Genomic DNA, 55,353 nt, shown 5'->3' with positions numbered 1-55,353 from the left:
AGGCAGGAAATGCTGCAGGAGAGAGAGGTGGTGGTGGAGATTGTTCCTCCTCTCTACATACCCCCCCTCCCCTCTTTCCACTTCTCCCCCAGTTTCTAACCTCTTCCTCATTCTTCATTCCTTTCTGCATTCCTTATCATCTCTGTGCTTTTTTCATCTCCACTGGATCTACACCATATATGTTCAGCTTATTCAGCTTCAGTCCCCCCTCCTTATCTCTGGTGGGTTTTCTTTTCACGCACTTGCACTGCTGTCAGTGATAAAAGTGCTGAGGCGTGCTCTTAAAAAGATGTGCTCCCCCCATTTTAAGATGAAACCATGAAACTGCGCACATTTTCCCGAAATGCAACAACAGCGCATTGAACTCAAATGCCTTGAGCTCTTCAAGATCAGTAATCAAATCAGTAGTTCAGCTCATTTAGTTTCATTTAAACTTAAAAGTTTGAAAAACTGTATTTTAAAAATCAATAAGCTCACCACACAGGACTCAGAGGGAACACAAAGGCATCTAACCACAGTTACAGACTTGTGGCTGTCCGTGTATAAAATGTTCAGCAGTTCACATAAGCCAGTTGCATGGCTCTGAAGAAGGAGTAAGGAGGTTACAAAGTGAAACCAGGAAAAACATTCATCCAATGGATAAAAGTTCCACAGTGAGATAATATAAGTTGCTTCTTGCCATTTTAGTATCCCGTAAGAGGAGAGTCTGTCTCAGAGAGAGATTGAGAGAGAGGGAGAGAGAGTGCCACTGTCCATGGTGCTGAAATATAGTCTATTCCCTGCTGGAATGTTTTTCTCTCTGACTGCCTGACCTTGCTTCCTAGTAGTTCAGTTTTAGATGTGGTTGACTGTCATTTCTTCATTATTAGATTAAAGTAGTCCTGACTTCTTAGTTTTTAGTTGCAGAAATACAGAAAACTACTTCTTTTTTTTATCTCTCAAGCAAGCAGATTTGACTATAAATACCACTGGATGTTTGAGATAAGGTAGAAATGTAAGGCTTCAGTGTCTTGATTGTTTAGCATATACAATACATAAATGATTGGCAGCTGCGCACATACAACATATTTAGTGCTTTAATGTCCCCAAACTCTGACTGCATACCCATGCAATAACCTTGGTCTTAGTAGATCTTACCTGGGTGTTGTTAAGTCCAGGAGCTTCAAAAATAATAAATAAAGATATTTTTTGCACCGAAAAACAACAAATAAATGTATAGATTTTAGAGAAAAGGGAGACAGGAAACTTTTCCTGGACAAAAAGTTGTTTCTTCAGATAAAGAGTGCAGTTAAATAATCAAAACAACAGAGTAAACATCAATAATAAGTAAGAAAGAAAGACTGCATTGAGAGGACATGAAAGGAAGCCTGAGCAGAAAGAGGGGGAAAGAGTTGACCCAAAGTGAAGGAAGCTTACTTCAGAAAATGGAAAGATTGGGACAGGAGGATGAGTGAAGCGAAATGGCAGAAAGATGTAAAATGCTGTGAAGAAGGGGAGAGAAAGAGTAGAAGAAAAGAATGACAGAAGGGCTATGGATGAGAATAGGACCGGGTTGTGAGAGGAGGAAGAGGAGAAAGAAATGAAGCCTTGATTCTCCTCCTTCAGCGAAATGTGATTCCTTTATGCGGAACATGAGAGCGAGCGAGGAAGAGAAATTGAGGGAGAGAGAGAGAGAGAGAGTAGTAGTAGGAAGAGGGGGAGGGCCAGTGAGAGTGCACAGGAGAGGAGGGGGAAGGAGAGTGGTGCATTTCTTTGAATAGAGAAAAAGGTTAACATCATAGATGCTGCGCATGCAGGGCTTTCTTGCTGTGAATGCGTGTCTTTTCTGAAGCACCCGTGAGCCCCCCAGGATGGCAACGCAGCTCGCAGGCAAATAATTGGACCTGCTGGGAGGAGAGAGAGAGAGAGAGAGAGAGAGAGAGAGAGAGAGAGAGAGAGAGAGAGAGAGAGAGAGAGAGAGAGAGAGAGAGAGAGAGAAAGACAGAGTGAATAACGGTGCCTTTTTACTGCAGCACAATTCATTCACTTTTATTGTGCACTCTCCTTTTCGATGCTCTCCCCTCCACACTCTTCAGCCCCCTTCCTCCATCAATAGGGGGAGAGACAATATTACGCAAGCTGTTCCCTGAGTGTGCCGCATTCACTTTCTTACCCTCCACATCTCCCTCTCTTTTCATCCTCATCTTCGGTTCTTTGTCTGAGCCTGCCTTGTTTTCCTGATTGTCCTGCTATTTCGATCCTTCCTTTAACAATCTGATTTATGGCCTCTTCTTCCCCCTCAACTTCCCTCTCTCTCACCCTCCACCGTTTCTCCATCTGCATGTCTTTACACACACACACACGCACACACACACACACACACACACACACACACACACACACACACACACACACACACACACACACAGTGCATGGGAGAAGTGGCAGAGAGAGCATTGCCATAATTGTGCATCGCATGAATCTCAGTGCGGTTGGAGGGGGCTGCAGCAGTGTGTGTAGCACGCACATAGGCTGATTGAGGAGATCTAACATTAGGACGGACACCGCACTCTCGGGAGGCAATTAACACCTACACACACATGCTCATACACACAAACACACACGGTGCTGCGCCACCTGACGTCATAGAGGCATTCTTGGAAAAGGGGGAAATGAAGCAGAGTGATGGATACCCCGTTTCCCCCTCTTCCTCCAATCTTTCTGTCACTCTTTTCTCCTCACACGTCTTTGGGTGCTTGGGAGCAGGGTTGCTGCAGGTGGGGAGGGGACGGGGTGGGGGAGGGGGGAGGATGCTCAAGCTGCACAGTAGCCAAATAAAAGGAGAGGATTTGAATGAACACTGACACAAGCATTGACCATATCGATGCTACACTAATCACTGGAATTTGAGACTGGAATAGTACATAATAGAGCATAAGGGATGGGACCCCAGCAGTCACATCACAATAGCTGAACACACCTTATTATCACAGTGGTGACAACAACCAGCCTGTGAGGATGCTGATTTATGAATATGCTCACCTACTGTCATATGTTGCACTAATAAGTAAAAGGCATCTTTCTGCTCCAGGATGTTAAAAACAATTTCGACCCCGCTCATTTCCCCAGCTCCCCCCTCACAGTCACTGCACCTGCACAAGGTCGTTTTGTGCCCTTCCATCAGCTGATTATCGACTGAATAATTGCAAATACAGCTGGCTTTAGCGCGCGATTCATATTCGTATTTCAATGTTGATAATCCACATCTATTTCTCCCTTCTTCTAAAATTTCTGCCCTTTTTCTCTCTCCCCGCAGACTCCTCAGACTCCTCCCTCCTCCTCCCTTCGGTTTCTCTCATCCTCTCCCTCCCCCCCGGTCCTCTATGCTCAGTTCGGTGTGTGTATCCTCTTTCAAAGGGCGCAAGGGTGGGAACAAGTCGTCCAACAAAGCATGTTACAGCGCAGACATGACTTGTCCGTCGGAAAGCGAGAAAATCGTGATAAACTGCGGGGGGGTGCGGCATGAGACCTACCGGAGCACCCTCAAAACGTTGCCCGGTACCCGTTTATCGTGGCTCACCGAGCCGGACGCGTTCAGCAACTTCGACTACGACCACAAATTAGATGAGTTTTTCTTCGACCGCCACCCGTCCGTGTTTTCCTTCATCCTCAACTATTACCGCACCGGGAAGTTGCACTGTCCCAACGATGTGTGCGGTCCCCTGTTCGAAGAGGAGCTGGCTTTCTGGGGTATCGATGAGACGGACGTGGAGGCGTGTTGCTGGATGAATTACCGGCAGCATCGGGATGCGGAGGAGGCACTGGACAGCTTTGAGAATCCAGAACCGGACGCGCCGGACGACGAACCGGCGCTGGGCGGTGCGGATGGGGACTTGAAAAGACTGTGCATGCAAGAGGACGCAAGGAAAGCGGGCTGGTGGAAAACCTGGCAGCCCCGAATATGGGCACTGTTTGAGGACCCGTATTCCTCTAAATATGCTCGGGTGAGTTACGTCTCTCCTGGAGGGACCAACTTGTTTGTGTGCTGTTGCATATTCTGCCTCATGATGTCTCACTGCTTGAATCATGGTACGTTTTTGAAACTTTGTTTTTCAAATGTTCTGTCCACATTGCCATTGAAACCAGTCCGTCATAATTAACTGCAGGCTGACTGTCGGTATGCGTGTCATCCCCGACAGGATAGCTTGCATTAAATAGCAGGATATAGACCTAATGGCATTGCATAATTAATGCTGATAGCATAGGGAAAATGGAAAATGAGATGGCAGCTATCTATAGGTAGTTGATACAACAACCAAAGGTGTTGTCAAAGGCAACACCCCCATGTCTCATACTTGATATGTTAAATGTTTCAGACCAACTGGATTCACACCGAACCCCGTTTTATTGTATCATTATTCCTATCGTCGTATCTTCCTACTTAAGAAGGTTGAATACATATCTGCCTCTAAACGCGGCACCCGTTGCGCCTCCTGCATCCAAACGCCCTTATTAGGTCACATTTGTCCGTTTACAATGCACATCAATGCGCCGTATTTCATGCTAGTCTTATTTATTGTAGCACCACACTGGGGACGTTCATACGACGCCGATTTGTCAGCGCCGAAGTGCATGTCTCCACATATGTCCTTGGTACTGCAACAGTCTGCTGTTTTTTTTGCCAGTCCCCCTTTGTCCCAGTTGAATGCGATATGGCTTTTACGCACGGGATTTATGCTGTTACGCACACCTCGCTCCTATTTTGGAATACTCTTTATTGCTTTCATGTAAATACTTGATTATGTATATCTTAAAAGCAAACATTTGATGGCATTTAATCATACAGGTGTTTGAGTAACAAGTACTACTGGCTGTGTTTTTGATCCGTGGTACATGAAAACAGTTACAGTGGGCTTGTGGTTCTTTTTTTCTCAGACCCTCCAGTTATAGATGGAACCAGCTGCTTGATCACAGCTGCTTTGATTTGTGTTTCAATGATTTAGTGCACCCTCTTGCACCCTGTCTACTATTTTTCTGTTATGAGGGTGTGTAAGGACCATTGGATACTGTGGATGCATGCACACTGTGGTGAACATGCATCACTAGACAGTCAGCTGCAGACCTGCAGTGGCCAATTCATGCCATCACGATGAGAATAACTTCTCCAATAATTTTTAAAAAACATAAATCACTGCACACTCAGCAATAGAAACTGTATATATCATCACTGATGAAAACAATAGCTGCAAACACAGGCTTCAACTCTCTATTCCCAAACACACACCAAGTATAGATCTGCATACCTGGATTCAGTTTCCTCCCAAGGAAGAGTAAAGTGTTGGGCTGTGACAGACAGATAGTCTGGTTTAGGCCACCTGATCCGCCTCTCTGGACTTGGGATCAGGCAGGAAGGGCTTCTCTAAGTGTCACTCTTATCCCAATCGTATTGATTTCTCACTATCCCACCCCTCTCTTCCCCTATGCAACAAAACAGCTCATCGTGGGGTGGTTCTTTGGAGAATGTCCAAGTGTTGCATGAGAAGGAGATAGCTTTGGGGTTTGGATTTTTAAATGACATAATAGTAAAGACAAAAGCAAGGCAAAAAAGATGCTTGACATGTTTCTGGAAACAGAAGTGGATTTGGTGCTTGATTCTAAATTATCATTCAGCATGAGGAGGCATCATTTGCAGTATTGCCATACCTTGGATTCAAGCTACTGTACCTGCTGCCTAGCTGCTAGAATGTTGTATATTATGTAATGATCAGTTTTACACCATAGAGCTCATGAATCATACAAATATATTCTTTGAGTGGAATGGTTGCAGATCGTGGTGTTTGCGACGGCTCGTTGGGGTTATGCCGGATACGGTGCAGTTAGTAAGTAGGATTCATTTCAATGGCTGCAGCTCTTTTTTTGGGTGAACACAGCCCTGTTTCTCTCTGTACGTCTAATATGCAAGTGCTATACGTCAAACAGCGTTGTGATCCAGATCACTTGTTTTTTTCCCACCCTTGCTCTTTCTGAAAGCATCATGTCCAATGTGGCAGAACCTCTTGGTCTGTTCAGTCCCGTGGGATGCAAATTAAATGTGGAGAGAAAAAGCGAAGAGATAGAGAGCGGCTAGGACAGGAAAAAAAAAAATGAGATGCTGGTGTAGAAATACAATGAGACAGATGAGAGCGAGAAACAGAATGAGGAAGCGGGAGACGAGAGGAAATAAACAGGATCAGAGACAATACTCTAATGATTTAAGGTTTTTTTGTTTGGTTAGCAATCAATGTTTTGATCAGAGCGTTTCGACATCCATGCAGGTCTTTCACAAAAAAATAACAATCTCCACCTCCTTCTCCGCTCGTGATCATGCGAAGCCCGCTCGTGGATCTACCGTAGCAGCACACGCATGTACAAACACACACGTGCTGGTGTCGGTGCTGGCTTTTCTGCTGCAGTAGACACGGGAGAGAGGAGGTGGAGCACTGGAGGAAGAGAAAAGAGGTAGAGTGGGAGTGAGAGGGATAGACGGAGCGAGGGAAATGGAGAAGGGGTGAGATAGCAGAGGGAAATAGAAGGGAAAAGGGACTAAAGGGCTGAGAGGGATATGGAGAGAGACGAAGAGGAGGAAGAGGGATATTGTGATAAACAGGGAGGAGGTGACACCACAGGGAGAAAGACGTTGTATGATGGAGGTGGGGACCCTTGTCTTAGCATCTTCGATTATCTGTGAAGACTTGAGCCATCCAATCTTCCTACCCCGGCCCTCCTGCCTGCCTATTGATTGATAACTAATTGATTATCTTCTCTTTTGTCTGTTTTTAAAGCCCCTTTCTCTTCCTCTATCACCTCTTAAAATCTGAGAATGCTCACAAGGACTAATGCTTGAATGATATCACAACCGTTAACCCATTGACAACATTTATGGATGTAATGTATATGTTTCTGTTTCATGAGTGTTATACAATATGATGTGCATTTGATTTCTTATTGATCTGTGCTTGGTTGACATAGAGCTGTTCTCAGATGTGTTGACATATTTTGCTCTACTATCTTACTGTTTTAAACTCTACTCTCCCTGAATGACAATGATCCTAATTGAATTTCCAAGGATTCACCGTTATTGATGAACTGTAGTTATTGTGTTGAATGTTTTTTTGTCATTGAAGATAATCTAATATGTAATTACTTGACACTCAATGTATGTTGTCAAACAACGTTAGAAAATAGCCCTTAAAATAAAGGATATTTTGGAAACATTAAATGTACAATTACTGAAAGGAATATAGACATTTTAAGTATGCCATATGTTACAGGTTACATAGGAATATATAAACAAAAAAGCTTTAAGTGAGCATTGAGCAGTAAATATTGGACATCAAAAGTCTGGATGAAGGAAGTTAAGTTATGTAAATGTGACACAGATTGATGCAGAATAATTGCCTGCATAATAGATTTTAAAAGAATAGTATTTTGCCATATGAAATTCATTGCTAACTATCTGTATGGTGCCCTATAATGTTGTGCCACTCTCCCACAGGTTTAGCAGTTTTTGTCACATCCAGTTTCGCACTAGAAGTTTCTTTCCCAGCAATCTCCTGACAAAGCACCATTTGTAGTTCAGAATGTACAAGATGCCCCTTTGCCCCCTCCGAATCGGACTTTGTGTGCTTGTATTTGGTTCATTTTCTGGGGAGCGGCACTGTGTCCAGCACTCCCCTCTACCTGAAGGTCATGTCTTGAGGTCCATTGTTTGCTGTCCTTTTTCCACAGTGCTGGAGTGCTCAAAGAACATGTTGTCTCCATGTAGAAAACCACTGTGGTGGACAGAACATAGAACAAATGCTTCTATTGATAGGCATCAGTGTACATATAAAGATGACGTTGGGTGGAAAATAAATTGGTATGGTTGACATTTTTGTCAGGGATATTGTGTGATAAAGAGTTCTTTGTGGATTTGTAAATAATAAAGTCAAGTTTTTACTTCTCCAACTTGCTATTTAAAACACGTGTGTTGTTCTCAGTAAAGCAGGATTTTGCTATTAACAAGTATCAGACTATTTTATACTTGGTCACTTCTATTTTCGAATAGTTTTGTGACTAGTTTGGTTAGCCCCAGCGCCATGTAGTTCCACGTAGTTCCACGTAGTTCCACGTAGTTCCACGTACAGAACTCAGACTCTGGTCGGAGTACAATGGGATCTGTGATGTGGGTGGTCGCAAACCCTGGGCTCTAACTTGCCATATTCCTCCGTTATTTGTTGTGTTTACCCATTATGCTTCAGGGAGAGTAAACATCACAACTGTCATCATTACCTTTATTTAATAAAAGGTGCACATCCCTCTAAAACTGCACAAACACCTTGTTTTGAACCTCAGCGTTAGCAGTGTACCGGTGTGAGCGATGATGTGAAATCAAGATGATGATGCTCTTTGTGAACTGAAAGCTCTTTAGCGCGTTGAATTAAACTTTTACTTTCAGCGGTGAGGTTTGGTATTTGTGCTTCCAAGCTGTTTCCATTAAAACCCCTGATCCCGATAAAAGGTCGATATCCCACGTCCATTCATGGGCCTCTTGGTTACATCTGGAAATAGCAAAGAGAGGAAAAGGAGGCTGGTGGCAAATCTTTTCCTCCATTACTGATGACAGGATGAGACTTTGTAGTTGTATGACCATTCAGCGCATAAGAAAATCGGAAATAACTGAAGTACCAAACCCAAACAACAGAGAAGAAACATATGGCGGGAGATATTCTTAAGTGTTTACCAAGTTTATTGAGGTATCTCTTTTCCTCAAGCAGTAGCTGCTGGCAAGGGCGTGATAATTAGTCAACCTGCTTCTCCTGTGCCTGCATATGTTACAGGTTACATAGGAATATATAAACAAAAAAGCTTTAAGTGAGCATTGAGCAGTAAATATTGGACATCAAAAGTCTGGATGAAGGAAGTTAAGTTATGTAAATGTGACACAGATTGATGCAGAATAATTGCCCGCATAATAGATTTTAAAAGAAAAGTATTTTGCCATATGAAATTCATTGCTAACTATCTGTATGGTGCCCTATAATGTTGTGCCACTCTCCCACAGGTTTAGCAGTTTTTGTCACATCCAGTTTCGCACTAGAAGTTTCTTTCCCAGCAATCTCCTGACAAAGCACCATTTGTAGTTCAGAATGTACAAGATGCCCCTTTGCCCCCTCCGAATCGGACTTTGTGTGCCTGTATTTGGTTCATTTTCTGGGGAGCGGCACTGTGTCCAGCACTCCCCTCTACCTGAAGGTCATGTCTTGAGGTCCATTGTTTGCTGTCCTTTTTCCACAGTGCTGGAGTGCTCAAAGAACATGTTGTCTCCATGTAGAAAACCACTGTGGTGGACAGAACATAGAACAAACGTATGGCGGGAGATATTCTTAAGTGTTTACCAAGTTTATTGAGGTATCTCTTTTCCTCAAGCAGTAGCTGCTGGCAAGGGCGCGATAATTAGTCAACCTGCTTCTCCTGTGCCTGCAATTTGTAAATGTATCGTGTTCCGTTTCAATTTCACCTGACAATGTTTTGTACCACAGGCCTTCTCGTATTGTGTTTGCATCCCTGGAAGTCGCTGTCCTTTTGTTTGTAACTTGAGCACTGTCTGTTGGCGATACTTTACTGGATAGCTGCTCGATGTCTCCAAACAGGGGCAGAGACATGATCTCTGTTTTAAATATGTGAGAAGCACTTTAAAGTGGTGAAAACTGAAAAACTGCAGTGTTTGTCAATTGCAGTGTTTCCTCTCGGTTTTCTTTACACGGCAGCGGAGCTTTATTCTGCCAGAAGATATTTAATGCGTTTCCTGTCATGAGAAGAGCTTTAGACACAAACTTGTGCACAGTTGTAGATGTCGACTTATGTTTAATAAGATCCTTTCAGACTTCTAACCTCTCTTTCTCCTCTCTCCTGTCCTTCTATTCTGCCTCTTTCTCCTCTCTTTATATACTTTCCTGTCTCACCTTTACTACCTTGTCATTTTGTCTAATAATGTAATCCATAAAGTAAAGTACTTGATAGGCAACCTACAAAAATGACATTTAATAACTTCCACATTTCACATACAGGAGACTAAATAACCCCCTCCCCCTCCTCCTGTAATTTATCCAACTAAGCTCTTCTTCATCATGACCATCATCAGCCTCTCTTTTCCTTATCAACCAATTTACCAAACTCATCTGAAAAATGAATTGATCATTTGACTATTACGTTTTGATATATATATATACAGTGATCCCATTTTGGAAAATATTGTGCTGTGTAGATCTTTCTACATTGACCAACAATGATTTTCAGATATGAATTCTAAAATAAATAAACCACTTTAAATATATTTCAAAGTATTACCATTGGATTATGAATGTGGAGGAATTTAGTGATTATTAATATGCCGAATGATTTGCTGAAGTATCGAACACTATTAGCTGTTGCCACATTACAAACAAGTTTAGTTCCAGGTTTTCCCTTCAAATTAAATAAACAATATTATCTAGTTTTAATTAGCTTTAAAGGTGCTGGTAAACAGATTGTGTTATCCTTGAACAGAGCTAAGCTAGCTGGCTGCTGGCTGCTGGCTCCAGCTTCATATGTACTGTATAGACATGAGAGTGGTATTGATCCTCTCAACTAACTCTTGGCAAGAAAGTGTATTTTCCAAAATGTCAACCTACTGCTTTAAGTATCACATAACATTTCAGACAGAAGCATTTAACATGCTGTGTTATTATCTTGCAAACATTGGTTTCTTATAACTCCAAATACTTTTCTTCTTCTTATTTGGACCTCCTCAGCCATCTTCCTCCTCCTCTTCTGAGTCGATCCATTTAGCCATGTGGGCTAAGTGCTGAATCGGCACTACACACCACTGCACTGATCGTCAATTAGTTGAACCTTATGGCAAACCCTGGACATTGTGCTCTTACCCTCTTGAATCGAAATGACTCCGGACGCTGGCATGGTGGAGAGCTGACATGGTGCCAGAGCTGATTACAGTGGTGGGAATCTGAATTCTCTAAATGGGACAAAACTTCACATGAGAGAGCAGTTCATTGTTTACCAGTCGCACAGACCGCCACACACATAGCGTATGTAGACAAACAAGTACACAGTGCTCTCATACTCACAGAGAAAAACAAGTCTTAATTGCGTGCCAAATCAAAAGTCCTTTTGTTGCATAAAGATAGTCAATTATTCATGAGCAATAGAACAGCACATACTGTAACTAAAGCGATACTAAATGTGGTATAGAAACACATTCACCCACTTCCATTACAACACACATCTTATATTTGACTCCCTCGAACACACGGCTGAACATAAATCCCTTCTGGTGCTCTCACCTTTACACACTGGCCCATGCTCTGTAAGTGTAGATGCCCATAAACCATCCAGATGAGCGTCCACACTTACAGCACACAGATGAATCACTTTATTTGACACGCCTCCATATGTAACCCTGCAGATCACTCTCACACATGCCAATGTCCCCAAAGCATGCCTTTTACAAATACACACACCAACAAACTAAATGGAAATTAGCTAAAAGATGATATTGCAAAGGAGCTTTCCAATCACTAATCATTTTAAGGGCTGACAACTAATTAACATTTTCATTATTTATGAATCTGTAGACCTTTTTTATTCATCATATTTTAATAAATAACTTACTAAATGAAAGGAAAAAATGCAACTTCCCAGAGTCAACGGTGTAACCTTCAACTAGCTTCTTTTCATAACTATATTCCATTTGACATAATATTAGATAGAGAAACATAGCAAATCCAGTTAGAATCAGCAAATAATTGGTACTTTTGTTCTGTTAATCAATTAATCAACTAATTGTTTCAGTACTATTACAATCATCCAATTAAATGTAATATAATAATGGTGGCTGACCATTTTACGATTTAAAAAAAATGAAATGTAATGTTAGAAAAGCAAACACTTAATCTGCAATCATGCTAGGACTGTCACTAATGATTATATCTTATTATGTGGATTATCAATGAACGAATGTCAGATAAATGGCCATTTCTGAAACCCCAAGTTGATGTCATCAAATTGCTAGTTTTATCCAACAAACAGTTAAAACATATAAATACGCAATTTACTATCACATAAAACAAAGAAAAGCAGCAAACTCTCATAATCCTAATCTAGGGAACGTTTATGTTTGAAAAAGCACTACCTTTGCTCTACTGATGACACTTTTCTTGATTAAGCATTCAGTCTGCAGTTGGCCAGGTGTCGTTACCCAGTGGCACTTAAACAGTCAATCTGTATCCCTGCTCATTCCCTTGGAAAATGACATTGGAGGGCGTCACTGGGACAATTCCTGTGTGACCATCTGCTTCCTCGTGATTGTCCCTCCTGTCCAAGTGCCAGCGGAGTGGAGGCACAGCGAATGACTACTTTAAATAGAAATGTGATGAAGTGTGTAAGGGTCTGATTCAGGAGTGGATTTGGATGAAGATGTATCAGAATATCGGGTTTCATTTTCTTAAAATCAGGCATTTGGCAACTTTATATTCTTTAGTTTACCTCTATGAGCAGCACGACATAAAAACGTTGACAGTTTAATACGTGCAGTGATCTCGTTTATCAAAAAGTCCTTTATGCATGTCCCATTTCATTCTCATTTTTATAATGCTATGAAGTTGGCTGCGGATAGTTACTGGAGCACAGAAGGAGAAAGGACAGAAGGAGAAAGGACAGAGGGAGAAAGCACAGAGGGGGTTTAGAAAAAGAGGAGGATGAGGCATGAAGACAGTCGGTCATCACAGATATTTGAACAGGGAGAGCTTTGTCAAACCTGCGCTACGTGTCTCGAACAATGCAACGATGACGAAAGGGGTGAGGAAGGGAGGAAAAAAGGAGGTTCGTCTGAGGAAGGGGGAGGGCTGCGTCGCAAGGACGAATGCACATAGCATGCTGCAGTAGTCCGGAGCGAATACAAAGCAGTAGAGAGGTAACAGACACGTGTACAGTTCACTCACCTCCATTGGGTTGTTTTCAGAAAGGTTTCACATAATTGCAGGAAATTAAATGGAGGGGACCTGAACGCTAGAGCAGATACAAAACTGTGTTTAGTGTGTGTGTGCGTGTGTGTGTGTGTGTGTAGGAGAGCTTACCGAATCAACTGTAGTGTGTCAAGGAGTTGAGTCATTCAGGGAACTTTCTCAAACAGAAGTCTGTGTTGGGATTTAAATTTGACTAGGATCGCTTCCAAGACCACTGACCTCAGAGAGTCAGTGTTTTTAGCACTCGGAATATAAGATTACCTCGAGCAGAAGCTAATTATATCTCGAAGTTCAGTGCTACCTCCTTCCAACCTCAGTCACTCCTCCTCCTTCATCTCTTCCTGCATCCAGGTGTTTGATGAGCCTGCCGCACACGTGTTTTGCACAGATACAATCATGCAACACGTGCAACCATCCCGTGACGGGATTTCTGTTCCTGTCCTCCTCCTCTACTCCATCTACTTCTACCAGTCCCAACCATTTCCTCATCTCCCCTACCCTTCATTATCCCGCAGTATCCCGTGTTGTGTGCAGGGTGACCCCTAGCAAGGGCTCACAATCTTCTGCTTTAACTGCCTGTCCTGGCTCGGATACCGACGTCCTCCACGGCATGTCGATTGCATCTCCCTTGAGGCTGTTCTTCTGGGACAGGAAAAGGGGAAGAGATGCTCTCAAGTATCAATTTGATATCTCTGCTGATATTACTTTCTGTCTATTGTCAGTCTGGTATTATCAGCCAACATGGATCCCCTTTTTTAAAATAAGCTGAGGAGCTATTAGATCAGTGCACCTTGCAATCTTGACTGTTCTGCAATGATGGAACTACCACACTCAAAATGTCTGTCATGTTATTGCAGTACAGAGAGGAGGGTTTACAATGTAATTGGGATAGCACTAACATGATCACTCAATCAATACTGGATTATCTATCCATTGTAGGTTTTTCATGTAAAATACCAAACATTTGTTGATAACAGCTTCTCAAATTTGAAAATTTGTCAGATTTCATATCACTAATGCAGTGCCCGATGAAAACATGCGTGTCCAGGATGAGCTTCAAAGGGCAGACTTTACCGTGAGGTAAGGTAGGCATTCTGGGCCTGGGGCCCCAACTTAAAGGGTCCCAAATAGCTATAGATTTATTATAATGTTAAGATAGGAAACATGTTGAATATTGTTACTCATTGTACCCTGAAATAACTTTCCCCAAAGCACATAGAAAATAAGCAACTCAACTGAATATAAACAGTTACAGTATACACAATATTGTTGTACTACATTTACCTGAAAGAAATGTTACTGGTTTTGTTGCAGATTCAGATTTAACAAACAAAATATAACAATTAAAATATGATGTTAATATTCATAACTAACCAGCGTAATTTTAGAATTCAAAGCTCCACCTTGAAAAGACATTAAGTACATTTAAAAACATTTTGCTAATAATGCTATTTTTTCATTCACACGTCAGTGAAGTCAGTGAGCAAACAGCGTTTACTGTCTGCCCGCTGCTGAGCTGCAGAGCCGGAAGCTTTGCTGTTTGCATGTTTATTTAAAGTTATTAATATTAAACCTGCCATGTGTCAGAATTTCAGCAACAATGCACCCGCCAAGTGTGAATTAGTGGTTCCCGAGATCTGCGAAGGACAGACAGACAGACACACACATACAAACACACACACACACACACACACACACACACACACACACACACACACACACACACGCACACACACACACACACACACACACATACACACACACACACACACACACACACCTACACACACACACACACACACACAAACAGACACACACAGACAGACAGACACACACAAACACACAGACAGACAGACACAGACAGACAGACAGACACACAGACAGACAGACAGACAGACAGACAGACAGACAGACAGACACACAGACAGACAGACAGACAGACAGACAGACACACAGACAGACACAGACAGACAGACACACAGACAGACAGACACAGACAGACAGACAGACACACAGACAGACACACAGACAGACAGACACAGACAGACAGAAACACAGACAGACAGACAGACACACAGACAGACAGACGCACAGACAGACACAGACAGACAGACACACAGACAGACAGACAGACAGACACACAGACAGACAGACACACAGACAGAGATTCCTTGCTTTAGTTAGATTGTGAATCAAACCTTTCAACCAGGAATAACTGTTTTTTTAATAACTTAGGTGAATCTGAAACAACACAATATTGGTATATTATTAGCTTCTAAGTCAATATAACAACAAACCTGTTCGCAAACAGCTGCCTATTTACAGTGCACATACAGAGCAACATTATCATTTATTGTGTTTGTGTCCACCTGATGAATGGAAATCCAATACTCACTCTTTAGCTCTTTTTCTGTTTCTTGAGGTAAATATCTGGCTCCTTCCTGCATACTGCTCCACCGTGTTCACCAGCTTTTCACTACCGTTGTCTGTGCACCGTTAAGTGCTGAGCAGGTTAACATACAGTGACTTTATCAGAGCTATTGCAGCTAAATACAACACTGTGAGAGTGAACTCTTAAGACGCTAAAACAGAGCAGATGGGACCTCTGAGTCAGGTAATAATTATCTGTGTTTGTCACTATAAGCAAACCCCTTTCACTATTGATAGAAAGAAATGTAGCTGCTTTACATGTATTAACTGATGATGGTCATTTTTTTTACATTTCACTAAATTACTATTCAGATTAATCAAAGTATAAGGGCAGACATTGGCTTTCCATGTGGTATTAACTGTATTTTGTGGACTTAATATAAAACGATGGTTAGAATACTGTAACTATGGGTAATATAGACATATGTCATGAACCACGCCAGCACAACTTAAACTCACATGAGGAAGCCTTGAGGTCAAGGGTTATAAATGGCTAAAAGCCAAAGTTATCTATAATTCAATGCATCTTTCTTCGCTTCCACTCAGGAGTGTTTGACTGTTAGGTATTAGGATTTATTTATTTTTTGTATAATCTCAGTCTAAGCAACATTTTCAATTAATCCACAGTGTTTCTCTGTTGATGATGATGGTAAGAGTGAAGGCTATTCCTGTAACCCACCCAAGGTTATGCTCACACTGCTCGCTAAGTGGTTACTTTGGAAGTCTCTGAGTAATGATAGCTGAAGCCATTCACCTAAAATAATAGATTAATCACCTGATCCAAGTCCAACCCAGTGCTCGGGTTTCCCTTCAGCAGAACGTTCTGTATTCCACATCTTTTAAATGTTCATATTTCATGCCTCATTCATGTGCAGATTTCCCATCATCCTTCAATGTCTTCTTATCATTGCTAACTCTGCAGCCCATTTGCTCTCTTGGAAAGACTTCACATGCTTATTCTTTCCAGACGCTGCTCGTCATACTAATGCTGATAAAACATCACCTTCAGTGTACATGGAACAAAAGCACTCTTAGGCAAAATCCTAAATGTGTCGATATAGCTCCGTCAAGGTCACTCACCCTTGACCTCACAAATGGTAATCTCTCATCGATCAATCAGCAGCCAGTCTGAATGATCACGGTTCTGCTCTTGCTCCTCGACATTCAGCCCTTTACGCCAGCTGTATGAGCAGTATTTGGCTTAGTCCTGTCCTTGGTGCCTGAAAGCAGAGGCTAACGCAGTGGTTGTCATGGTGACAGAGAGCCAGGCAGGGCTGTGGTAATACTGTAATGATAAAGCTCTTCTGGATGGTGCCGCAGTAAACACAGCGCCACTCGGGTCCTGTTAAAGAAGAGCGCACTGCCGTGCATGCAAAAACGCCTATTGTGCTACAAACAATCTCTCCTTGGTTATATCACTTACATCAATGCTCTCCCAACACCTCCTCCTTTCTTACTCTCTGTCTCTTTATTTCACTTTCACTCTCCGATACCCTGCTCACTCCCCTTGATTGGTGAGATCCTCGTCATTGTCTTTTCTCCTCCGCTCGTCATTTCATCTCCTCGCCCTCCATTCCTTCACTCTCTTCTTCATTCATCCATCGAAACACAATCAACGGTCTATCATCAACTTCCTTTTTACGGTTTCTCTCTCTCTCTCTCTGTCTCTCTCTCTCTCTCCACCCCCTCTCCCTCAAAGGCTCTTTCTCATTTACTTCACTCTCTTTCTAGCTCTATCTCTGACTCCCACTCTTCTAAATTTATGTTGATGCTCTTTCCAAATCTAATTTCAGAGTCTAGAGAGCGAGGGAGACTATCGGGCCTTGAAGGTCATTGGACTGCAGGTGTCACACATGGTAGCTTTATTGTAGAGGTTCCAACGCATAAAGAGCCACAAAAACATTACAGTGAGCCTCTGAATCATATATGCAGAGCATTAGCGTGGTTGTGCACACCAAAACAAACACATACCTTCATGTTGCAGCGAGTAGATGGATGGAGGGAGAGAACAGACACAAAGTGCCAGGAGATGAATAAGTGTGAAGTGACAGATTGCTACTCCTCCTTTTATCATCTTCCTCCACCTCTTTCTTTCTCTCTGTCTCTCCACTGATCCCTCTCCATCACCTCAATGCAGTGCTCATGTAGTTACCACTCACTATCTGCGATCAGCAAGTGTGCACACACACCTCCTGTGCCCATAGGCTGTTTGTCTCTCTCACATTGTGAGTCATATCCACACGCACGCACGTATGCATGCACGCACGCACACACGCACACATGCACACATGCACACATGCACACTTGTGCCAGCCACTTGCACCAACACATGTAAACACAAGCGCATACAGTATACACACAGACGCATCCACACCTGATGTGTGGCTGTAGGTGCATTGAAGCAGTGGGGGTCTCTATCACACAGCAGATCTTTGCTTGACATGCTGCTGCATATTTAAAAAGGACTGGCTGCTATGATGGTTTGATCAATATTGATTTGATGTGTAATCCGCTTGAACTACTGTATCATTTAATTACTGAAACCCCGAATGGACCTTTGTTTCAATGTTGTATTGTGGTTTTTAACTACATGGTTTAAATTAATAACAGCACAGTATTGCAGGTAAAAGCTATGGCTAATGTTAATTTGTGCCTTTCTTAGACCTGTATGTATTGGTGTCATTGGGAAGTCAAGCTTTCTCTACAATGCGTCCCCACTGTTGTTTAGGATCAAGTTGACTATTTTAGTCTCAGGTTGTTGGATTAAAACAGAGACTATCCCGACCAATTAAGTTCCCCAAAGGCACGATTTTAGCTTGTGCCTCTATGGAGCCAAATCCAGGCCAATAGTTTTGTTTGTTTGAAAAAACGATTTGAACCTGAAAATTCAAGTTTTGATATATAATTTAGATTATATAATTTAGATTCAGGTATGTTTTTTTTTCTACTAATTTTTTTTCTTAATTTTTCAGTAGCAGATTTTATATTTTCTGATCTTATTTTTTCGGGTTCAAATCTTTTTTTCACTTTCAGATCGTTTTTTTTAAGTTCAGACTTTTGGCTGGGATCTGGCGTGGGGGGTGTGGTTTCAACTACAGGGGAGTGGTATCATGAGTGACAGCGTATCAGAGAAGGCTGAGTACCTGCCTCAACTACGTTGCCTTCAGGAAGTGTAGGCACCGCGAGAATTATGACGCAATGCTTTACGCCAGATTCACGGGATTGGCAGTAAACAAAATTGACGCTAGTGACTAAGTTATGTTTAGCAAGCTGTTTCAGACCATACTTGATATGAATCGCAGTATAAGAGCCATAGACTATACAGGTTGTGCCGTTCATAAACCACACCATGCAAAAGAAAAACTGTTTGAAACAGTGTCTTCTGAACTACCACTAAGCCACAGAGGGAATAAGCTGACTGGAAATACAAAGCATATAACATTCACATTACAAAATGCTTCACAATAATAACATGTGAACCTTTTATTGTTGCATAATTTACCGAAATCAAACACTTGATTGCACAGGCAGACTGTAATAAAAATCAATGTGGTTCAACTTAAAAACATAAGTTCAATTGCTGCCTTAAACTTTCAAGTAGAGTCAAATTGGATTTACAATTTGATACAACTTATGATTTTTAGTTGACTTTAGCTTTGGATTGCTCTATGTAAGTTCACATGACTGTATAGTACATGTTTATTCAACTTAACAATGCAAGTTCAAAAGATATATAACTTATTATCATGCATTCTGTTCACTTGTCCAAATAAGTAGTGTCAACTTAACAATGCAAGTTAAAAAGATATTTAACTTATTATCATGCATTCTGTTCACTTGTCCAAATAAGTAGTGTCAACTTAACAATGCAAGTTAAAAAGATATTTAACTTATTATCATGCATTCTGTTCACTTGTCCAAATAAGTAGTGTCAACTTAACAATGCAAGTTAAAAAGATATTTAACTTATCATGCATTCTGTTCACTTATCCAACTAATGATTTCAACTCTGTTATTTAAGTTAGGACGTTTTGACATAACTTTCCTAGTTAATATTACCTAAAAGTATGCATCGTTTCAAATGACAATTTATAGTTATAAGAAACACCATGTCTTGTGTTTGCATCAAAACAAATTTATTTGACATTAAAACAACTTCCACAATGTGGTTAAACAGAATTATTCACAAAGAACATTAAATACAACAGGAACAACTGACAGGATGAGTCCTTTTTTTTACAAAACATTGTTTGCATCTTAACAAATTATTTTTACATTAATGCAACTTCCACAATGTGGTTAAACAGAACTATTCACAAAGAACATTAAATACAACAGGAACAACTGACAGGATCTAGCTAATGAGTTCTTTTTTTTAATAAGTTGTAGCTGAGAACTTTGTTCCTCAGTCCATTTACTTTGGCAGAGGCTTGGTCTGGTTGTATCTTCATCAGCACTCGCTGGAGAAACTCGAAGGTATATTTCATGCCTTGTGGATACTCAAGATTTAAACTATATACAATTCCCATAAGCATGGCAAAAGCACATGGCACATCTTTTAAGTCATGGAGCACAATTGTCTCCTCGACCACAACTGCAACATTGAAAATCGTGCATGGAAATGGATCTTGTTCCCCACTTTCATAGCCTATCAGAAGGCCAACTGTCATCCCCTTCATGGCTGCATCCAGAGTCTCACCATGAGCCTAGAAAAGCAGAAATAGTGTTTGACCTTTTACATCTTTAAGTACATATGCTCTACAAGGGAAAGTAACTAACTAATGTATTACTCAAGTACCCTATTTAAGTATAATGTTGAGGTACTTATACTGTACTTGAGCATTTGATGTTACTCCACTACATCTTAGAGGTAAATACGACACAAGAAAAGTCTGCAAATATCCGGTACTAAAGTACTACACAGAAGAAAATAATCTGATTCCTCAATACATCATCGGGTCTACATAATATCTGACAACACAAAAACGTATACATGTAATCACAGTTTTGCATTAAGGACATTTTATATTGTCTTACATCACACATCCTGATGACGTCTGATGGATCTTCGGATATATAGTGTGCTAGACCAAGCAAAGCAGCAGTCCTCCTCCTTTCATTTGTGTCCTACAAGACCGAGAAATATGCAGGTAGAACATTTTGTAGCACAAAAACAAATAGTGCATCAATTTACAAACAAACAGCAACCCCTTACATTTTTCTCAAGGCAGTTCAACATGTCTTTGAGTGTCTGCTTCTTTCCAGACTTGGTTGCAGCTTTGTAGACTTCCAGGAGTTTTGGGACCAGGTCATCAAGTCCGTTGAGGAATGACTCCAGAAGGTCTGTGGTGACTACTCTTTTGAATTCTGCCCTTATCTGAGGAGATGCAAACAGGTAGTAAATACTAGTCAAACAACATTTCTAAATAGGACAGACAGTTTACACAGTATGACTGCCTACCTGTCTCTCAAGGAACAGCGCTGGCCATCTGGAAAGGACCTCTGCAACAAGTGGCTGATCTCCAATTATTTCTTTTCGGCGCTGGGAAAACGTAGTCGTCATCAGGTGTTCCACCAACTGGTGATCAGGGTCTTTTTTTAGCATTTCCACCACCATCAGCTTTCGCTTTTCCTCTATGTTTTCATGACTCTGTCCTTCTGGTGGATCTGGACAGTAGTTGACCTCGCCCTTCTTTGACTTCTTCATACGTTTCCCCTTTGAATCTCCTCCTTTTCCTTTGTTGATAACAACCTCAGGACATCCTGCAGCACTTAACTTTTGCCGGTAGTTTCCAAGCTTGAATTTGAGACTGTGAAACCAGGAGTACCATCCCTTTCCAGGCCCCGGTTCCTTCAGACTGGGATGCTTCTCCACAGGCTCATCAGCTGTGAACAACACTTTTAATGTTGCCCGCTCCAAAGGAAGATCTTTAATGTCCGTCAGGTTGCACAACTGATGGTTGAACTCAGGATCCTCAAATTGTAATATGAATCCACCTCTCAGACCAAGGTTTGTTTGCAGCACCTGGCACAGCTCCTTAACGCTTGGGGGGATGTTTTCAATAGAAAGGCGTCTGATATCATTTTCAGATATAATGACTCGCAGGAGCATTGTGAAACACTTTTACCTGAAAAGGAGATGAAATGTACTGTTAGTAAGTACATCCAGTAAGTAGAAATATTAAATAATGTAACAAGACATGTATGAAGAAAGATATACTTACAGCAGGTTTTAATCCAGCAAGAATGTCCTGGGAGAGATCAACATGCGCCCCTGAACTAGATATGACACAAGCGGCATATAGTCATTAAGATCCTCTGGTTTTACCAAAAGACATTCAGCAGACATTGTTACATTGTATATTTAGCATTTTAATTTATTCTTATTAACATGTTATATATTTTATTAGTATCTTATATTGCTGCACTATATTTTAGGCCTAGAATATCTACTAATGCTTTTTAAATAATTCAAATCTAATATTTTAGCGTCAGCATTGTTGAAGGAGGCGGAGCTTCAAGACTGGAATTCATGACGTCAATTCATGAGCACGCGAAAGTGGCGCGAACACAGCTAGCTTGCCAAAGCTACTAGCGAGCTAATTACCTTCAAATAAAGTAGGTTAGTGCAAACCTTAACTTAAGCTAGCTAGCTAACTGGCTAGATAACGAGGTCCCGTTTTCGAGGCATGTTTTGACAAAAGCATTAGCCTGCCAGCACAAATCCAAAAAGATTAAAATATTAATTTAATTTAATTAGGTTTTAAATGTACTTATATTAGCTACTGATATTTTAGCCACACCACAAGTAGTCCATAAACTGGCCGTAGCGAACTGTCCTGGAGACAGTCCTGCTGCTAAGCTAAGTTACATTGAGAAGCTGGCTAAAAACATTACGTTAGCTTTAAATTACATTTTTCTAAATGTCCTCTGAAATATTATAATCGATTGAAACTATTGTTAATCAACCTTTCTGTCGTTTCCGGGTCCAATTAAACCGGTTATCGGGATTTACGCGGCTCAAATGTGACTATTAAAAACTAATGTTAGCTAACACTGGACTATTGTCCATACTGAACCACCCGCATTAAACAAAGCTTAAGCGTCATACATTTACAGACAATATATTAACATGACAGCAGGTACTTTCTTTACATTGACTTATTGGGTTGAATGATATTGCTGATGGAGTCACTCACCTCACTGGGGCTTTCTCTTTCCGAGCTGTCGCGCCGCATGTCCAGGGTCGACTCACGTACATCGTCTCGCTAGCTAACGATATTCATCCGCCACTTGGTTCGCTGAACCTACGTACTGCGTGGTAGTGTCCAGGTCACGTTTGTGATCCGGCTGTCAAAAACGTAATGATCCGCCGCGTGGTTTAGGTTAGTTCGCCGTCTGGTTTTCCATTGGTTAGTGATGCAGCTGAGCTGACAGGCAGCTCGCAGTTTGCGACCTGGTACGGTCGATTATGCATAACTTTAATAGGCGTTCATAACAAACGCGTTGCGAATATTCGCAACGCGTTTGTTGTGAACGCCTATTAAAGTTATGCAGGATAAGCCTCAATACAATGTAAATGGATTAGTTGTACACAAAGTCACCCATGAACAGTTCATGAAGAGGCAAATTAGCTAAAGAGAATAAAACTGTTTTTTAGAGTAGGCTGTATGCATTTGTATTTCTGGGTAGAATTTGACTATTTAACATGGGGGTCTAATGGAAATTGAATCGCTTTTAAATTCTCAAGTGGCCGTTTGAGGAACGGCAGTTATTGGCACTTGTTTTTGACTGTTGGACATAACCATCATTATAACTCACAGTATTAAGTTCAATTGACTTCCTGAAATTTACAATTTGAACTACCGACAACTTATACAATTGAGTTGTAATTGTATAACTTATCATGATAAGTTGAAGTAAATGACAAAAATACATTATCATGATTTATTGTTCAAATCCTTTTTTACAGTGCAACACTCGCTATGGTGAGCTGTGTGCATTAAGGTTGACTTGACAAAAGAAAACGCAGTTAATGATGATTATTAGTGATATATTTACTAATGTAAGTATTAAATTAATAGTACTCTATAAATCCTTCAGTTATGCTGTCACTCATGATACCACGCCCCAGTAGTTGAAACCACGCCCCCCACTCCAGATCTTTTTTTCAAACAAACAAAACTATTGGCCTGGATTTGGCTTCATATGTTTCTTGCACTGCAGCCAATTCCACCACCAATCATTGTGTTCGTTGTTGCAACAATTACGCACAGCAGATCCATTGGTTACATTTTGTGAAACCAGCATCAGAGCATTATGAAATAACCACAGAACCTCCATGCCTATGTGCACAGCAAACATGCAGTTTTGATTAATAAGTCTGGGTGTCCAAATAGTGTTTTGATGAGGAAAGAGTGTATGCGGCCACCAGAAAAGCTGCTGCATTTTTTTGTACAGCCACTCTGAGCTCTTCTAGTAAGGCACTATTGTTCTCAGTGTCCTGCCAGCGCCCTTCTGCCATAGAAAAAAACACTTTATGGACACTGAGTTTTAGACTGACACGTTGAAAACTGTTCACGCAGCTCCACGAAACATTGGTAATCACTTCTCACTCCCCCTCACCCCTCAGGAACATCTGTTCCGGTCTTTCGTCCGGTGTCTCCATCTTAAACACCAGTGACCCGGGTAAAAGCTGTTTGCGTCATCTCTTTTTAAAAGAGACTTTTGAGCAAGCTCTACATAAAACCAAATTACAATACAGATATGGGTGGCTGTGTTGAGCAACATGATGTTCGGCTTCAATACTGAACATTTGAAACATTTTTTGTCACATAAAATCTGATCCTACTTCATGCACCTAGGGAGCCTGGCCACAAAAAATTACCTAAAGTGTGTTTGGCACGCTTCTGACCTATACCGCCTATACAGCCTATACCGCCTATACCGCCTATACAGCCTATACAGCCTATACAGCCTATACCGCCTATACAGCCTATACCGCCTATACCGCCTATACAGCCTATACAGCCTATACAGCCTATACAGCCTATACCGCCTATACAGCCTATACAGCCTATACAGCCTATACAGCCTATACCGCCTATACAGCCTATACAGCCTATACAGCCTATACCGCCTATACAGCCTATACAGCCTATACCGCCTATATCGCCTATACAGCCTATACCACCTATACCGCCTATACAGCCTATACAGCCTATACAGCCTATACAGCCTATACCGCCTATACAGCCTATACAGCCTATACAGCCTATACCGCCTATACCGCCTATACAGCCTATACAGCCTATACAGCCTATACCGCCTATATCGCCTATACAGCCTATACCGCTATACAGCCTATACCGCCTATACCGCCTATACCGCCTATACAGCCTATACAGCCTATACTGCCTATATCGCCTATACAGCCTATACAGCCTATACCGCCTATACAGCCTATACAGCCTATACAGCCTATACAGCCTATACCTCCTATACCGCCTATACAGCCTATACAGCCTATACAGCCTATACAGCTTATACAGCCTATACCTCCTATACAGCCTATACAGCCTATACAGGCTATACCGCCTATACAGCCTATACAGCCTATACAGCCTATACCTCCTATACAGCCTATACAGCCTATACTGCCTATATCGCCTATACCGCCTATACAGCCTATACCTCCTATACCGCCTATACAGCCTATACAGCCTATACCTCCTATACCGCCTATACAGCCTATACAGCCTATACAGCCTATACCGCCTATACAGCCTATACAGCCTTTACAGCCTATACTGCCTATACCGCCTATACAGCCTATACAGCCTATACTGCCTATACCGCCTATACAGCCTATACAGCCTATACTGCCTATACAGCCTATACCGCCTATACAGCCTATACAGCCTATACAGCCTATACCGCCTATACAGCCTATACAGCCTATACAGCCTATACAGCCTATACCTCCTATACCGCCTATACAGCCTATACAGCCTATACAGCCTATACCGCCTATACAGCCTATACAGCCTATACAGCCTATACCGCCTATACAGCCTATACCGCCTATATCGCCTATACAGCCTATACCACCTATACCGCCTATACAACCTATACCGCCTATACAGCCTATACAGCCTATACAGCCTATACAGCCTATACCGCCTATACAGCCTATACAGCCTATACCGCCTATACCGCCTATACAGCCTATACAGCCTATACAGCCTATACAGCCTATATCGCCTATACAGCCTATACCGCTATACAGCCTATACCGCCTATACAGCCTATACAGCCTATACAGCCTATACAGCCTATACCGCCTATATCGCCTATATCGCCTATACAGCCTATACCGCCTATACCGCCTATACATCCTATACAGCCTATACAGCCTATACCGCCTATACAGCCTATACAGCCTATACAGCCTATACAGCCTATACCTCCTATACCGCCTATACAGCCTATACAGCCTATATAGCCTATACCGCCTATACCTCCTATACAGCCTATACAGCCTATACAGCCTATACCGCCTATACAGCCTATACAGCCTATACTGCCTATACCGCCTATACAGCCTATACAGCCTATACTGCCTATACCACCTATACCGCCTATACAGCCTATACTGCCTATACCGCCTATACAGCCTATACAGCCTATACTGCCTATACCACCTATACCGCCTATACAGCCGATACAGCCTATACAGCTTATACAGCCTATACCGCCGATACAGCCTATACAGCCTATACAGCCTATACAGTTTATACAGCCGATACAGCCTATACAGTTTATACAGCCGATACAGCCTATACAGTTTATACAGCCGATACAGCCTATACAGCTTATACAGCCTATACAGCTTATACAACCTAAAAAAGCCTAAGACCCCAAAGTTTCATTTAGAAAAAGAGGGCAAATCTGCAGATCCGGAAAGGCTTTGCAGTGACATCACAACTCTCTGGTGTCTGTACTCATACAGTGCTTAGAAAATATTTCTTTGCTTGGAGAGTATGTTAATTCAAGAATGTTTGCGTTAAGAAAAAATTGTTTGAGGCTAATTGCTTGGAAATGTATAATTGAATCCTAGATTTTGTGTATATTATTTAAATTTCGAGCAGATTTGTTTTTTCTCTTTAATCTTTGCTTAAACTTAACTTTTTATCACATGTAGCTGTCTTGGTTGCAAGATGACCCCACACTGTATTTTCCTGCAGCAGGACAACACCATTTGGATGCGTGCATGGCATATAGCATGGCATATAGTATAAATGAACCTTTTGGTGAACGATAAGCCTAGGCTGCATTTGGTTAAACAGAATCTATGCGGTGTATTTAAAGTGTCAGCTAAACAAAAGTGTCAGCTTGTTTTGTGCCAAATATATTTCTCAGGTTATGATTAACATTTTGAAATGTGGCCCTCCACTGTGGCTGCTATAGCCCTTTACATCCCCTGTAACTTCTTCTGTGTTGGAGCCACACAGTGTTAGTGTCATTAATGCAGGACGTTCCATTGAGTCAAATGTATTCATTTGTATGTCCTTTGAACAAGATTCCAACATTTGATAATATGTAAAAAATACGTTCATGTAACTCCCTCTGTCCTTTTGGTTGACAGAAATCTATTTTATGACTAAGGCCTGTCAATCCCCTGACAGCTTGCCCTCTTTGTCTTTTCTTTTCATCTCACCCTTACCTTTATTTCCTTTCTCCTTTTCGGTCTGCTTCTTTGTCTTTTTTAAATGTCCTGTTTGCATGACAGTCACATCACTTTCATACTCACCAGAGCAATGATCTACCTTAGGTTATCTTTGCAAAACTTGCGTCTGAATACTTTGTTTTTTCACACATGGACCTACATTGTCTGTTCTCCCTCTCACCTGTCTGCCTCCTCCTTTGTTTCCACCTGTGTAGCCGACACAGACAATATGATGTTACTGCAGTTTTGACACTTGTGTATATGGGTTTGTAATCATTGCATTCTTCATGTCTTAAAAACACTGCAGCATAAAAAAACTGACTCTGATGACAAATCTCACACTTCTAATCATCCTCAACATTTCAATACGAGTACCAGTGCTGCTCATCTCCTCAGTTTAAGTGTTATTATAAATATCAATAATGTCATCATAAGGAATATATTGTTAAGAAAAAAAAGTGCATAACATTTCAGGGCAATATGCACATATGAAGACTTTCTGGTGTCCAGCCAATGTTTTTTTGGTGACCAGCCAATGGTCCCACTGGTGCTACTCTGCTTCCCTAGGACATGGGGGCTGGTATAGGGGAGGGGGTAGGAGGGTGATTGAGAACCTCAGTGCATGTGTGTGTGTGTGTGTGTGTGTGTGTGTGTGCGTTCTCATGATACAGATGGGTAGAGCAGTAATCTGAGAAAGTAGGCCAGACACCGACTCGTAAGAAACATAGCACAGGAGAAAAGAAGTAAGGAGAAGAGATGGAGAGAAAAAAGGCAGGAGAGGTTGGGAGTATCGGGGTAGAAGCTTGTGACAATATAGAAAACCAGACAACCTGTAACAAACCTGATAACCTAAACTGTCAAACTATTTGGAATAAGGATATGATCCTTAAAAAACATTTCATGGCAATGTGTTGATTTAATTAGACAATCTCTATAAATACGCAACGGGACAAGATCTTGGTATCAGAAGCGTTCTTGTTCCGGTTTGTAGTCCGAGCAGTATTGACCAATCCTGTTGAATACAGGTAAATTGTCCTTGTGAAGAGCAGAAGAGGTAGAACGCATTGGAAGAAATCTGTCGTCTGACGATGAGTTAGCTTTTAAAATTAGCTTGTTAACTGTCTACCTGTCTACCTGTGTACAACGGGATTGGTTAACCATTCTCTCAAATTCAACCCACAGCCTTATATGTCGTCAGGCCGATAGTCAATGGGTTTTGAAATTGATTGAAAAACAAATAGATACCAAAAAACATCTTAAAATCCCAGATTGGACACAGCTGACTTTGGCTAAATGCTCGTCAGCTAATCTCAATGAAGACAGTGGCTCAGAGTCTTAAGTGTTCTGCTTAGTGTATTTCTGTCATGAAGGCACTTAGAGAAAATATGTGTAGGCTATCATCCAATTTCAAAATCAAAGAAAAGCCGGGAGAAATAAGCGAGACCTTTTAAAAAAAATAATGAAAACTGGTTTCCTCCATTTGCTTAGTTATAAGTCTTTCTCTTATAAGTATGTTGCTCTTTATATTACATAATGGCATAATGTCCAAAATACACGGTGACACCCACAATCCACTGAAGGCACTCATGCTTCTTATATATATGGGCTCCACTCAAGTATGAATTACCTTTCGCTTTCACTCTTCAGGCCGTGTCTGTTTTATTATTTATTTGATAAAACTCAAAGTATACTGCGTCTATAAATACACTGCAGGGCTTGTAATGGACCTGCAGAGGGGAACGTGCAGTAGCACACACTGGTGTTATCACGCTACTGTCATTGATTCAGTGACAACTGAATGGGTTCAAGTAGAATAATATGCATGGGCAGATAAAGACAGATGTAGATCACACAGATATTCAATGCTAAGAAAGTTGGCTCTGTCAACAAAAAAGCCATCCAACCTGAAACATAAACTTATTGAGAATGCAACAGCTTATCGTTTGCTCTCTGCTCAGGACAAAGTTTTGGAAGTAAACAAGCAAACATTTAGCTGTAAGACATTGTAGTATAGAAAGGACACGCCACTTGTAGGTCGCTGACAGTACTCCCGAGATGTTGAGGGAGTCGAGGCAAATGCCAAGAAAATCTTTTAAATTCAAAACTGTGTTATTACTTGTTTCCTTTTTTCAGTTACAAAAACAACAGTAAATCAACAAAAGGAGCATAATGTTTACAGTTACATGGTTCATGTAAGCCTCAAGTTCACCTGAAGGACAAGATATATTTACATTTCGGATGCTAAATGATTAATGGCTTCACATATATTTGTGAAATTACACTTAACAAGAAAATGATTGTAACTTATCTGATCTTGCAAAATAAAGACTGCAGTTATATATACAGCCTTACATTTATGGATCAATACCATCCATCCATCCATCCATTTTCAATACCGCTTATCCTCATTAGGGTTGCGGGGGCGCTGGAGCCTATCCCAGCTGACATAGGGCGAAGGCAGGGGACACCCTGGACAGGCCGCCAGTTGGATCAATACCAACTTTAAACATTTTAAACATTAGAAAATGTTCAATTTATTTTGCTCATCAAAAGATTAATCCATGGAGCAGGTAGAACAACAACAACAAAATCAAGATAATATTTGACAGATTTTTAAATAGATTTTATTTCTAATGTGAAGAAGACTGAATGATGTGATGGGTGATGATACTCTACAGTGTACTTGGACATCAGTCAAGTTCATGGTTAGGAAGGGAAACATTGTAGCTTTTTAAATATTAAAAATAACAATAATAATAATAATAATAATGATATCAAATAATAATAAGTCAACTGCTTGTTTAAAGGGTCTGACATTGTACTGTAAGTCTGTAAACCAATGTAGGTTTGGTTGGAAACTGCAGTTCACTCATGTTTTGACTACACAGAACCCACAGTGAGCTGGAGGACTGCTGTGTGGGATTTACACTTCTTAACTGGACTACATCATGCACATTATCAGCTATTTATTGATCTTATCCTTACATGTTTCTCCCCCTTCCTTGTCACCCTTCCATCCTCTTATGTGTCCTCTCTAGCAGAGTACCACACATAAGATAGTGTCACTTGTTACATTTATCAGCCAATTTTTCCCTCTCTGTTTTGGACTCATGAAAACATTAATGAACTTTGACTTTCTCTCTTTTTTTGTGCACTTTCCTCCATTGCCATGTTTTTTTAGGTTCTCCCAGACTCAAAAGTCTCAGTCAGGACCAACAGGTTTTGGGTCAGACTATTTTCTTTAATGGAACCAAAAGTGTGTGACCTGTTTATTCATATTTGTTAGTTTAATTATTAGGTTTAAATCCAATCATAGCTTAGTATGAATGTAAATATATGATACTATTCAAATAATATGACCGTTTTAATATTAAATGTCTAGTACTATTAATAATTTGATGCATTTATAATCTCTGTAAGTCACACTTTCCTGATGGCACATGGTGTGACATGATACTGACAGCACATCTATGTTATGGCTTCATTGTTAATCACAATCATTTATGACTGTCAGATACAATTTGATCAGGCCTAATGAGTGTGATTATACTTGGACTTTGATCACAACGGGTCAAACTGTGCCAAGGTTATTCTCGGGGCATCTCTACTTGCCCTCTGGTCTGTTACAAAACAGGTCTGTTGTTGTTTTCAATTAATAGCAAAGAAATCTGATTTGGGTGAATTTTTTTAATTTATGAAGACCTCATAGATGCACATGACAGAGTGAGAAGTCGTCTGTTGTAGTTTCTTTAGTATTTAGTATTTAGATAAACTACACACATACTCTTTCCTGTTGTCTTGAGGTGTTCCTTTATGCTTTTCTATGTTCTCTTTAACTTGCTGTATTTCTTGATTTGCAACTGACTCTTTACACTCTCTTTCTTTTTTTCTTTCTTTCTTCCAGTATGTGGCATTTGGCTCCCTTTTCTTCATCCTCATCTCCATCTCCACTTTCTGCATGGAGACACATGAGGCCTTCAACACCATCCTCAACAAGACAGAAAACGTCACAGTGGGCAACACAACCCGTGAGGAGATTGTATACGAGGTGGTGACTGACAGCTGGTTGACATACGTGGAGGGCGTGTGCGTCATTTGGTTCACCATTGAGGTTCTGCTGCGAGTCACCTTCTGCCCAGACAAGCTGGAATTCTTCAAAAGCAGCCTCAACATCATCGACTTTGTCGCCATCCTGCCCTTCTATCTGGAGGTGGGCCTGAGTGGGCTGTCCTCCAAAGCTGCCAAGGATGTCCTGGGGTTCCTGCGTGTTGTCAGGTTCGTCCGTATCCTCCGAATCTTCAAGCTGACCCGCCACTTTGTGGGCCTCCGTGTCCTGGGCCACACCCTGCGTGCCAGCACCAATGAATTCCTCCTGCTTATCATCTTCTTAGCCCTTGGAGTCCTCATCTTTGCCACCATGATCTACTACGCTGAACGAATCGGCGCAGACCCAGATGACCCAACCGCCAGCGCCCACACCAACTTCAAGAACATTCCCATTGGATTTTGGTGGGCCGTTGTGACTATGACCACACTGGGCTATGGAGATATGTACCCAGAGACGTGGTCAGGGATGCTGGTGGGTGCTCTGTGTGCCTTGGCTGGTGTGCTGACCATCGCCATGCCTGTACCTGTAATTGTCAACAACTTCGGCATGTACTACTCTCTGGCCATGGCCAAACAAAAGCTGCCCAAAAAGAAAAACAAACATATTCCCAGAGCACCCCAACCCGGGTCCCCCAACTACTGCAAACCAGATGCCCTGGCTATGGCTACTGCATCACCGCAAAGGCTCTTGGGAAATGTCCTAGGTGGAGTGATGGGGCCTAGTGGCAATGGGGGAGACTGTCCTCTAGCCCAAGAAGAAATTATAGAGATTAACAGAGGTGAGAGATTTGTTATTTCATGTTAAATCTCTTTATTTTGTCAACAAATATTATCTTTTAAAACCGACAAGCATGCTTCTGGGCAATATGACAGCTTAAAAATTGCAGATTCAGGCATACACAGTGATGATTTCAGGGATCCGGTGGAGAATTAGAGAGTCAAAAAAAGAAGTGGGACCCCTATCAAGAAGTAATGCATAGTTGATTCTGGATCCACCCTTGAGAAATCCCTGGCCCATCAGAACTTATGTGTAATTCATGATCAACTGGTAGGTCCACAGTTGCCTTAAGGCACCCATCTGTCTGTGAAGAACAAACAGTACGGAAGGAAAATGAACTATTAAAACAGCTTAATGCATCTCAGTTTGGCCTGACTGCACATATTTCCTCTCCGGCATTAGCAGTAAAATCAGGAGGAGAGGTAATTTGGCTCTTTGTTTGCTCTTTACATGCATCAAGCATCAGACACGTGAAACAATAATGCACCTTTAATGCATTACTTTACTGCCTTAGTCATCAGTGAGCCAGAAAATATTGGTTTCATCAGTGCTTCTACTACATCTTGTCTGCTTGGCTTCCCTCCAGACTAAAAAGGTTTCCTGTAGGTTGTGTCAGTAAATTTTTCAGCAGGAAGTTGTATTAGTCAACATTTTGACAACTGGCTCCAAGACTGCTCTGCAGTATCATCACCACATGATGTAACATGGTCTACCATAATGCCTCAGTGAACATGTGGGTGACCACTACAACTGTCATTCCCGAAGACGATTTACCAGTCGACATTGACAGTTTACCAATGTTCAGAGCTACTGTTTGTATGTACATTATCTATCTATCTAAATTATTGTTTTGTCTCGATTGTCTCTAAGATTTTCATATATTTTCAATATTGGCAAGTTACCAAAGCCTACATTTGTCAAAATTTCAATTTACTGTTGAATAAGCAAGCAATGTGTATATTTAGGATGCAAACATTTTATAATTTGCAGATAAATATTGACATATTGCATTTTCTCCTACTTGATCAACAATACAAACTTATATTAGCATTTTTGATAAATAAGACACACAAGATACTCTTTTCTATAGTTTTATCATAATTCTCCTGTTCCCCTAGATTCCAAGCAGAACGGCGATGCAGCTTCGGCCGCCCTGGCTAACGAGGACTGTCCCACCATCGACCAGGTGCTGAGCCCAGACGAGAGGAGCCCTATTGGGCGAGGGCCTACTCGAGAACGCTACCAGCAGGACCGCGCCTGCTTCCTGCTCAACACCAGGGAATTCCGTGCCACAGATGGGAATGTGCGGAAAGGTACGTTTCACACTAGGAGACAGAAACCAAAAATATGCACATCTCTCATAAACAGTTTCACACAACAAGATGCCATGCACAGCATATTGTAAACATACATATTATTTACGTCTGTGCAGCCAATTCAGATAAGCACAGAGGTTACACTTTATAAATATTACAGCAGATCCAAACGTTTAGGAAAGACAGGTTGGATGAAAGAGCACACATGAACTTTTGGATGCCTCAACTACAGCTCCAATCACAGCTAGCAGGAAAACACACAAACACACACACTCACACACACAGTCATGCAGTTAAAACACATGCATATACACTAGGCTCTTCTGTTCTGCATCTACTGTTTCCAACTCTTCACATTCAATTTTTCTGTTTCCGTCTTCGCTTGATATCATATTTGATTTCTTCTGTCAGACATTTTTTTCTTTCCCTCTACTTCTCTCCTTTCTCTTTTCTTACCATGGTGTCTGGGAATTTTGTTAAAGTCACATGCATTCAGGCTCATGAACAATCTCTGTCTTTCTCTGCCTTCTGGACTCAAACAGTTGACCATGCATTAATTTACTTCTTACCACTTCTGTTTCTCCCTCTTTGTTTCTCTCTCTCTCTCACCTACCACACATCGTCCTTTTTATTTTTTCCTGTGGCCCTCCTTACCTCCCTCCCCTCCTCCCCCCCCTTACCGTATGTGATGATTTCCCTCCCGAACCTGTCGCACATTTTCCCGTTCCTTTGCCCCATCTTTAAACCCATGCTCTCATTCCCCCTCTTCTTTTCCTTTGTGCTACACCATAACTACCCCTCCCCCCCTTTTTTTGACCCCAATGTGCATTACCTTTGTTCCCATAAAATCCTGACACCTTTATTCATTTACTACTGCAATTCAACCACCACCACTGCTGCCAACCTGCACCAAAATACTCCCTCACACTGCCTCCAAACTTTCAACACCCCCTGTTGACAACAAACTAGAGGCAGCAGCCCTGGCACCCAGCCCAGACTCCCCTCTGACTGAGGATTGGTATAAGATGGAAGGGTCTCTGTTACAGCAAGACCTCAATGCAAACTCCACCTCCTCCTGGATCAAACCATAGCCCAGAGGTAACACTGACACAAAGTTAGCTAGCCCTTAGCCTCGTCAACTTTTGACTGAAAACATACAGCCATCTTGATCTGGCTCTCTAACACGTAGCATGTTTTGCAGTTGCACAAACTAGAATACACTCTAACACGCATGTACACACAGATGTAGCTGCACACACTATGCATGCCTTCAGATCACAGATACACCACCATTTCCACAATGTTGTGTCTACGTGTTCAATAGTGTTTGAAGTGTCACCCGTGAAAAGTCTTCGGAAAGTGTGCTGTAAGTGTTACACTTAGAGGTCAATGCAAACAGCTGAGCTAGAGTTAGGTAGCGCTTGAACCTGAGTATCAAGATTTGGGTGGCATTTTAGGGTGCGTCTGATTTGTATCTCATCTGATGAAACCTAACCTCAGCCGAATATCCTAACTGCTTACAATATGTGTGAATTCAGCAACAATCACTATAAACAATGTAAAAAAAGACAAGAAAAAGGGATTGCTGTGTGATATCGTGACACCCACAATAAGAAGTATGCACAAAGAAGTGTATACTTACTTGTGTGAGAGATTACAACTTGCATACAGTCACGAAGGGAAGAGTCCGTCCATGTGGGAACGTGTATATGTGCAAATACTTCCAGCAGCTCAAGTGAAAATAACCCAGTTTTCATGTCCTGTGTCAATAACTAATAAAACATAACACTGAAGAAGATTGAACAGGAACAGTGGGTCACGTTGTTGTCTGATGTGCCTCTGTGTTGTTGTTGTCTCTCTCTTCAGGTTGTGTCATATCACGCGTGTGTATGTGGGCTTTTTCATTCTTACGTGTTATACTCTGTGTCTCTGTCCTCTCAATGTGAGTGTTGTGTTTGTGTTGTCTTGTGTGGCTTAATATTGTTTTCCCCTTCTACTGTGTTTATTCGTGTTACTCCTTACCCCATGGACCTCCACCTTGGCAAACAAAAGCCCTCACTGCAATTTAGAGAGGCTTTGCCTTTGAAACAAACTCTTTCTATTGTTTTTTTTTTAAATCTATGTACGTACATGTACTCATACACAGGTTAAACATACTTAATGGACTTAATTGGTGTCAAAGATGGGCACAATCACATGTACATATGTCACATTTGATTTAAAATCAATTGGCCAGCCTTGATAGTTTCACACTGTTGTGACACTGAGTGAAGTGTTGTCTGACACTCATCTTTCCAAGGCCCAAGGTCACTGGGGTCAGTGGAGCCATCTAGGTCAAGGGATAGTACCTCTGGAAACATGCCACGCTGAAAACAAGCATATATTTTAAACTGTTACAATGTAGCGTCTTAATTCAGCTTTGTAAACAAAGCCAGTTATCACAATACTTCTTTACACAAATACTGTGTTGTGAGCGTGTAATGGATCTGAAATACTACTCCCTAGACCATGTGTCTGTGCTTTCAGTGCCTAGTGTAGTCCAAAGTTCAGGACCTTTTGTGCTGTGGAGACCTGGATAGAAATCAAGAGAATCATGAGCTGCACTCGGTGACTGAAACACTTATTTACCAGACAGACAGACAAGCGCTATGACAGATTTGGTTGAAACGTGGCTACATGTTGTCTAAGGTAAGCAAGCCTGGAGCTTTCCAGGCCCTTCACTTACAGGTCCCTGACATTGCTTCAGTTTCAATGGTTATTATGTATGAAATGCAATTTAAGTTCTACAAAAATCCCTCTTTAAAGCAAATTAGGAGTCCATTGAAGAAACAACATTATGATGAAGCTTCTGGGTTTGGGCTACATAGTAATTCATACATTTCAATTGGGGATCTATAATGGACCTGTAATTTATATTATTTAGGATTTGACTTAATTACACATTTGACCTCTGGAACCTGATGCTCTGGCATTTGATAACCAGCACACGCGTATACACCTGACGCCCAGTATATGTATGAATACATATGTTGCTCCACATAGAACGTTGTGTTTGTCGCTGTTCAAACTCACATAATTAACCATCAATTAAAAAAATCTGTAATTCTGGGGACGACCAACATTACAAACAAAAACCCCAGTGGCTCGATGTTACGTCCCTGTTCTCCTCTGACGTTCTCCTTGTTTTTAAAGAGGGATTCTCACGCTGTCCAAAACTTATTTTTTGTGTGCTTCAGTTGAGATTTATTTTTGTAGATACTTTGCAAATTTATTTTGTATTACTTTTTAAGTTTCTTCTCTTTGATTGTTGGCCATTTGACTTCCTACGCACCAGATGCAATATGCATGTCTCGCTAAGGTCAAACGGTCAATCACCCCTTTGATTGCCTCACTCCTCTCAACCTTCTTCAAGGGTCTCGTTTGTTTTTGTCTCTTTCTCCGTCTCCCGTTTCACAGTCTCTCCTTTCAGCTCCTCACTATATGTGTCCGAGTTGTTTTATTTCTTGGGATTTTGTGCTTTATTTATGTCCTGTGTTTCTAACACGGTGTGTACATCTTTCGTTATGTATTTTTGTGGAGTATTATGTTGTGATTGTGATAAGTTTTGTGTTGTAGTTTGAACGTTTAATTTTTCTATTGTGCCTAAGATTACGCTAGATCTATTTTAAGTTTATATATTTGGGTCCGTCGTTATGTTTTTCTTTTTTTTATTAGGTCTTTTTTTTTTTTTTGTAAAATTGTTTTTGCTGTTTGCTGTTTCGATTCCCCCTATGTTCTTCCTGTGTTCTCCTTTGAGTTTTACTATCGCCAATGATCTGTCTTCTATGGATTGGAATGATAAAAGGAAATTGCCAACACAACAATGAAATTAATTCGCAAAGAAATGGCACAAATCTCTTATTTGAACTTATTTTACTAAAGAAATCTCCTTTTTCATTAATAGATTCAACTAAACCCATAATATAAAAAAAAGTTATACACTTTTATAGTAAGGCGGGCGCATTCATATTCCACATTCTCATCCCACTCCTTATTTAAGCAGTTTTCTACTACTCATATTTATGACATTGATGAGAAGAGATTGTTGCTGGAATTTCAAGACCAACGGTTTTATAATATTCACTCACTGGCTATAACAACACATCTGTTGTTTTGTTTTGCTTATGTTCACACACAATTATTCATCACAGACTATTTATTTTGTTATTATGTTAAGTGGCACAGTACAACAGGCTACAACTAGACCAAATATAATAGCTCCAAATTCAACTCCCTGACACCTTTAGTGTGAAAAACGTGTCAGTGTCCTCTTATGTATGTCATTGTACTCAGTATGTAAAACCTGTTACATACTACATTGTCCTGCATGTCCTCATGTGCTTAACAGTTCGACTGTGTTTCTTACAATGTTGCTTCACCAAACCAATCTGCAAATATTCTTTTTTTACTTGCTTCTTACAAAAGAAAAACAAAATTGATAAATATGTATGTATATGTATGAGAATTTGAAATGGATATGAGCTATAATGACCACAGCTGACGCAAGTAGGTCTGTAAAACCGACATATCGCTAACAAGAGCAAATTACAGTTGCATGATCTCTAGTTTCCCCGAAAGACACTCCAGGTACTGTATGTACTGTATGGACACATTGGGGCTTCACAAGGAGATCAATGCATCTAATAATGGGCAACAGGAGATCAAACCCTCTTTAACAGGCAATTGATCACATGTAAGAATGATACAGTATGTGTGGTTCTAAGAACAGCCTCTGAACAGCCAGCAAATCCTGTGTCCTCCACGTGCTCATAAAACAACAGGACATATGTGACTTTACATAATGGAGACAGTCAAAAAGATCTCTGCCTTCTACATACAAACATACAAGAATGATTATGACTATTATTTCGGTCCAATCTGTTTCATTTTACACAATCTTTTCCTTGGTAAAAAGAAGTCTGGTCAGAATATTTGCAGTTTTCCCTCTCTCTGTTCCTCTGTGTTTTCCCTCTCCATTACCGCCTCCTTCTGTGATTAACACTCATTCTCCATCCCATCCCCAGGCCGCCACTGCAGTTCAAGTGTAACTAAAGTCGGACTGTAGGTAGGTATGTACTCCCTCCAGTAGTGTAAATTAAGTGTGACTTTGGGCAGGAATTATGTCATCACTGACTGCAGTGACAGGCAGACTCACTAACTCCCCTGATAGATGACCCCAGAGCACAAAACCCCCGTTGATGTCGTAAATACAGTACTTAGCACAGTGAGGAGAAAGCTAGCAGACCGTGACGGACTACAGTGTCTGAAACATGATTAACTTTATCAGCCTTTTTATTGTAATTTCTGAGAACTATCAATATCTTGAATTCGACCAAGCAATACTTTCATAAATCAGCAGAAGCAAACCCATGTACTAATCAGCCACTGACAAATGTCTAAAAAGCTTCAGAACCAAGTTACTGACGCATCAACATTATTCTTCATTAGTTTCACCTTCTTGCTGTCAACAGATGGGAACTCTTTCTTTCCCTTATACATATTTTAATCATATCAAACTCGATATGAAGTGTTTTAAATCCTCTGGTTTCAGACTGAAAAGAGAAAAATAAAGGACATGTGTTTAAAGCAACAGAGACACTATCAAATATAATAAAGTTAAATACTGCAGGCATAGCAGTTTAGTCTTAGTATGTGTAAAGATCATAATGTATATGAAGCATAGTATTCTTAGTCTTTTTATCACGTGTGTTCTCTTCCCTTTATTTTTCTCTCTTCACTCTGCATGCAGATTTTTTTCTTTAAGAATAGATCCAAAGGAATTTCACAGTCGAATCAAAGCCTTTTGTTGTAACTGCATAACGGACTTTCCAACTTTATTTATAGGAACTCCCACGGTGAATACTTCAAATTTGTAGGGCACTTATTAATCAATCGTAGCACCCAAGTGAAGCATAATATTTGCACATTTGAGCTGTTGGGACACAAGTATACCAGTTTAAATAGATACTTCTAGTTTACCTCTACGTCGTACATTTGCTGTCTATGTTTTTATGCCCTATTCATATATTTGTCCTATTCTTTAGAAGTTAATAACTTATTTTACCTGGCAGAAACAAGACGTTTCTGACTTTTAATGTGAAACAGCAGCAGTTGGTTGCATTGCAAAAATAAAATATGGCAAAATGTTGATATAAAATAGATAAAATTAAGATGATTACATGCAGACATTGTATCCTGTGAATCCCTTGTGCGCATGCAGACATTGTGATACCACCACAGTAAAGGTGGAGCACACCACCAACAATTAACACTACTATAGAGCTGTAGACTGATATAAATAGAATGAATGCATTCAATGTATTCAATCGACATTGACCAAACATCTGTGATTCCACCAAATCTTAAGGATTGTAACTTTACCTATTCACCTGGGTCAGGTGAAAGGGTTATCAGATAATGTTAATTTAAGATTCACATTATCTACCTCTTGCTTAAAGAGATGTTTTGTCTGCATTCACTACCAAGCATTTATTGTAGTAACAGGTTTGCTTGTTTTTCTCTCACTCCTTTGTTTGTCGCCCTTTAACTCTGATTCAGCATTAACACAAATAGCTGCCATTTGATACAACCTGACAGTGTGTCTCAATACATTTGGGTTGTAGAACTAAACTTGAGATTGTAGCAGCACCGCAGATTGACCAGACAGCTTCTTAGACATCGTTGTGTGCATCTTAAGAAACCTGATGAAAAATGCATCATCACTGAGTTACCCCCCAGCTAATGTGCCTGAGCTAGTCAGAATAAAAAAAGGACTATTATTTATGGAGTGGTGGCCACTGTGCACCACAATATATTTGTTTAATTTCAGCAGGAAGGACAAAGGGCGGCATACTGTAGCAAAGAGTGTTCTTTGTTGTCTGACTATGGCAATGGTTGGAGTTTGACCAAAATATGCACTTACTTTGTAATTTAGTCACAAACTCTGTTAATGTTGCAGTTTTATTGCTTTACATCTAAGTTACATTTCAGCTAATGTATCACATTCCTAATTAAACTAAAAAACCTCCATCCATTATGGGTCAGTTAGCCATTGGTAGGGCAGATTAACTGCTACCTAACAATGTTGTTTTTCACTTCACGGGATGCAACAGCACTGTGATCTTCCTACAGAGGGACCTCAACATCTGCATGCTCTGTTACATATATATATATATATATATATATATATATATATATATATACAGTATATATATACAGCGGGAAAGGACACAAAAGCCACTGTGTTATTTCTTAGATTAATTGGTTTTGTATTTTGTAAACCTACGTTCAAGTACCACGTACTATACTTCAAAGTCACGTGCACAAGTGGACACGTGGGCCGTGTCATTTCCCACTGTAACCAAATGCAAACTGATCTCCTTACTATTACCGGGGGATAGGAAGTATTTTAAAATGTTACAGGGAGAACCTTTTTGTGTTGGCCATCTGAAGTTTACAGGAACCCAAAGCAAATACTAAGTCAGTTGTTTATAAAGTGTAATCCAAGGCAATTAATTATTCTACATAACTTCATTAGTGTGCCCTCGATGGACTGGCGGCCTGTCCAGGGTGTCCCCTGCCTTCGCCCTATGTCAGCTGGGATAGGCTCCAGCGCCCCCGCGACCCTAATGAGGATAAGCGGTATTGAAAATGGATGGATGGAACTTCATTAGTGGTCTAATTTCTTTCACTGAGAACTTCATGTGGTCAACTCCTACACTGTATCAGCAATATCAATGTATTTACTATTTGTTTTTGTGGTAAACTGTATAGTTGTGGCCAAATAGTTGTCTAAAACACCTGCACATTGCACATTATGCTTGACATGATAACATGTTGGGTGCTTTATTCAATGGGTCTATTATAGGTGTTAAACTCTTAATATATCAAAGAAACTTTTGCTTTTCTGTTTTGAAAAAAGACACATCATAACTCGCATTTTCTTGTTTTGTCTTGTCTTGTCTGTCTTGTGTGCGTCTGTCCTCGTCTGTCCTTTATATGTCTTTATGATTTGATAACATTTTCAATTTCTTATCCTTACTTTATTCTCTCCACTTATGTACTTCTTTTCTATTTTGATTTCTTCTTATAACATCTCAAACCTCACGTTCATGTTTCAATGCTCCCTTCATAACAAACCACCTGGATATGGAAATTTGTCATAACATGCCAAAACATTTCAACCATGATTTATTTTTATTTCATTGGTATTCGATATCAATCACAAATAATATAAACTAATGAATGATGGTTAAAATTATTTTCTTAAAGCAACAGGCTACGATAAATCTTGCAGTCTCAATAACATATCGGGAATGGCTGGGTCATCACTGCGGCTTGCTCCTATCACTAGTCCACCCTTTGAAACCTACGAGGCCCCAGGACCCCTGCACCGCTGTCGCTCCCCCATCCCCTCCATTTTGTAGCAAAAAAAGGATGTTCCTGATTGGATGATAAGAGATGCCTTGGATTAGCTGTGGACTGATCGCATTAAAGCCTCCATTTGGATTGTACACCATGCAAAAACAATAGCAATAACATCAAAATAACTTGAATGTAGAAAGAATGTCCCCTTGTCTTGTGAATCTTATGGTTTATGATGCATAAATCAGGTTAGCTGATGGGGTCAAATATAAATTCTACACTGTTATTTCAGATCATAAGAAGAAATGTACAAAAAAGAAGATTTGGATGGGTTAGTAAATAAAATAGTAGCAGAGATTAAAACAACTTTATTAAAACATGTGCACAGTTACATTATAACATGTAGGATTAAGTGTGTAGGTGGACATCCATTTTTAAAAAATGTTTTGGACCAAACAAAAAGCTCTCACCACTGTCCAGAGAAATGACCATGAAATGGGATACTTCAGTTCATTTAGCCAAAGACATAAATACATTTATAGATAAGATTGCTGTTGAAAAGGTTTCTACTTTCTGTCTTTTGTGAATATTGATGCGTGTAGCCAACAGCGTCAACATCACATGGAAACTTTGTCCAAAAGAGCCCAGACCGCTTCTATAAGAACTGGTACTAACACTTCATTTACCATTGTGACATCATTGGACACGTGGTAGTTGACACAGAGAAGTCAAAAATGTATTCCCAAAAGATTAGCTTGAAATAAAAGAATACAAATATTGTACCATGAGAGCTTTCTGAATTGTGCAGCCTAACAATTCATTAAATTTGTAGTTTGTTTTAATACAATCAGGATCCCATGTATGCAATTGCTACTTTCCGGTGTACAGTGAAAGTTCTATTCAGATGCTTTCTTTAGCAGTTGCAAGCATGTTGTCTCTTATATTTCTACATGTGTATCATCATCTTACACATCATATGCAATTCAATCACATTCCCAAATAAAAATATGAATTTTATTATATGCCCCAAAAATATATATATATAAAAAAATATTTATTAAAATGTTTATTATTTTTTCTCAATAGCCTTTATGCTGCCAGATGTGCAAGTACTGTATCTCAAGTGTAGTTGTTGACAAGGGAACAGGCTTAGTTGAACAATGGAGGAGAAGGATGAGGTCAGTTGGAGATAGGAGACCATTACATGTCTTACATTCGTAAGGCGAATAGATCATACCACTGGCTGGGTTTGATAAAATATGATTTTATATGTAAGAAATTACAGTCGACAGATGAACAGTAAGCGGAACATTCAAAAAAATGGTTTATGTGCAATAGTTTTCTCACAAGTCAGCTTGCTTATGTGCAATGCTGGTTGTTAGCAACACTTAATGACTTAATGTAATTCAATGTTTGAGCTTCACACTACCTTATAAACCCAATTAGTTGATTCTGCACTGCGGATGGAGAATCATGTATCAGGCTTTAGTTTTTAGCATTTGAAACTGAAAAAGAAATTACATCTTATTGTTGTAAATGTTAGGGCAGCTTAGGACCTCACAAATAGCTGCCTGGCTATAGCGACATACTAACTGTGGTAAAATAGCACAATTAAGCCATCTCATCCTCAGCAATTACTTTCTTTTTGATGATGGTTGATAACTGAGTCGACCTTTGAAAAATGCTAATTAATTAATTAATTATGAAAGTCATGTAAATGAAATATGTACTTCTATGTAGACCCACACATTTTAAAAGAAAACTATTTGCAATGTATTCAGGAAGTTACTTAAAAAATACATAAATTAACTACAATAAATATAGATGCTTATGAAGTCAGATATGGATGAATACATAACTAATAATATATGTAAAACAAATACACGCACTTTACTAACGGTCAATGTTTTTATTAACCTTTAATAGCTTGCATGTTGAGATAAAACAGAGACCATATTACAACAAATTATAGGTTGAACATGTGAGACTACCCGATCTCTCACTCAGGATGGTCAGCTATTCTTAATATCTATTCTCTTTCATTTTTAAGATTTTTTATTAAAATGTTTTCCATTATTAGAATTTGTATTTATTTAAATGTTTGTCTAAACCTGAACAATTTAAATTAAAAAGACAAAATGCAATCTATTAATTATATTAATTCTAAATAATTATTACAGTGCTTACAATATACCATTCCTCTCAAAAATGTAAAATAGCTTTAATTTTTTTGATGGAAGTTTTTCTTCAGACATTCTCACATGAAAATAGACCATATGTAAAAGTTGAGCTAAAAAGATAGAAGAATGAATAAAAACACATTCACGTATGCAATAAACATGCAATATGATTTTAATGCTGGAAATTATACTGTGCACATACATTTATAAATATGCAGATCTATTTTTAATCATAAAAATGCACAGACTTTTTATTATCTTTGATTCAACTGTTCAAGGAGTATTACAATGACACCATGAGCCATTTGTTCTGTTTTTTTTCAAGTCAGTGTTACTGGTCCTTTGAACTTATTGATGTTGTGGCTGCCACTTTTAATTGTTTTAGTTTGTAGTAGTTTCATATTTTTTTCACTTGTACTGGTAATGTGTATTTCATTGTTAGGAATGCCTTTTCTGTACTACTGATTGTCTAAAATAACAATGTTGTATTTAACTGTGCTGAAGTTCAAACAGAAATGTAGTGCTTCAAAAGACAACATTTTTTCGCTGGTGTAAAGAGAGAACATTTACTTGTTTAGAGAGTCAGATCCAGAAATTCTTACTGTCATAATCTATGGTCACGATTGCCATTTTGTCTAAAAATCAACGTGCTTCCAGACTCTTCCACTTCAATTACATATGCAGTATTGTGATTCAGGATGAAAACCATGACATCACTTGAACGTTTGGTTGAATCGGTTGGCTTTGAGAGGTGTGTACAAGTTGTAGTGTCTCATTCATAATAGATCCTACCACAGTCACTGCAAGAAGTAATGATTGCCTGGCTTTGTTTGATATGGGTTTTTGAAGGCCATCGCACATATTTTCAGACCGAAGTTATACAATGTCATGCTTATACTCAATATTGTTACATTTCACCATCATGATGTGAAAAAATTACAATAATTTTGTGTCGTCTGAAAATATCTGAACCAGCATGCAAAGCTTTGTTTCTCCAGTGAATCCAAGCATTTTTTTTGACAGCAGCTAATTGTATAATAGTGACCTAAAATAAGGAAAGGTAGGGAAACTCTGGGATAGTAGGTTTTAAAGTGTATTTGACTAGCAGGAAATGCATTGTGAAAATGTAATGAGTACAGTTACACACATTGATTGACCTGGCTTCAATCCCCAAAGGTAATCTTAGTCCACATCAGCACACCTGAATATAAATCTGTAATTTTTAGCGCCACTTCCCTCAGTGCACAAACCTCATGAAACCCTTTTAAGCACACATACTGTATACTCCACAGTGTGGAAGTAACAATTTGCAATATATAAATTACACTGGTTTGCCACTTTATTTGGAATGTACACATTTCTGTTGCAGTCAAGGGAAATGTCCATCCATCTTACACAACTGCAGTTAATTGTTCTTTGATGCCACAATTGAATGAAATTGGTGGGAGGAGTAACATAATCGCACACACCAATACTTTCATTTGAACATTTGTTCATATTTGCTTTGTCTTGTATCAACACATGGATCTGAAGAATGTCATAATTGTGGTTCTGTTGATCTTAAAGAGTCCTATCACATAGTTGTGGCCAATGCAAATCCCCCATAGGACGCTCTGACGTAAGATGCAGATGTTGTAAGCGCCTCTATGAGGCCCTCGTAGGCTCTGATGTCAATTTAGGAGTTCATGCAAACTAGCTAGACCTTCCAGAGGTCAGTAGTTATTATTGAATATGTACATATCTGTATCTACACATGTGAATATTAAAGTCATACAGAATTAATGTATCTATATATACTTTGTGAGTATGGGGCAGGACGTTTCATAACAAATGATTTAATCTATCAATGAAGTGACAAACTAACGTAACTACGCCACTTAATCTGGCTTTCTGGTCATATATGCAGGAGTCTATTATTTTTACAGGACCTTTTCTACATTATATTCTTTATCCATATGATCATTAATTCAGCTGTAATGACACAGGAAGTGCGTTCTCGGCTCATTGTTGTTCGCTTTGATAAGAGCTGGTTCTACATGAACTAAATGCCTTTTATGATATTGAATATAAATGTGCATTACATGTACATATTTGAATGGTTGTTGAGGCATGTTTGTATTTGCAGTGACTGTTTCACTATTGGATTTGGATTTAGCGAGAAAATAAATACTATAAGTTGCTGTACGTACTGTAAGTACAGTTGTTTAATTTGTGATAAGAGGGCGAGGAAATGCTGTTTGACCAACTTTGAATTGTGCAATGAGATTGATACCAGTTACACTTCTGTGTGTTCCTATCTTGTTTATTAATATGGCATGTAATATCCACTAAATGAGTGCTATATAATAATATAGAACTAGACAAACAAACGCAATGTGGGGCACACTGTGGTAAAACAAGCTATCAATCCTCTTGAGGCAAAATGCATTCATCAAAGAAGTTCACCAAGAAGCTGGACTATTCCTTTGACTTTGACCTACTCGTATCATCAATCAATAAGCTGTTATGATTCACAGCACCAGTACTTAATGGCAATGCGTAACAACTCAAAGGCGGATTTGGCATTGTTTCAGGATGTTGCTGGTGCCAGGAGACAGAAAAGTCTAATTTGTGCCCAAACAGACCGTAGTTTGTCTTTAGAATTGTGTAAATGTGCACAGTTTTGAGAAAGGTGTAACACAGAAGAGGGCATGTTAATGAACATATTTGGGAAATTACAAAGATTCATGCATCTGGCACCAGGAGAAGATCCTGTTACTCTGAATAAGATCTCTATGGCGACGCATGACATTGCCTCTCATTTGAATTTACATCCAAACACTATTTTAATACAATTACAAAGTCTGTGCTTAATGGGTGAGCATGGTGGGTTGGATGAGGATCGAGAGATGAAGGCCTTTTATTCTTGGTCGACTAAATCCCTGACAATTACCATCCAAAGCTATGAACTGTCTTGCTAACAGCTTTTTTCTCTGGAGGAAACTGCATCTATACAGTGGGAATTGTCAGAGGAAGAGGGTGAAACGAAGAGCAGACGAAGAGCTAATGCGGCTGCAATAAAGGATGAGGTTTCTATTGGGTTGATATTTGCTGATGAGACCACAACAGAAGTGTTTAATCTCCCAGTAAATAATGCATGATGCCCGCACATGTGATTCAAGACTTGTTTGCTGTAAGTGTAGGCAAAAGATTTGACAACACTCAACCTATTCTTGTTGACAAACAGGTTCTTGAATTTGCACCTGTGTTTGCATGACGTGTAGCTGAAGTTGGGGGTTAAGCCTCCTGAAATGGTGTCAGCCTGATGTGTGATTACATTACGTCTTTTATTTGTGAAAACTTCCACGTAGAGCATTGAGTATGTTTGTATGTTTCCATTTGTCAAAAAATGTTTTTTGTACATATCATTCAAATGAAAATGATTGCACACACACACACACACACACATTAGTGAACAACTAATAACTAATCTTGTTCGATATGGTCTGTACATAATTCTCGACTGTATAGATGATGATTTGCTGAGGTTTGGCAGAGGTGGGTGCTGGTCAGTTGGCTGGCAGCTTGTTTCATTCAGTCGACAGTTTTTTTTCTTCTAATGTTGTCTGCCACCAGTTTTATTGTCACCATTTCTTGATTGTGTTATTCAAGAATAACTTCTGTGCAAACTGTGTACTGTATGTCGGAGACTGTTTTTTGAGCTGTATTAGAGTTGTCATTACAGTTTAAATGTGTGCATTCATTCTGACATGCACAGTTAACCAGCAGTTTACAGGTAATGGTAATCCCTGATTACTTCCCCTATTGTACATAATATTAGTAACACCATAACACTGTGTTATTAAAAAAAATGTAATTGGCCAATTCCAAAATATGAGATTGGTTTATATTAGTGGATTTCTATTATAAACCAATCTAGTGTTTGTAATGTTACACGTTTTAGTTAAGTTTCAATTTCACTTGAACATGATTTCTTACAAATTCTGGTCATTCTCTGTGAACTTAAAATTAATGGCCTTCTGTTCTTGTTTTCACAGTGTTAAGTTTCTAGCATTCGCCTTCTCTCTAATGAGGAGTCAGTAACCGGTAAACACAAATTTCTGGCGGGAGCCACGTAATCGTCCAGTGCGACAGGATGGACAGTTTAAAGGAGATCTTTGGGCTGACACGAGAGAGACCAGAGGTTAATCATCAATTAGATAATCACATGGTCTGCTCCTCACGTTGTTACCAAAGCAGCCTCTTGGAACTCCGAACACATTTTTGACAACTGTCTGACTGACCCTTTTTTCCCATTTTTTCTGAAAACTGACTGAGCATTGCACTGACACACTTTTGGGAGAGAAAAGGACTCCTGATTACACATTCCAGATGACATCTCTCTGACATCATTATACTCAACATCCTGTATGATGACCTACTCGGTACCGTACAGTGCTGAACAACTGAGCAACTTCACACGTTTCCGAAAAAACACTCTTCTTCACAAAGGACTGAATGAACAACGTAGCATCTCTGCTAACATATTGTAGCATTTGTTGGCTGGGGAATAACTTGACTTTATCCATCAACAGTTGGAAGAGAGAGGAATTTATGCATTCGAGGGATCTTTTAGATGTCATATTCCTCTTAGGTTCCTTTCCAGTGAAGAAAAAAGAAATAGAGTACATGAGAGGCAAAGGATTGGTCTTTCAGTGCATATGAAATCAATCACAAATGCACAGTATTTACCAACACCCACACTATAGTCCCTAGTTTAAGTTTAGCACTTGTATAGCGTGTTTGCCACTGAACCTATGTCTTCCATTCTCTTCTATCCGACTGAATCACTGCCCTCTTCACGAGTACCAAGATAATCAAAAACAGCACTAACTATGAAGTTGATCAAATGAAGCACATGTAGCATCAGCTCAAACAGGTGGTGTATGGCATTTACTGTATACATTTAGACTCACCTGAAACATTCACCAAAAGAAAATGGTGGAAAAAGACGTCTCTTTATCTCTCATGTACTGACTTGGGCTGAAAGCCTATGTGGAATACCAAAGGTCCTGTAGCAAGCACTTGCTGAATGACCTTCTGTAATGTATAGTATAGATTAGGAGGAACATTCCATTGAGGGCGAGGCTTGTACTCACGCTCACACTGCCCATTGCCTCTGTTTGCTACAAACACATTCCTTAAAAGTACTTTAACTGCCACTAGCGTCTCGTATCTATATGCACATTAACATATTACAATGTTTTTGTGTCTGACTGACACGTTGCTCAGCCACGAGGAGCCACAAGACTCAAGGAGACAAAACAAAAGTCTTAGAGACGATTGTCAGCCTTTCTTCAATATCAAGGGATATTGGCCTGCCTAAATTACAACAAAAAGGACATCCTTGCCACAAGGACACTTTTTACGTCACATAAAACTGTTCATTAGCTGTTATAATTTTGAAAGGGACCAATCAAATAAATGCTTCTCCAAACCCAAGGCCGAACACTGCCAATTAGGCACAAGAATCTCAAGTTGAATACTGCCCCATCTCTCTCTTGTCCCTCTTGCTGCCAACAACTGCTTCTGAGGCAAGTCGATGCCAAGATAAGGATGGCCCATCAGAGGAGCCCTAAGGCAAAGGGGAAATGAGAAGAAATGGACCAAGAGTGGAGGTGTACAAAGAGAAAAAAAATCTATATTTTGATAAACAAAACAACTATCCATGGCTGCGGAGGAAGTTTCTGAGCAGAAAAGGTCCAGAATGGATGAAACAAGAAAAGAAAAAAGAAATGCAAATGTTAATAGAAAATTTGGCATCATGAAATGGAGTCAAAGACCTGGAAATAGATGGGATGTGAATATTTTGGTATGGGATGTGGGTGGATTCATTTTCCCCACGAGCACTGGGAACATCTTTTTGAAAGACAATGAGCAATGACCGACTCTTGCCGATAATGACAGAGGGATGACAAAGGATGGACGCTGAGATAAACAAATGAAAAAAAAAGATAATGCATTTTTGTAACTTTGTTTACCAGCATGACTAGTTTGCATGACTGTCTTTTCTGCAAGCCCTTAGTTGAAGACAAGGGTGCTAGAGATACAAAAAAATAACTATATATAAAATGAATTAAAAAATGTCATATGCAATTAATGTTTTAAAAAAGACTATAATGAAAGAGAGCTATATTTTGTTTTGAAAAGTAAAAAAAAATGTGAATATTGAAACATGTATGTTTGCAACGTACACCCTGAACTATGTTTTGTTTGATGAAATCTCTCTGCTACTACTGCCCTACATTCCCCATTCCAGTGTTTTCGACCGCTGCCATAGTTTTACTTTGTTATGCATCGAGCAGTATATTTTCTAACCATTCAATCAACAGCGATCACTTGCCAAACTATAGCATTTGCGCAAAGGATGTTTGTTGTTAATCACAAGGTCCATGTTTTCCTCCTTGAATCATTTGCACAACTATCGTAGCAGCAGCAGCAACAACCGCAGCAGCAGCAGTTCTAAAAGCATTAAAAAATTAAATTAAAAAAACAGCTCTCCATACCACAACTTTGACTGCTTGAATAGTACTCATAGTTTGCTTTTTTTCTTTGGCAATATGACAAGAGTTGTCACATGATTGTAGCAGGGCAAATGGAGAACCTCGAGACTATCTTCAATGCCTCAGTGTTAAAGAGATGTGTAAAGGCCTTGGATATCCCATGGCCGGATTCTGCTGGGATAAGCAGTTCTGATCCACTCATCCGAAGTACAAAAATGGGAGTACAAGTGCAGGTTATCCAATAAAAGACCAATGACAGACTATGGAAGGTACGATACTGGTGAACAATCAAGAGAGATTTCAGGTTTGCATGGAACCAACTGCCATTCCAAAGTTTGTGTGTGGTGTAAAGGACTCAGGTGTGTTGATGGTGTGTGTGGATGTAGGTGTTTTCTTTCTAACATAATAAATTCTAGTATATAGATAATGATAATGTGAACACCTCACCGTGATGTGGAAAAAACGCATGCATTATGACTTGATAATCTCTCGAGGGGGGAAGAGTCGTAACATATCCCCTTAGCCTCCTGTCATTGTTTGTCATGAGTCCAGTCCCGATAACTATGAACACTGTGCCGTGTCGTAGAGCAGAAACGTCTTCCTTCGAGAGGCAACTGAAAACTACTCGCACTCACAGTGTCAGCATGAGTGTGTAGAGGTAGCTCGTCTTTGTTTTTTTAGATGGTCAGGTCTTTGCATTCCTCGTGAACCACAGAGTTACCGTCATCCAGCTGGCTTTTTGGCAGCTCGTTACAGAACACAACACAGTCATGTGAGCACCAATCAAAGAGACCCAGAGCTTCCAAAATGATGTCAGTGAAGTACTTTAAGTTACGTGTTGTGTGAGAGAGAGAGAGAGGATGAGAGATACCAGTGTCCACCAAGGGGAGATTGATGTTAAAAAAAAAAGTTACAAAAAAAGCATGTCATTGTTGAGTGCTCTCCAAGCACCTCATCCTTCGTTTGGTATTCTAAGTGAGTTTCAGGCCCTGCTGGTCCAGGGCTCAGCTCAGGCAGCTGAATGGTCCTCTGTCCATTCCAAGTACATTACGGTTGGAGGCTCGACAGAATATTGTGTGATGTAGACTACATAGACTATTCGAGGTGATACAGGTTCGAGAGCTTCTGTCTGTTTGCAAAAATGGTCTGTGGGTTTTTATTTTGGTCCCTTATCTTTTTAAAGCTCCCAATTTCAGTTCCCATTATGGAAGGCATTAAGAAACACAGTTTGGTGTTGATGGTCACAAAGATGTTTAATGAATATTTCAGAGGTAAACTTCTATTAATGGTGTGCACACTTGCAAAAACTTCACCCAGCTGTTTGTGTTTTCATGGTCGAGTGCTGTCTTTTTCTTCCCTTGTTTCTCACGTTTACGTTTTCCATCTCTTCATTCTCTCCATTGTGACTGCTCTGCCATTGCCAGGCTGAAGACAATGTCTTTCCTTTTCTATTGCTTAATACTGCCATTAGATTTAGTCATTTTGAGTAGAATGTGTTACAATGTTGACAGTGCTAAGTCTGTTTTATTTTCTAAAGGTCGCAATCTGTTATAAAAGGTTAAAGATTTCCTTTGTAACACTCACATAACCAAAATAACAAGAATGCTTTACATAGTAAGTAGATACCATTGTTACCCTACCGGCTACTTCGTGTTGTGACAATATCATGACATGTACTCTCCAGGTGTTTGGAATATGTTATGTGGTCCTCGGTTGACGCATCCTCTACAATATCCTATTGATTTACTTCATGTGCCTGTTTCTGTTGAATATGTTTTTTGTTTTTGTAAATTTAGGACACTGTATGCAATCTGCACCGCGTATGCCACTGATCGACACTTACTGTATGCTCCCTGAGACACAGATGTTCTGTCATCAGTTCAGATGATTGCAACCACATGTGTAGTGGCTTTATGGCTTTCCATAAAGTGACTCAGCAATCACACTAATCTAAAAGTGTTTTATTTTACAAAAAGTTAAGACCAGAGTTGTTTTAGAGGAAATGTTATCATACTGAATAGATTTTCTATATATTTAATATCTTGTTTTAATTAGAAATAATGTGACTAACACCACAAAAATCATAACGATATACATACATCTAATATTACAGGCTATATTACAGGCTAACATCATGCATTTATGTAAGCATTCCAAAGATAAAAGATGTTTGTTCATTTTACATGCCATCAAATTGTATAAAACAGACTTAGGTACCAGTTCATTGTGCTTCGGTCTTTGTAGGAGAGTGAATGGGGAGAAGAGGTGGTCACTGGAGTATCTGGTTGTGACTTATGCCGGATTTTATTTTTGAAATGTTGGGACACAAAGAACAACTCATCAAGAACTGTATAAAGTATATTTCAATGGAATGTTCATGATCTATCTTTTTATATTTTGAAGAAAAAATAGAAACATATCAATAAAGTGTCATAATCGAACATATTTCTACTATTGAGACTTAAAATGTATGAATGTCAATGCGATCTAATGTGAACCAATCTCCATAGCAGCTTGGACGAATAACTGATTAACAGTCATGAGATGCTTTTTCAGAAACATTAAAATTGCTTAAAATCATTGAAATGAACTTAAAATAAATGAAAAAGTGACATCAATGTTGTGTGAGTTTGTTTACTGTTTCTAACGGATGAGATGTGTGCTCCTCTGCATATTGACTCCTGTACTGACCGTCACAGTTTACGCTATATCAGCCTGTCTGAGACGGGATACCACAAATACAGTGATTGATATAATCTGGCTTGAAGTGTGGACACAATGACAATCTAAAGTCTTCCAAGAAACTGAAGGATGACACATTAAATGTGCGACTAGGAGTTTAAGGATAGGGTGTATTTTGATGGCAGTCTTTTCAATATGTTTGTTAGCAGCCAGTGCCAGTTATATCAATCCATTCCTTCCATCTAAAGTAAAGACATGTCATATAATTGTAATCTGTCACTTTTAGGTCAATTGTAACTGGCATGATATTTGAGGATAATGAGGTAATGCAAGTGCCCGGTTTCCTGGCTCAATATTCAATAACCGTAACGTTATCCTCTAATATCCGTGAAAACGAATCTGTAATATTTCTAAACTAATATGGAATAATTCAGAGATTGTAAGTTTTTTTTTTTTTAAATCTTGAAATAATTGAGAAGAGGCAGTTTCATGAAGTCATCGTCAAGAATGCCACTTTGCAGCGTTGTATCTTTTATGGCATATATCACAGACACATTGTAAATCATAGCAAGGGGAAGGGCTTTGGAAACAGCAACAGAGGTGAATTAAAGAATTTAGAAAGGATCCTAATGGAACGCCTGCATAGTGGAACAAGATTAGTGTTTGGAGAATGCTTGTGTGCCAATGGCTGGTGTAAGGAATAGCAATGTGGTCTGATGAGTCATCTATTTTTTAAACTGTTCTTTGTGGTGATTTGCGCAGCCATCTCATGGAAGTCACAAGGCCTCGACTTTGCTCTGCAAAGCTACATGAGCTAAAGACTTTAACGCCCTTTTAGAGAACCTGAAGCCACTACTTCTCCGTCATAGTATTTATTTATCCAATATTTGCATAATCCTAACAATAACACTGCATTTCTATAGGGTGTCATTTTGTGGTTGATATCCACATCATTACCACCCTTAAAACTAGAAGATGTCCTGACTGCATTCAATTAATACTTGATATTCTACTTTATGGGGTATTCTGTAGATACCTTCAAGCTTTTTTCTTTTTAAGCACATTTACACGAAGGGTCGTTAGATTCATAGTAACCAGTCAAAGTGACATCATTTGATGACATGATATGCCATCAAATGGGGATGTAACGTAGCAGCCCAGTGACCAATGTATTTATTCTGTGATTGAAGGCAGCTACTGTATGAGGAAATGTCGGCAGAGGCCTCCTTCAGTTGTTTGCTTTTGTGCCAAAACTTCATCTCCCTCTGGTGGTTAATACACAGTAGTGTTTGTTTTGGATTGTATTTGTTTTAATCACAAAGTCAAAACAAATGGAATTAAATTATTATTATTATTATTATTATTATTATTATTATACCAATAAGAAAGAGATATGCAATGTGACACATTACCGTGATTACATTTCAAATTTCAAATTCCAAAACAGGTTCAAAATTCAAGGGTCATTTTATTTTTATTTGTATCCCTGTCATTGTCAATAAATTGCAGGTTTATCTTTACACATAGTAGCTTGAATCCTTTTATATGCACAGCATTTTATTAGAATATCTTCATTGTATAATCTCTGCAGGCTGTTGGCAAACCTGTTTGTCAGAACTTAAACCCACACAATGAAGGATATTCATTTCATATTGTCCATATCAATTAGTTCCACACAAGCTTATGATACAACTATCTACCTGATCCAGAGCACCTGCAATTCAGTCCTCTGTGGTTCAGGTGTTGCTTTCCTTCCTGCTGCATGTTGTTTTGTGAGGCACAGCAGCCCCGTGGGGACGGCCAACAGATTGGGAGACAGATCGTGACTTGGAGGTGATGGTATCGAGGAGGCTGACAAGAGTCAAATTTTATTTAAACTAAAGACAACTAAAGACAAAATTAAAAAATAACTTGCTACAAATAATCAAATGTGAGCCCATGCATTTATCCAATAATACAATAATAATAAATTCATGTAATAACTATCCTTGAGGCAAACTATTACCTCAGCTTGTTACTCCCCTTACAAGTACTTACTTGTTACTCTTAAAATTACAATTTACTATTTTACAATTTACTTTACGAACTTCTAACAGGTGGCTTGTAATGCTTTCTGGGGAAAGAAAACGAGTATGTTTGGGTATCCTTCACGTGTAAATACAGCAGGT

At 39.8% G+C, this 55,353-nt stretch overlaps 1 protein-coding gene across 5 annotated transcripts; it reads left to right on the top strand.

The window, feature by feature from the left end:
- The first annotated feature begins 3,362 nt into the window (after window positions 1-3,362).
- kcnc3b (potassium voltage-gated channel, Shaw-related subfamily, member 3b) lies at window positions 3,363-41,843 on the top strand. Of its 5 annotated transcripts, XM_034558876.1 has the most exons (6): window positions 3,363-3,983; window positions 31,082-31,981; window positions 32,392-32,411; window positions 32,698-32,699; window positions 33,205-33,375; window positions 41,695-41,843. In XM_034558876.1, exons 1-6 carry the CDS (start codon window positions 3,363-3,365, stop codon window positions 41,841-41,843), a joined length of 1,863 nt encoding a protein of 620 aa, XP_034414767.1. The 5 variants fall into 5 exon arrangements, with proteins under 5 accessions (XP_034414767.1, XP_034414763.1, XP_034414764.1 ...); XM_034558872.1 differs by lacking the exons at window positions 32,392-32,411; window positions 32,698-32,699 and adding an exon at window positions 35,245-35,265 and having other exon boundaries at window positions 31,082-32,063; window positions 33,181-33,375; window positions 41,689-41,843; XM_034558873.1 differs by lacking the exons at window positions 32,392-32,411; window positions 32,698-32,699 and having other exon boundaries at window positions 31,082-32,063; window positions 33,181-33,375; window positions 41,689-41,843.
- The last annotated feature ends 13,510 nt before the right edge of the window (window positions 41,844-55,353 follow it).

Source organism: Cyclopterus lumpus, chromosome 19, assembly GCF_009769545.1.
Source record: "Cyclopterus lumpus isolate fCycLum1 chromosome 19, fCycLum1.pri, whole genome shotgun sequence".
Lineage (NCBI taxonomy): Eukaryota > Metazoa > Chordata > Actinopteri > Perciformes > Cyclopteridae > Cyclopterus > Cyclopterus lumpus.
The sequence above is the reverse complement of the archived record's forward strand: the minus strand, read 5'-3'. Positions and strand labels throughout refer to the sequence as shown.

Coding starts and splice junctions, on each gene's coding strand:
- kcnc3b (XM_034558872.1), top strand. CDS start 3,363: ATGCTCAGTTCGGTGTGTGTATCCTCTTTCAAAGGGCGCAAGGGTGGG. Junction 32,064..33,180: donor AATTATAGAGATTAACAGAG/GTGAGAGATTTG, acceptor CTGTTCCCCTAG/ATTCCAAGCAGAACGGCGAT. Junction 33,376..35,244: donor AGATGGGAATGTGCGGAAAG/GTACGTTTCACA, acceptor CTCTCTCTTCAG/GTTGTGTCATATCACGCGTG.